We start from the raw sequence: 72,089 nt of genomic DNA on the forward strand, positions 1-72,089 counted from the left end.
CTCATTTCTGAATGTAAATTGTGATAATCAAATGAAATAAACAACTTCATCTGAAAAGATCTGCTTCCTTTATTAATCTATCAGCTGATGTTCCATAGACATTGACAAATTTCATCATATCCAGATGGAAATGGAATTCATGTTTCAAGCAAGAATGCAAAACTTTATATCTTAATTTTTGATTTCTGCTTGTTGTTATCTTATTTTGCAGGGTTCAGAGATTTCCCCTCATGTTGAAGATCTGCTCCCAGTTAGTCATATCTGCCAAATATACATTACTTTGGGAAGTTATTCAATTATATTCTTACCTGTGATCCATGTTTAAGACACAGTCATAGCTCTGTAGAGGAGAAGGAATGAACAATTTAAATTAAATATACTTTGATATAATATGACAAAAAAAAAAAAAAAAAAGTCTGTGAAGAAAAGTCCCTCTTGAGATTTTTCTCTTACAGAAAACACATTACCTATTATTGGAAAATAAAATGTACCAAACCTTTAGGAATGTTTAAAACATCTTAGATAAGGCTGTGAAAACTCAGGTCATCAGCCATAGCTCTAATTCCTGTAGATAGTGACTTATTTGGATATGGCAAGATATTCCTCCTTGTGATTAAAAACACAGTCTGTGTGAGAGATTGTCCAGACATCTACTGGAATTTCCCTTTCCCCCAGCTGATAATCCTTTTGGTCAGCTGTTCCACTGCAATTGACTGTTTTCTTAGAGGTAAAATCAATTTTTTTCTCTATTTACTGTGATTTCTCTGGTCATGTTGCACTCATATCTTTACATTTCAGGAGATGCTTTGCACTCTTCCATAATTTTTTTCTACAGATTTTACTAGAGTTAACTTCTGCTTTGAGGCTGAGTCATACTGACTTCGGTTGCTGGGCTGGATTTCTGCTAAAATCAAGAGCTAAGTGAATTTATTATAGAGGCACTGAGAGCATCTTGTGAAGCAACATTCTTTGATATCAATGGAAAGCCCTGCATTGCTACAGTATGATTGGATTAGGCTTTAGTAACTTAAAACTGATATCAGAAATCAAGAATGAATAATTAATTTAAGAAAGATTACTGACTTTAAATTATAAAAATTCCTTCTTGATTTTTGTAATACTTATGATGGGAATAGAGTTCACTGGGGACACAATTTGAGTGGCCCATAAAATTATATAAATTCATATAGTCACATATTTATTTTTATGAACCTAACATTTACAGCAGAAAGGAGAGATCACTGCTGCTGGTGTGGTTTTATTATGCTCTCACTGTCTTATCCTTGGATTAAAGAGTAGCATGTGGAGAATGAAACATAGTTTATTCTCATGGTGTTCTTCTTATTTAATTACCTTGTTATAGAAAAAATATTTCCCTTACTTGTCTTCAATAGTATCAACAGATTTTAGTAGGAAGATGATGCAGTTGCATCAGAATATTCAGTTAGTATTTCACTGTTAACTTTGATCTATTTTTTTATTCTTTAATTTAATGCTTGTTGGGACATCTTTTGAAGAAAACACCAATAAAACATTGTAGAATATCATGCCTGTACAGTTACTTCATGTCACAGAAAAGAAGGCTGTAATTAATTTTTGACTACCTTACAATGAGCTGTTGTCCTTGCAAGTCTTGAAATTAACTTGATGTAATAAAATGTCAGTTATTTAATAAGCAGAGCAACTTTCTTTGCAGGATAAGTTGCATGTAGATACATCAAGGAGAAAAAGGAAAACATTATGCTACATTATTACTGTGAATCCAGTGGATTTGGAAAAGCCAGATTTATTTAGTGTATATGTCTCATTACCAGCAAAATTATGCTATGTGAGATATCTCTTATGGCTGCAACTGTTCTTTGAAATATTCACTTGGATGTAATTTGATGCAATTTCAGATGTTGAGAAAAATAGGTTGCATGAATAAAAGCATGATTTTATTAACACAATTACTCTCAATATTGAAGTCAAGAAGAACCAGTGCAAGTTTTCTCATGAGATGTAACTTCAGAGATGCATTTTACAGGTACATTTCTTGTAGGGCAGAGCAGCATAACCTCTATTTTTACAACTTTTTATCAAATAAAACTGTGTTTCTTGAGAATTCTAGTGTCCCATAGAAGTTACTGTTTTTTCTAATAACCAGTGTCTGATTTTGCCAACAATACAGATATAGACCCCAAAGTACTCACTGAACCCTGGAAATAAAGTAACATATATTGTTCAAAGGTTTTACTTATGCAAAAGGAAGAAATTGCAAGAACTGGTAAGCAACCACAACATATCTTCTGTCCCCTTTTTATGCTTCAGTGAGGCTAGGTCTAGCATTTTACAAAGTGAAAGGACTCTTCAAAAGGTAAGTTTGAACATTTTACTGATTTTGCTTATATTTATATTGGGAACTTTAAAAGGCTTTTGCTTATTTCTGTTCTGTAACAAGATGGATTTAGTGAAATTAATTCAATTTTCCTTTTTTAATAGTTCTTTAGTAGTTAATATTCCTACTTTGGTAAAAGATGATTTTCCAAAGGATTCTTTATGAGTATGTAATGTTCTATGCCATATACTAGATTTATTCTAAATATTGAAATAAGTTTAAAGCTGAAAGGACTCAGATGCTAAGCCCAAGCATAGCTGTGCAAATGAAGTTTTATTCTACTTAAGCCAAATACATAATTTTATTTTTTATGGAATGACTCTGAAGTCAGCAGTCTCCTACTTTATTGTGTGCTTTGAAATAGCTTGCTCCTTCCTTCCTTCCTTCCTTCCTTCCTTCCTTCCTTCCTTCCTTCCTTCCTCTTCCTTCCTTCCTTCCTTCCTTCCTTCCTTCTCCTTCCTTCCTTCCTTCCTTCCTTCCTTCCTTCCTTCCTCCTTCCTTCCGTCTTCCTTCCTTCCTTCCTCCTTCCTTCCTGTCCTTCCGTCCTTGCCTTCCTTCCTTCCTTGCCTTCCTTCCTCCTTCCTCCTTCCTTCCTTCCGTCCTTCCTTCCTTCCTTCCTTCCTTCCTTCCTTCCTTACTTCCTTCTTCCTTCCGTCCTTCCTTCCTTCCTTCCTCCTTCCTTCCTTCCTTCCTTACCTTCCTTCCTTCCTTCCTTCCTTCCTTCCTCTTCCTTATCCTTCCTTCCTTCCTTCCTTCCTCCTTCCTTCCTTTCCTTCCTTCTTCCTTCCTCTTCCTTCCTTCCTTCCTTCCTTTCCTTCCTTCCTTCCTTCCGTTCCTTCCTTCATTCCTTCCTTCCTTCCTTCCTTCCTTCCTTCCTTCCTTCCTTCCTTCCTTCCTTCCTTCCTTCCTTCCTTCCTTCCTTCCTTCCTTCCTTCCTTCCTTCCTTCCTTCCTTCCTTCCTTCCTTCCCACTGTGCTTCATTAGTATTCCCCTTATATCTCAAAGAAGTGTATTATTAGAAAAAATAACAAAAAGCAGAAGAAAGGTTCTTTCACAAATAATTTAATTCCTTCTTCTACCACAAAGCTGAATCAGTGTTGACAGTAGACTGTTGAGTTGTGACTGTTACCGAGAAATAACAGTTGAGCTATTCTTAAAGCATTTCACAAATGGAGATCCCACATTCTTTCATGGTAATATTACTAAGGGAAAAGATAGGTTCCCCTTGTTGCAAAGTTTGACCCTGCCCTCTATTTCATAAGTTAATGAAGGTCCCAACAAACTGATTAAGGTCTTTTCCTTCTTATCATTCTCTACAATTAGACAAATTATTTCTTGGCAACTCCCCCTTAAGATTTTTTGCTCCATGATTTTTCTTTTGTGTTTCTTACAGGCTCTGCCTGTGCACACAGGCCAACTCTGTGTTCTCCTATTTGCATTGTTCACAACGAGTAGGGACTGATAAGGTCCTACTATCGAACTGATTGTTTCTGCAGGTTCTGTTTACTCTGGGTTTACGTATTGCAGAGTCCATCCAGACTTGGGAGGTTCCAGAGCAGGATGCTGAGGCTGCTCCTGGAACTGGTGGTGCTGTGTCCTGCACAGTGACTCTGCTTCTCTGCTGACCCAGGGGGTCACAGTTTCTTGGCTCCTCTGCAAGCCTCAGGATTCACATGGGAAGATGGGAGTGTGCTGAGTGGAATGAATCAATCCAGTTTCCATTTTTAACTGCAGTTATGCTGTTTAGGTTGGGATGAAGAAACAGATGGTCCTTTAGAAAATCCTGAAGAGTCTCACTTTTACCATCTGATGTATTAATCTTTCCATATGATAATGATTTGCTTCTATCTCTGATGGCATTCAGCTTACCCTGTGATTACTAGGTGAGATCAGTTTTCTTCCTGCCTTTACATGGAAAAGACATTTATTTCTCTTAGTGAGATCTACAAATGGACACCTAACAAAGTTCTCTTAAACAAACACCTACAATTAAGCAGTCCAAACAAAATAATCATTTGCAAAGTCTGAGAATAGCCTGGTGACTGATGTAGGATCTTTTGCTCATGTACATCTTCTAGACACTTAAATAATGCAGTTACTGTGATTTGAGTTGTATTCCTTTATAAACAAACCTAGCAATAGCCTCTGGTAGGAGCTATAACAGCTGTGGGTCACTGTGCAGTCAGACTTGTCTCACCAAACCTCAACTGGAGGACCAAGCTGAGCTGCTGTGCTCCTGCCATGGCAGTGACAAAGGGCACACATGACCAGGTGGCATACTCTGAGGAGTAAACACACTTTGTTGTCTTCCAGAGCATATATGATGCACTCTAGCACTAGAAGCCCTGATGCAGTGGGAGGTACAGAACCTCCCCCTCACCCCACAAACCTCACAGGAGTTGTGTGAATCAGACAACGTGCTCCAATTCATGAGTCACACTGAGTATACAAAAACTGTATATGGCTGGAACTGCATGCTTACAAGCTGTGTTTTAGTAGATCTGTTGTCTAGCTGTGCAAAAGTGTTTTAGTCATGAAGTCAATTGTTTTTGGTTTCTGTTATTCCTGTTAAAGGTCTTTAGATGGGCATTTGGTGTTAACAGCAGCACAGAAATAATTGTGAATACCCATCTCTGAGTTTTGTGTTATGTTGGACTCCATTGCTTTGATTTCTTTTAGAGACTTCTAAAAGCCTTTGGGTGTTGCTGTCTCTACTATCAAAAGCAGTTTTCTTCTAGGAATCTCCAGCAAAGGAGGTTCTTGAGATCTTGTCCACTTGGGTCAGTAGCTTGGGTAGCTGATGAAGAGTTTTGCCTTGCAACAGCAAGCAGGTTATGCCTCCCTAGGTGCCAGCCCCAGTTTATGCAGTGTGTGCCTGCATCTGACCATGACACCCAGCTGACTTCTGTGCATCACACGGGTGTGTGCTCTTGATCCAGTCTTTTTGTGAAGTTCATAAATTCAAGGGGTTTTGTTAAGGTATTGACACAGACTTCTTCACAGCCCATCTAGTCCATGTCTTGGGAAACATCCACATTTTTCTGTTGAATATACAGAACATCTTAGATGATGGAACATTACTACGTGTTACATTTAAAGGATGACTTTGTAAAGAGGCAGAAAGGACTGACTGCAACACTTTTCTCGCTTTTCTTCGTGTAGTGTCCCAGGATCAACAGTTTTGCTCTACCCCAGGTGTTCTTTGATTCCAGGTTGATGCCATCACCCACAGCTCATGTGCTCACCTCCTGTTTCAGGAAAAGCACTTGGCTAATTGCCTGACCACCTTACCCAAACATCTATAATCACCTAGTGCCACCCCACCTCAGAAGTGTTTCATGCAGCTGAATTTTCCCATTGTTTACATGATGGGTTGCAAAGGGTGGTTGCCTCAGACAGGTGTGTCTCATCCTCAGCGAGAGAATTTGTTCACCTATGTGTTTTCTTATATTACTTTAGTAACTATCTTCCAGTAGGGATATTGAATCCCTTCCTCCTTTTACTGACCCACCCCCTACTTCCTCTTCCTCTAGAATATTTGCATTTTTCTGCCAGGACCACTAGGTGTCACAAGCACTCACAACTAAACTATAAAATCCTCTAAAATATTACTCCAACATCTTCATATTCCCCTAAGTCTTGGGGTCCAAGAATTTTGATATAGACCTGATGTGTATGTGGAAGATGCTGGATGTAGTAAAAAAGTCAGATACTTCAAGCTGGTGCTTACAGAGCAGATCCATGTTGTTTCATAGCAAACAATTTAGTATCTGGGGGAGGTGTACATGTTATGGAAGGGCCTTAATTCAGCTAACCAGAGAAAATTTAAAAACTGGACATGATCTGAAAGATCAGCAGACTGTGTCTAATGCAAGGGAATAAGCTGGTGAAACAGGGTGTACAGAAGTAGAATAGAGAAAGAGCTCCACCCTGAAAAGGTTATGGTTAAGTAACAGAACAATCCTTTGGTTATATTTAGATGATTTTCATTCTAAAATTGAGTTTTACATGCTAACAATGAGACTGATCTTTCTTTTCTTCCCCATCTGCTCCCAGCCTGTCTGTTTATAGTCTAACCAACCATTCTTGCCTAGCAGTTTGAATTTTACACTAGCTGGGAGGATATATTCTCAAATTTCCCAGTGGGAACCACAGTGCACCACAGAGTCAGAATAGCTGACTGTGGGACCCCAAGACAATGATCTCTTCTGAAGAGGGTATTTCAATTGTTTCAAATGTCCCAAAGCCTTAACCCTGTTAACCCATATTTCATTTGTTTATTTATTTAAATGATAGGTGTTTCCTAGTGCACTTTTCTTCATAAAAACAAGCCTCCAGCACTTCCCCATCCACCTGCACATGCATTACCTGTGCTTTTGCTGCTTTTGGAGGTGTAGCTCAGTGCAACTTTACACTGTGCACTGAGCAAGCAGCACAAGAGAGTACTTTCTATGGAAATGGGGGGAAACCCAGATCTCTCCATCTAGGGCCTCAGTTCAGCTGAGTCCTGTGGAAGCCACAGGCCTTTGCAGCTTCTCAGTGACAGCTGTTTACATCAGTCAGGTCTGAAGCTGCAGCAAGGCACAGGAAAGAAGGAGATGAGCACAGATGATGAGAACTACCTAGCAAAAGAAGTATGTGTGGATATTAGTCTAATGACAATCCTGCTTCTGGTATTATAATCTTCAGAATCACCCTTTATCTTGCAGCAGGAGGCACTGCAATAGAGACTGGATTCCCTGTGTTTCTTACCTCTCCAATTCCTGTAATACCCTTTCCATCAATTTCAAAAATTCTCTGTAAACTGCATGCCAATGGCTTTGTTTCCTGTTATATCTGTCACATCACCAGACTAATTTATTCTAGCATTTTTAACTGTTTCAATAGCATAAAGTGAGGTGTCTGGGAAACAGCCTTGATGAAAGGTTTTAATGATTGCATGGATCTGTTCTGAGCAGATTCAGAAATACATCTTTCCTCCTTTTTCTATATTAAAAAAAAATCCTCAAAATTAGAACAGTTTTATACACAGTAATTTAAAATATTACATGCAGTTAGGGGCTTGATCAAATGTGGTATTACTGCATGACATCCAAACAGACAGACAGTAATATAAATCTGGAGTGCCCTATTATACTGTCATTTTAAGATGGCAAGATGAGAGCATAATGGCTTTGGGCTATACCAGATGGTGAATTTAGCCACTGAAAACTATTCCACAGCTCCTGGAATAGAAAAGAAGCAAAGACCATTCACTCCTTTTCTAAAATAGTATTTCAAAGATAAAGATTGACATCATCATGTAGCTGTGAGTTATTTCTTATTAAAGCTGCCTAATGCTTACTAGCAATGCCACACAGTTCACTATCAGTCAAATGAATCATTCATTCAAGACAGCTAATTTGGTTCTAAATGCACTATTTAGAATGAATGCTGAAAATTATGAACTGTAATTAAGTAGCCACCTGCTGCACCTTTATGACATTATGTTTGGTGTATTGCTGCAATAATCTAAACTGTGCTTAAAGGTAGAGTTCAGTTCCAGATAATATTTTGTTAATCACCTACCATGTAAACAAATACAATCAATTATGGCAAGAGGTAATTGCAGTGTTGAATCATTTTCTTACAACACTTAAATAAGTAATCAGATTGATTCAGAAAGATTTCAAACTTTACTTGTATTTAAATGAAGGTGTGTCCTGAACCACAATAGGAGCAATGACAAAGATAAGATTAGGGAGGTGCCAGCTTTCTGCTGGTTTTGTATAGGCTTTAAGGTACCTTTGTAGCAAGGAAAGACTTCTGTAGCCCAGTGCTCTGGGAAGAACAGGCACTTCCCAGGCAGAAATCTATGTCTATCTCTACTTATGGGGCCTGACCTTTTTAGGGATGTTTCCTCTATTTGCCAACCAGAAACAATAATTGAATAAAAGAAGAATGTTACATTTTGCTACCACTGGGGTGTGCCACTTATAAGGATTATGATTTCTGCCCAGTAATTAATTCTTGTGTGGCTTCATCCTGGACCTGCACCCTTTCCATTCACATGGCACTTTTTGTATGTGAAAATCAAACCACTTGAAATCAGTCATCACTCTCTTCTAAGAGAGAGGAAACAAAGAATGAAGAGGTGCTGTTTCTTGGCCAGTGCCACACAAACATAGCAGTCAGAGACCAGAGGAGTCTCTATGCCCACTGGTTCATTGCTCCTGAAGCTTGTCATTTGGACAGTCCACTGCTTTTAGCTAAGTAATTAATCTCTTTGTCTTATCAGCAGGAAATCTCCAGGATTTGCAGACAAGGACATCCTACCTCCCTTGCACACCTATTTTGTAAGGGGATATTCCCCAAGAACGTATCTCTCTTCCTTCACTGGTGAGGTGCAGACAAGACAAGAGCCTATGTGAGATACACAAGTTTTAGAGGATGAGTTTAAAAGTGAGTTGAATCCCACAACAATTGCACTTCATAACCCACTGAAGCTCATTTAGACTGGAGAAGAGAAGGCTTAGGAAGCACCTAAGTGCACCCTTAAAATATTTTTGAGATTACCTAGAGAAGGGAGCCAATCTCAATACTAATTTGCATGGTGGGATAATGAAATACAATTATCATAATCTGAAATAGGGCAGTGTCTGACTGGCTAAAAAGAAAAATGCTTCCCCTCTGAGAACAGCCATGCAGTGTAAGAAATTGCTCAGAGAACTCTCAGATCTCTGAGCTGGAGATTTTGATGTCAAGATGGATCAGGACCCTCAGCTGCCTGGTCTGAAGACAGGGCTGCCCTTATTTTGGGTAGGGGATTGAATGATGACCCCCCCAGCATCTCTTCAGGCCTAAGTGAAGTGTGTTGTCTTTCATGCTGAAACATCACACAAGAGGTATTATGTCCATATCAGAGGCAGACTGTGAAGGTAATGCAGGATCCAGACAAGATATAACACAGGGGGTTCTGTCAGATGTTGATACCAGGGCCAAATTCAGTTCAGCTGGCACCTCCAGGAACAGAGTTTTTGGAAGCATGTCTGTTCTTATGAATGAAAACTTGGCATGCCACAGGTGTGGTGGCTCTTGCCTTGGTGTGTGGGGAAAATGTAAGATGTAAAATCTGTTTTGGAATATGAGTGAGGATGAAATTAAAAAAATAGCACAGAGAAAAGGTAGTATGCACAGGAACATGGAAACATAGCTTAAAGAGACTCAAAGAATGGCTGATTGCTGGGTATATAAATTAAGTAAATGGTCCACACTTCATTAGCTTTAAAATGAAATATTTCCTCTGAAGACTGTTGTTAAGTGAATTTTTTTTAATGACAGTTTGAAAAAAAAAATCATATTTGCAATCAAGAATATAAATTATACTGTGGGTGGAAAACGAAAAGATGTATTTTAGTAACAGAGGCCAGCCAGGGAAATGTCACACAGGCAAATGCTTCAGCCTACTGGAAATAGGTGATATAAACTGGTATAAAGAGAATATAAATGATAGGTCACTCAAATTCTGTGCAATTTGAGAAATATTTAATCTGTGCCCTAAATTCTGCAGAGTTACAATCTGGAGCACTCTTGGCCTTTGCCTTGGGGAATGATACAATGCAAAGTTTGTGCACAGATTTCCCACTGGCTTTTAGAGCAGACTCTCACAATGAAAAAGAACCAAGTCAAGGTTAGGTTTTGATTTCTCAATGCATTGCTAGCATATTTGCTATTGCAAGTAAATTGCACAAAAATAGCTATAAATAGAACAACTCAGTATACAGACAAAGAAGCAAGTGCTTTTAGCTATTAAGGGTCAGGACATAATTGCTGAGTAATAAATGAGAAGAATGCTATAAAGTGATTAGTGAGCAAGACTAGAAGACACTGACACCAATATTCTGTATTGCTTTCAGCAAATAGAATCGCTTACACATAGACATTAAAAATTGTGTGCTTATGTGTCTTTTAACATGTACTTTTATCCTCTGTGCATTTCTTTCTCATCTGAGAGATATAATGGTAATACTTCTCTACCTCATAGGCATTTACTGGAATGATCAATATTAAAAAATGGGGTCATAGAAGAGGGAAAAGGCTGTAAGAAGGAGAGCAACTTAGTAATTTGTTTAAAAACTATGCTAAACACTTCCTCACAGTAATTTTATTTAAAAATACGCAGCCCTCCTCCACCTTCATTAGCCCCACCTTAAATGATACTCTTTGCCCCTGTAGTAACTGAAATATTAGTGTGGCATGTGCAGGAACAGACATGGTCTGCTTTTTGGTCCTCAGATTTAGATAGGAAAAAGAAGTTTTTTATATTTACAATTTTTCCCTCCAAAAGTTTCTCTTGCTCAGTACTGCTTCCAGTACTGCTGACACAACAGCCTCAAAGGACAAAGCCCAAACCAAAACTACCCTGAAAGTGCCCAGTGTGAAAGGATCTTGACTTTGCTATTTTTCCCTTTCAGTCCTGAATCAGGCTGATGCCTTTGTTAGCACTTCAATGGTACCTCAGTAATCAAAACACAATGGGGACTTACAGACTTCAAAGCATTTTCATCCAGTGGAATAAAGGATGTTACTTAACCTATATTTAGAACTTATTTTGCTCTCTTCTGTGTGGTTTGCAAGGTACTGGAAGTTCCTCCTCCAGTCTCTGTCAGAAGCTGCTGTGATGCCATGGCCCCCTGTTTTCAGGTCAGGCCAGTGACTGAAGTTAATTACATCCTTCTTGCATGGGAGGAACCATATTAGGTTGTTGATGTTTCATTTTACTGTTTTGAAATCAAAAGACCTCTGCAATCCATAGGCATGCATAGGAATGCAGAGGCAAGCTACAAAAGTATGATGAGCAACAGTCATGATCAGAAGTCCTGAACACACTGTTGGGCTAGCACCAACCTTATTGAATACAAGGTTTTTGGTTCAGTTGCAAAACAATTGCAATTGAAATGCAAAACTATCATGTTCTAAATATCTAAGCCTTTTATATAGCTTCATATCAGCAGTGGCTGTCCTTCTAGAGGTCATTTAGTCCAACCTGCTGTTTGAAGTAGCACTACCACTGTCAAGTGGCAATACATTGCTGCTGTCATGTCAACCATAGATTTGTGTTTGCTGGGTGTTGAAAAGTCCAAGGTGGTGACTCCATTTTAATACACCCAGACTGATTTGTTTTTATGCTGGGCAGCAGGTAGAATGCTGTATAAGAAACATCTTCAGTTGCAAGGACTAAACCCAGAAGCAAAAGTTTCTCACACTTTCCTGCAGAGAACATTTTACCCAAAGAAGAGTGGAGGTTTGATAGTTAGTGATAATTATTGTGAACATGATATGTCACTAGGGATTGTCAAGCATAGTCTGCCCAATGTTCTTCTAGGCAAAATAAAACTCAATGGCATTTTGTAGTCAGGGTTTGTGCAAGAGGTGCATCTGTCCCCTGGTAACTTGCTTATTGCAGCTATTACTCTCTGGTAAACACTGTTAAAAGCTCTTTTTCCACTGGAGAACAGTATAAATAAATGATTATCACTATCCCCAAAGCTGTACTAATTGCCATTAAGTGGGCTCAGAAGGAAACAGCTTACTATTATCATCCAGCCAGCCCACTAGAAACTATTCTCAGTTTCTGAGAATGTGCACTTTTGGATGAATGGACAAGCAGTGCTGGCTTCTAATGCCTTGTGGTGGAGGGGGCTGAATTACTGAACTGTGTGCTCCTCTGTGAAGGAAAAATGTCATTTATAATGTAGGTGTGTCACATGTAATACTTTCAGTAGGTTTCTTCAAACTCCAATTTTTGCCTTGCTGAATGCTTCTCTTGTTCCTAATGACTTTCATCTTCCTTCACAAATTCTGCAAAAATTGGGCAGGAGAGATTTCTTCCAGTCAGAAAGTGCATATTCCTTAACACATTGCCTTCCAGAACAAAGAAAAAAATAATCTTAAAGGGGATATGGAAAAGTTATACAGCCCCAGCAGTATACAGAGGGTAAAACTATCTGTGTTGCCTTCCCAGCCACTGCCATTTGGCAGTGAGCTGTGAAGGAAACTTCACAAATTTGCTCTCCTTACTTGAAGCCTTCAGGTTATTGCCAATTTTCTGAATTGATGCCAAACATATGATGTTTTTTGTTTGGTGTCATTCCTAATATAAAAAGGAGTCAAAACTAAGAATGCCATTATAGTGACGAAAGAAGAACTGCTGTCATATACTTATAACCTTTCCCCACAATTTACCTGTGCTTGATTTATATTCCTAAACTGAGGCTGTAAGAATAGAAGTAATTCCACAGAATCACAGGACTGTTGGAATTTGAAGGGATCTCTGGAGATGCAGTCCAAATCCCCTGCCAAGGCAGGGTTACCTGGAGCAGGTGACACTGGAGTGTGTCCAGGTGTGTTTCTGGGTTTTAAATGTCTCCAGAGAGGAAAACACCACAACCTCCTGGGCCAGCCTGTTCCAGTGCTCTGCCACCCTCAGGGTAAAGTGAAAGGAGGTGAAGTTTATTCTGTTTTAATGTATAGCCATTGCTCCTTGTCCTTTTGGTGGACACCACTGAAAACAGTCTGGCACCATCCTCCTGACACCCACCTTTGAGGTATTTATATGTATTGAGATCCCTCTCAGTGTTCTCCAGACTAAACAGACTCAGCTCCCATGGTCTCTCCTCATAAGAGAAGCTCCAGACCCCTCCTGACCCCGTGGGCTCTGCCAGAGCCTCTCCAGCAGCTCCTTGTCCTGGCTCTGGAGCCCAGAAGTGGCCCCAGCGCTGCAGCCGTGGCCTGGCTGGGGCTGAGCAGGTCACCTCCAGGGCTGCTGCCCCTCTCCTCCTGAGGCACCCCAGGGGCCACTGGCCCTCCTGCCACAAGGGCACACTGCCAGCTGATGGCAGCTGGTGCTGCCAGGCTCTCAGCCCTGTCCAGAGCTGCTCTCTGGCAGCCAGCCCCAGCCTGTGCTGCTCCTTGGGCTGTTCCTGTCCTGGTGCAGAACCATCACTGCCCTGCTGAGCCTCCTGATTTTCTCTCTGCCCTGTTCTCCAGCGTGTCAAGGTCCTGCTGAATGTCAGCACAGCCTCCAGCTGTATCAGCCACTCCCCAGTTTGGTATCATCAGCAAACCTGCTGAGGGTGCATTCTGTACCCCTGTCCAGGTCATTGTTAAACAGACTGAATAAGGCTGGACCCAGCATTGATCCCTGGGGAATACCACTGCCTGCAGACCTCCACATGGACCCTGCTTTGCTGACCCTGGCACTGAGCTCTGCCATTCAGCCAGCTGCTGATCCACCTCACTGTCCATTCTCCTGACCCACATTTCCTGAGCTTACCTAGAAGGATCTTATGGGAGACAGTGTCAAAACTTGGTTGAAGTAGAGAACATCCACTGCTCCCCCCTTATCTATCCATCCTGCCATGGCCTCACAGGCCATCAGATTGGTCAAGCATGATTTCCCCTGGTGAATCAATGCTGACTACTGTTGACCTTTTCATCTCTATGCTTGTTGATGACCTCCAGAATACCCTGTTCCATCTCCTTTCCAGGGATGGTGCTGAGGCTGACTGGTCAGTGTTTTCTCAGGTCTTCCACCTCTTTGAAGTTGGGGATAACATTGCTCAGCTTATCAATTAAATATTCTCTGTTGCATTTTTACTTTTTGAAATGGCTATATGCCGGAATAGGTATTTCTCATTTTATATTAGAAAAAATTGTAATGCTCACTCTGTTTTCCCATGACACTCATTTCTCTATGTAAAATTAATTTGGTATTTTGAATTCAAACACCACTTCATTTTTAATTGGCCTTTGAGAGTTAGAAAATGAGGAATTTGATGATATGAAAATGAGGTTTACCTCCTTCACAAAAGTACTTCTAAGCCTCAGAAATCAATCCCTCAGATTTTTTCATTAACATTACATTTTACAGCACAGGCAGGCAAAACTTGAATGGGGCTGCAATTTCAACCAGATCTCTGAGAAATATAAATAGCATTAATTTTCCATTTGCTTTCTACAAACAAGTCTGTGAAGTATATCCTGTGATTGCAACAAGAGTAATACACACCTGGGCTTATTCAGTTGTTTTGTTCAGGGCTTTTTTAAACAGAAATTATGCTAGTGCTCAAATCTCAGTCTTTATTTTTTAAAAAACACAATTACTATCTAGAAAGGAACATTTTGTATCTCTGGAGATGCACTTCTGTTGAACTCATTCAAACTGGGAGTTTTCCTTGAAAAAGGCTGTTTCTTCTTTTACTCAGATTTTTTTAACTTTGTGCTGTTGTTGCAATTGTAGTTAAGTATCAATAACTGAAGTGATGAGTACCTAGTTATGTGTGTGCAGCCATGGCATCCAAGGAAGCAAGAGGTGATCAGGCTCTTTATTGACAGTGTGCCACATTTAGGAGATGCTGTGGAGACCCTTTGTGGGAACAAGCTCTTTCTTGAGAGATTGCTGTGGAACAGTTTGACTGTGGGACACATATTGGTGCTCAAGTCCAAGCATGACTGAAATATGTAGTTTTCTGTGGCAACCTCCTGTGGGAAGGCTGCTAAACAGGAGGCATCACTTCTACCATGCCCCTCCTTGCTCCAGTGCCATGCTGGCATTTCCCATCTGGGAAAGGAAGGGCACAAAGCCTACATGAGTGCAGAATAGGGAGCTGAGTATTCCTGCAGGCTGGCACCTGGGGACATGGCTGTGCCTTGGGCACAGGGAATCACCAGCCCTGTGGATGGAGATGGCTGCACCCAGAGCAGAGACCAGCAGGGCTTAATGCAGCTGCTGGATGCTGGATATGGATGCTGGACCTTGGCCCCAGCAGCACCACAGGAGACAGACCATCCAAAATTCCTGCTTAGGCGCTTTCAGGCTCAGGTATTCACCTCCAGCTGGCCTGGAACTAAGCAAAAACAGGAGGGTGAAAAGCCCCTCATCCACTGCTGGGTGATCTCCAGAGCCTGGATCAATATCTGCCATTGCACAAGCTCCACTGAAGAGCCATGGCAGCTTTGGGAGCCTCCTTCTCTGTCCAGCAGCCCCAGCAAGCACTTTACATTTTACTGATTTACAGGCAGTGGTGGCTTCTCTGTGCCCATGCGTGCCCAAGGTGTCTCTGGCCACTCTGACCAATGTCCATTGCAGGAATGCTCTGGGGATCCTGGCTGGCCACAGGCACTGACATGGGCTGGGACAGGGACCAGCCCTGGGTCCTGCTGGATGCAGGGGGTGGAGGCCTGGGGGTACCCACTGCTCCATCTCCAGGCAGCTACACTGGATCACAGCCTGTGCACTCACTGTGCCCAAAGACATGAGATCCCTGGCCCCAGGGCTCCAGGACATCCTCTCTGCCTCCCGTGTCCTGAGTACCAGAGAAACCAGCATTGCCTTCTCCCTCCAGCAAGGCCATCCACATTTCTAGGAGTTCTGAATAATCTACATGTTAATTTGACAAAACTCCTTCTTCCTAAAGAAACCAAAACAAAAAGAAAAAAACACTCGCAATTTTACAGCCTATTTCCAAAAGTATTTATTCTGTGTTATTATTTGTTTTCTAGCCAAAACATGGAAATATCTTACCAAGCTGCTGTTGTCTTCCAGTTTAGCACCTGGCCTATTCAGCCATATCTTTTAACAAAATCTTTTAATTTAATCTTTTGGTTAACTCATGTAAGAAGAAGATGACTTGATAAGGAGCACATTTCTGAGTAGTTAGCCATCTGCAACCACTGTAAACTCTCTGATGGTGAAAGTGAGGATGACTGATCAGACACATCTCAGGACTACAAAACAGGCTGAAAGCTGTTTGGTGCCTGTTAAAATCAATGGCAGGTTTAAATGGATGTGATTGTAAACTGAGCTGTGTGGCTTTTGCAATGTTTCAAAAGCATCCCTTGCTATAATACTGGACATCAAGGTAGAAAACAAAAATGGTGTTTGTATTATGGGGAATGGATGGTATCATAGGCAGTATCATAAAAAGTTAAATACTTAATTTGTAATAGTTTTGAGGAAAAGCTTGGCAATTTTCAATAAGTGAAAATGGATTATTGAAATGTATTTAAAATGTATTCCATATTTATGGTAAAGTTCTGGAAAAATTATTGTGTTGGGACTTTGTATGGTTGGAGCATTTAGATACTCTTGAAGGAAATTTTCCCTAGGACACTGAGTAGATAATTTTGCTTTTTACTAACTCTACTTTTACAAGAATTAATAAAAATTTTGGAAAATTTCAGAGAAGTTGCTGAAGTTCTTGGACTGCTGGAGGCAGCTGGAGGCCAGGTAGGTACCCAAGGCACCTGTGGTGGCACTGGATGCCTGTTTTAAGCAGCTGGAATGAACCTCCTGTCATTCCAGCCAGTGGAGCCTGGTGTTCCATCTCACCATAAAGCAGACCCTTATTCACTGGCCAGATAAACAGCAGCAGAGGCTCCACAAACTGTACCAGGCAGAGATCTGCTGAACATGAAGGGATTTTTATACATTCAGAGCATAGCTAGACACCCATTTTACAATTATCTCAATCTTATGTCAAGATATCATTTCCAAATGAAAAATTGCAATTATATAATTAGATGAAAGAATAAGTATTTTTTAACTTTAAAAAAACCTTTAATTTTTCCTGAATCAAATTGGTTAAATATAATACAACTAAATGGATTGCTGATGACAACTCAGATGTTAATTTTAGGTGATAAAATAGTAGATTTTTTACTTCCACTAATAGAAATGTTTTCTTTTCTTTAATCTTTTATTCAGTAGTTTAGTATTAATATCAAGCACTTTGTTTCTCATCCCTTTCATCCATATCCAAATGGGCTGGAGATATTGCTGTAGGCATTGGCATACTATCTAAGATAGCTTATTTCTAAAACAGCCTTGCTGATGAGTAGTTTGCACATGTATTATACATGTACTTGGAAGGAATGTTAGAACTGATGCATGAACTGACAGCTTGGAGAATTGTGTGTCTTTCAGCTGGAAGGTCAATAAACATCTCATGCATGCTACATGAATGTTCTTGTGGATAAAGTAACACCATTTTTTTTTCTCAAGAATGTTGATTTTTTTTGGAAAGAGGAAAACAGTATGTGTATGTAGTGTGCTCACTGTGGATCAGAGAGAAATCTACTAGCAAAGTGTATTTATTTCTTCCATAATAGGTTTTCTATAGAAATAATACATGCTATTGGAAGGTGACAAATTGAAAAGAAAAATGCACACTCACTTGAAGCTTCATTTTACATGTGTGCACACAAACAAATCTGCCTAGCTTTTACTGGAATGTAACTGGAGCACCAATATGTCCTGCAGTTGCTTAAAATTTCCATTCCATGCTTCTGTTTTTATAAGGGGAAGAATTATTACTTCTCAAAAACATCCATTTTTCTATTTTCAAATGTCTTGAATTTGGATTCTCAAACAAGCAAACAAAATAATTACTTGTGTAACTATTTTGTGTTGGCTGAGTTTTATGGGAAGAATGAGAAAATAACTCCCTAATGTTTGCATTTTTTTAAAATTTTTTTTTTTAGCAAATCTGGACGAAAAAACATGGAGTGAGTCAAACATAAGGTCCACTGAAGTGGAATAATTTATACTATGGCAGTGAAAACTGGTCTTGATTTCAGTAGTTATAAGTCTCTGAAAATCTGCCCTTGGGGCTTTGGCAGTGCAACATTGAGTGCACAGTGAGCTGGGGAGCTGGCAGGACAGGTGACTGTCCCTCAGCACACAGGTCACCAGGTCATTGGTGAAACTGTTCCTGCTGTAGAATGTGATGCCAAAAATTTCCTTTTAATATAGGTATTTTCAGTCTGACTAATTGAACTCTGGTACTTACAGAGACCCCACAAACGTGGGCCAGAAGCCAAATCCCTCGCCAGAATAAGGAACTGATGCCTGCTGGGGCCAGACTAGCACTCTGACTAAGGTTTCCTCTCTTCTTTCTTCCTCTCCCATCAGTAAGCTTTCTCCTATCCTCTGGCAGATCGATTATCCCACCTTTTTGCCCATTGGGATGGGTTTAAACTTATTGTCTTCAGGATGGACTCAGCATACAACATCTGGGCAGCTCTCTGACCTGCAGATCTAGAGCACATCCTTTGTAAGCATTGTAGATACTGTAACTGTGGAAGGAGAGCTATGTGTAGCTGAAACAGTAGTCAGTTTGAAATTATAATATGGTTTTCTGTAGTCTGTTCTAGATTGATTCTACATGATATGTGTTTGCACAGTAGCTTGTACTGAGGCACTGTGGTGGCTGTAATTCTGGCAACCTCATTCATAAAGGTGTTCTGCTCATTTCAGTGATCCCTGTAGAGGAAAATTGAGATGGCAATCTCTATCTTTGCTTGAAGTGTCCACTGGGGTTTTTTCTTGAGACTCACTCTATGCCTTCTATCTTTGTGCCCTCAAAATAAATGTTCAAATCCCACTGCTTTCATTTACTGCTATTTTGGTGAAGCTGAACAGAACAATTTTGAACTGTGAAAAATTCATAATCTAAATGGGATTGTACATGACACACTAAAATGACACTTAAAAGAAATCCTGCAAGTGTGATATTAGAGCAGGTTGTCTAGAGTCAAGCACAGACTGAAGTCCTCAGAAGGAAGGAACCCAAAGTGCTTTCCCAGAAAATAGCTGAATACAGCAAATAGGAATCCAGAAGGTACCATGAGTGGAAAATATTTGACATTAGAACGGGGTGAAACCTTTAAATTAAAAACAGAGTGATGCTTCACTTTGCATCTGATACTTCAGCTCTTTGCCAGGAAGGTGTTTCATTAAACTTGCTTTTATCTTCCTAGTGAAACATTGCAATTTTTAATGTTTTAAAGTATTGTTTTAAAAAAGCCCCAAACCTCAAGGACTGTTTCTATTCTCTGACTCACATTCTCCATAAGCAGCAAAAACAAGCAGGAAGATATAGAAGAGGTAACAGAACATGACACTGAAAAGTTTGTATGTCACTTTCTTTCCCCTTACTAAGTCTATTTCTTTCTTGATCTATTTACTTGATCTTTTGATAGCATGGTAACTAATGACTTCACCTTGCATTGTGACCATATTTATGATGACAATATTACGATGAAGTTACTGCTTTCAAAGCCTCTTGAAAATTTGCTTGGTATAAATAGAGGTTGCTAGACCTATGAAATGAGATTATAACCACATTTTAAAACTGGTCAGCAGACAATGTCCTTGGAGGAGGGGGTGTGTGATTTTCCAGGGATATAAGTTTGGTCTATTCAAAAGAGTCTTCATTTTGGAAGTATGCTTGCAGACATGCTTTCACTTCTTAAATAAGTGAGATAATGAGACTTAAAGTGGATTTATCATTGCACAATACCCAGCATTTCACAATCTGAAATGAAATTACCCAAGGCCCTCATAGTGCACACTCTATGTTGCATGCATCTCCCAGGTGAAAGGCAGGAGGCTGAAGTGATTTGGAAGCACAGTGTGATTGCATCAGCCAGGTGAGAGGCTGCTGGAGAAGAGCCCCAGCCCTGAGTCAGCAGAGTGTGGTGTGATACCAGCTGTGCTGGAAGTGCTGCAGCACCTCCCTGCCCCAGCAGGAGTCTTGGGAAAGGTTTTGACTGAGAGAGCTCTCCTGACACCTACTCCCTCTACTGCTGTTTTCACATCTTCACAAGGGATACAACTGTCTCCCTTTGGGGGAACATTCCCTAGGATTCTCTGAGAATAATTGCTCAGCATTTACAGGGATTATACAATATGAGCATGGGAAGATGGGGGGAAAATTGACATGTGTATGTACTTGTTCCAAACATGCATTAAGACACCTAATGTGACAAATGAGTGCTCTGGAAAGACTAAAGACCTTATAAATTAAAGTGTTGGAGACTGTACCAATACCCATCAAGGAGGATTGTAGCATGCCACAGCTTTTGTATTTTGCAAAGCAGTTTTCTCTGAATTGCTTAGCACATCTGCTTGGTGGATTATAGGATAAACAGGCAAGGGAGAAGTAGCCATAATTTTTACAAGGGATTGGAATCAACTCCTACAGTAGTGTGAACAAAGCTGTAATGCTCAGTTTTATGCTCTTTGCTGCCCTGAATGGGAGTATCCACATCAGAATTGTTGATCCTTTTCTGCATCAGAGAGCAAAATTCTCCACCTGGCAAGGCTGGTACAGTATATGTTGATGGAAAGAAGACAGCTGCTGTGTGCTCATTGCTCCAGGGGGAATGTAATCTATGAAGGAAGAATGTGCATCTGGGGATCTCAACACTTCAAAAGGCATAATTCTCCAGAACTCTGAATAGTACCCTCTCAGAAAAAACATAATACCTCCTCACTGACTCATCATTCTTTTCATTCTCTCCTTCTGTCTCACAGGACAGGGACATGCCTTGTTAGTATGACTTACATAAACGAATGTGTGTGAAAATTCAACCCTCTTAAAAATTTCATTTTTTCAGAACCCCAAGCAGCTGTTCAGACTAATAATGAGTTATTGAACACTTCTTTCTTTTGTTCAGCCTTCTACTGATTTTACTAGATGTGTTGCAATAGCTTAGACCTCTGACTATGTGAGACAGCAAAAAAGGTGATGACAGGGCTGGATTGTGAATAGAGAAGTCCAGTCACAATGTCACAAATGTACAGAATGCAGTCTTCAACAGGGGCCTGAAAGATGCTTTGTGAACCAATAGAAAAGCTGAGAAGGAACCAGATGTGTAAAAAAGCTGACCCTAGCTACATATTCCAGTGCTGCCTACATGGGAGATGTCATCACACAGCATTACAATCTTAGATCATTCCTTAAAACCACAGAGACTGCAACTGCTCGCTTTCTGCATATTTCTCCGACATCAATGGAAAATTTATATTGAGGTGAACAAATACCATTTAAACAAAAAACATTAATACAAATATCTTTTTTTTTTTTTCTTTTTTTTTTTTTTTTTTTTTTTTTTTGTTTTTTTTTTTTTTAGCTGCTTGAATAGTTAGAACCCGCTTTAAGTGGTGGTTACATCCACCCTATTTTTATATGCTTAAACTACTTTGTCTTCTCTCTGCCTTCAGAGAGAAGTTGGTTTTGGTTTGCATATGTTAGTGGTATAATTTGTACCATTTCTACACTAAGTGTTGAAATTGGATCTTATTACTCCTAATGTGTACGCTGCTTTTAATTAAGAATGAATGCCATGGATACCACAATAATGAAAGAGATTATGGACTTAGTCCCTAGCACTGAACTTCATACAGTCAGCTCCACAAGCACAGAGTCATTCACCTCATCTCCTCCTCTTGTTGCAATGTCCTGAAGACTTGAATTTAAGCAATATAACTCTTAAAACATATGAGCATTTCTTGGTTTGTCTGACTTCTTGGACACCTCTGGTAAACCCTAGAAAAAGATCTAGGAGAAAGATGCCATTTTCTGAGCAGTGAATTTAGTCAATTCCCAGATGTTACCCTTCAATTGGAAAGACTGTGGTTCCTCATAGTGGAAGGCTGGTGGCCAAAGCTGTCTGGTTTGGACAGACCAGTTGGTTTGGCACTAAGAGCAGTCCCCTCCTATCATTGTGGGAGAGAGAGCAGGAAGAACTGGTCCAGATTAACCAGCTTGTCAAGCCAGATGTAGTTGATTGGTTTGAGGTTTGACAACTCTGTACTGAGCAAATTAGTATTATACCCATTTTATGACATAAATGCTCTTAGGAAGAATATAGGTGGAGATGTTTCATGATACTCTAGTGCTTAACTGATGCATATTTTTCACTTTATGGTAAATTATTAGTATCAACAAATTTATCCCAATCCTTATACTGCCTTTGTGATTGCTATCAGAATGAATCTCACTAAAACTGTCCTCCTTTTTTACAACTCTTGGTCTGAAAAAAATTCAAGCCATAGTTGGAGATCCCGATATCTTTCTGTAAGTTATCTATAAAATTCTGTAGCAATACCTTGCTGTTGTTTTGAGTAGTTCTTCTTTTGCTCTTTAGTGACATATTAGATTTTTATCATTGTCACTATTTTATTGATGGGGAAGTGATATAGGGAATTACAAATTCCCAGGAATCTGGTTGCAGTGCTATAAATAGAGGGTAAGTTTTTATACAGTTCTTAATTCACTGGTGCCACCACTTCAATTACAGCAGAATTTATGGGCTTGATGTTGAATCACAGAATCACAGAATATCCCCAGCTGGAAGGGGCCCCCAAGGATGATTGATTCCAGCTCATGGCCCTGCACAGAACCATCCCCAAGAGTCACACCATGTGCCTGAGAGCATTGTCCAAACATTTCTTGAACTCTGTCAGGCTGATGCTGTGACCACTTCCCTGGGGAGCCTGTTCCAGTGCCCAAACACCCTCTGGGTGAAAAACCTTTTTCTAATACCCAATCTAAACCTCTCCTGATACAACTTCTGGCCATTGCCTTGGGTACTGTCACTGGTCACCATACAGAAGAGATCAGTGCCCCTCCTTTACACCTCACAAGGAAATTGTAGATGGCAGTGAGCTCTCTCCTCATAACTTTACCAGACACCAAAGGGCAACTGAGACACCTGTAGGTTTCAGTGTCCTCCTTTTGTCCTTCTTTCAAATCTGCTTCCTGAAAGCTTCCAGTCAACTGGAACGCTCTGGATTCCTAAGACAGCACAAAAATCATTGAGAGAGGGTTTTTAGATGCCACCATTCAGCTCTTCAACAATTCTTGGATGAATCCAAGGATTCATCTTGGATGAATCAGGCTTCATAGATTTTTAGGGATCCAGCTGGAGCAGCAGATCTCACACAATTTCGGGATCAGCTGAGAGCTGATCATTTTTGCAGTCATGGTCTTTCAGGTCAGGACTTGGAGACCTCTTTGGTCTGTCACCCACACTGAAGACAGAGGCAAAGTTACAGCACAAGTGATAGATAATAAATGTTATGCAAGTTAGATCAGAAATTAGCTGCTTTTTGGCTTGAGAGAGTTAGAAATTTAAGAAAAGTGCTATGTCAAGCCCCGTAAAAATACTCTTTGAGCACAACTTGCAAAAGGTGCATTTTAGTAATGCTGAAACTGATGGTGCTCAAGAAAATGAAACGCTGTCTAAGCTCATTTATCTAAACACCAGTTGTGGCTGCAGGCTTACAGGGTGGAAGCCCTGATGCAAAAAAAGATACTGTCAGCTAGGTCACAGTGTATAAGGAAAATAAGAAACTCTTGTCTTGGAAACATTCAGTAAACCATTTTGCAGCTAGTTGAGCAACAATTCTGAGATTACTTAGGATTTCAAAACCTTGACAGTAGCCCTCCAGAGATGGTTTTAGGGACAGAACTGGAACATGGCATTATGCAGATGCCACCTTCTATTTCTAGAGAAGAAGAAGTTTCTTCTTTTTCTTCATTTCAGAAGGAACTTGAATGTGGCTTTTCCTGCAGATCAGTACAAATCCACTAGCACACTTGTCTGCAGGATAGTGGAAGTAAAATGCATACTAAGCAAAATTTTAAAAATGGAACATGACTCTAGTGAACTAGAGAAGAAAAGAATCAGCAGATGAATTTGGGAGTGATCTCTCTAGGTGTTTGTGAAATCTCATTTTAATCCTGAAAGCTTAGGTTGAGAAACACTGAGAACAGTTTTGTTTGGGTGAGCTGATGTTTCCAGAGGTTTTGGTAATGGGTTTCACAGGTTTCGTTTAATTGCTCTCTGTCTGGGAAAACAGCCATGAATTTGTGACTGATTGGAAATCCAGATGTAAAGTTGAGCCATTTTTTGCAGCTGGACTCCAGTGGACGTAGTGAACAGTTAAGGGAAAGTACAAGGTGTTCCTGAGGGAACATTTGGGGAGGGAGGAGTGTGGACTGCCTCCCTTTTGGCAAAAAAAAGACTACCACTAGCAGTTTAAGAAAATTACTTATAAGGGAATGTAGAATTGTTTCTGAAGGAGATGTGTCATGTTCCTTTTTATTAAAAAAAAAAACCAACAAAAAGATGTGTTTGTTTCAGGAGAGGAAATCAGTAAGTGCACATTTATTATAATGTTTTTAGTTGTCTTGGTTGATTTCAAAAAGCCCCTCCAGAATGAGATGTCCTTTTGGACATCCTGCATGAAGAACTACTTTGACAACTTTATCTGAACATAGCACTGAATATGGCAGTGAAGCAAAGAAAGAGCAAAAGGTGGCAGCCTGTTTCCTCTGCCTGTTAACAAGTCAGACCTGCCTCCTTGATCCTCTTCTGTAGCTAAGCATGCTTTTAATGTATAGGAACAAAGGACTCTCAAGTAACAGAATAGAGCCTAGAAAATGAGGTTATTATAATAATGGCCTTTCTTAAACATAAAAGTCATTTTACTGCTTTTATTGTGTAATATCAATTTAGATTGATTTTTTTTTCTTGTTGGTTTGTATCTTTTACTTCTTCAGAGACCAATTTCTTTGATCACAACAGAAAACTCAGCCCCACCATGTGCTGATCCTTTAATCAATTGGAAAAGACACTAGGAGCTGCATGTGTGTTCATATGGACTAGTTTAAAGATTAGGGGCTGCTGTAATCTTACAGGAGAAACAGTCTAAAACATTCTTTGCCATGACCACAAACCTAATTTGTCACTCTGTGCTGGGAGCAATGCTGAGCTTTGACTGTGGTGTGGTTAATGAGCCTCAGTCAGGCTGGGGCAGTGCCCCACCACTCCTGATGGGAAAGCAGAAGGCATTCATCTCTCTCAGCACTTCTATCACTTCTTGGAGTATGTGAAGCTGCTCCAGATATGCAGTCTGTAGCCACACTTGTGCAATAATTTGGAGCCATTGAGCCATCAGCTGTAAAACAAATAAATTAAGTTCTCTGGAGATACAGTTATGAATGGTATGATCTCCTCATCAAGCTATCATGCAAGCAAATAGCCTCAGTTTGTGGCAGAAATATTAAATGAGTTAATTTGCTTAAATTTTGCCTATCATATAAAGCAACTACTGCCTCCTTGGGTGTTCCCTGTGGAGTACAGAGATTGTTGCCCAAATACTGACCAGGCAAAACTTTCTCTCTTACAAGACAAAAAACAAGATAAAGCTCAGAAATTATTTTTGCTTATGTAAAATAGTTCCAACTATGTTATGTTCCTCCTGCTTTTGCCTTGGCCCATTAGCTGGCACCAAAGACAAATTTTTGCACTGAGTATCTCATCATGAGTCAAAGGGCAAATGGATGCACCTCTGAAAGGCTGACATCAAGGAGGAGGTCCCTACTAAAACACAATAATAACAATGACATTTTACTACTTTGCAAAATGCTGTTGCAGTATGGCAGGGTTTTATTGCAGGAAAAGGGATGGAGTCGGATATAGTTGCTGTATTTTTTTAACAAAAAGGAGTCTTAATTTCTGAGTTTAGCATTGCTATAGTTGATAAGAAATCTGAAAATAGAGTTCAATAGTAATAGGGTTTAGTTAATAATTACATCTTATTACTGTAACAGCAAAGAAAATAGTATGAATTGAGATCCACTACCAACAAGAGTTGTCATAGACTTAACCTTTGTAATTGATTTTAGTAATCAGTGCCTTGATTATGAAAATGCTAGACTTTTGCAATGCACTTGGAAATAACAGACTGGGCATGTGAATCCTGCTATAAGTTGATGATTGTATTTTATCCTATCTCTTCTGATCCCTGACCTATTTAAAGCAAATACCAGATGACCTTTTGTGTTTTGTTTCATCAGCAAAGAAGACTGGGTGTTTTAACAGGTCTTTAATAAGCAGCTTTGTGCAGCAACTGTGATGTAGGAGGGTGGATCAAAATTATGTTCAAGGTGGAAATGTATTTCATTTAACTACAGAAGAGTCCAACACAGCCACTGAGGATTCCTCTGTGGGATGGACAAGGATCCCAGCAGCAAGCTGGGATAAGCAAGTATTTACAAATGCAGTCTGTTGTTACCTAGTGATTTTTAGTTTTCTTTGTCTGGTATAGTGAGTACACAAATGGCTAGATTATACCTAGATAATTTCCACCACGAATAACAAAGTTAGGGCAAAGTAATTCCACTGGGGAAAGAACAAAGGTGAACTGAGCTCTAACAGGATGTGACCTCTCTGAGGGTACTGGGCAGTGGTACTTAAATGGCCTGTCCAAATGCATCACTGATGAAAAGCAGCCTAAATCCAATCTGACAAACAAATCAAAGTGGAACCAAGCAGAAGCCAAGAACTTGAAGCAGACAGCTCAGTCTTGGACAGCCCTTTGACACATATCCCAAAAGAAGGTAACTAAATCATGCTACTCCTAAGTAACCAGGCTTTGAAGACCCTCAAATGAAACTGATAAAAGGGTATGCGACCTATTATTTTTTTCAACATATGTATTTCTGGTTTTTTGTTTGTTTTGGGTGGTTTTTGTTGGTGTGTTTTATTGTTTATTTGTTATTGTGAATGTTCATCACTGTTTGCCTGTCTGATAATGGATGGCCTGGAATTTTTCTTTTTGTTGTTGTTTATTTGTTTTTGTTTTCTGTTTTTTGTTTTTTTTGTTTTTTTTTTTTTGTTTTGTTTTGTTTTTTTTGTTTTTTTTAAAGGGATCTTGTATTTCATATATTCACATTGGTGCCAAAAAGTGATCAGTTCCTGATGTGTTTCCCAGGCATGTCCACCCAGTCCTGGTCCTTTGCTAGCCAGCACACCTACCAAGATTCTTACCACTCTCTTGCTGCAAGATAGGAGTATTTAATCCTTGCTATGTTCTCATTTTGAGGAGCACTGCATCTTTCCACGTTTCATACCACCACACCCACCAGCCTTTCACTAAAATCTTCTCAAGGTGATTATCAATGCAGCACAATGCTCCTGAGCAGTGGAATGGCCTAATGGAGAATAAGGGGAAATCATTAAGATTATGTCACATTTCCAAGCCATCAGAATCGTGCAGATCTGGAAAGCAAATGTTGAACTCAGGAAAACCTTCATACCGCCCATTGTTAAGTGAAAGCCTGGGAGAAAAATGAACAAATACATCGCATGTTTTTCCAAATATTGCTGAACTGCTCAGAATAAATGTTCTAAAAATGCTCCCATGAAAGAATAGTGAATATAATAGACACATTTTTGTTGGGACACATTCATTAGCTTGAGGAACTATCCGTTTCCTGATGACTTCCTCTCTTATTAGTACATATTAGATCTTTGCAAGCATGTCTGCCTTGTTGCCATCTGATCTGTTCATTGAGGAGAGGTGATTTAAATTTCACATTTGTAGGGCATGTGAGAAGGCTTACACCAATGGATCTCTGAGAAGGAAATATCACAGTTTGCTGGTAGAAGTGTCTGCTGAATGGAATAGTTTCGGGGCTTTGACAGCCTTGCTGAAGGCATTGCTGCTTTGGACACAAACAAGACAGATGAAACTTTGTTCAAAAGGAAATGATATAATACACCACGATTGTATTCTTTGTCTTCATGATAAATTAAAACATGGAGCTATTAATTTCCTAGGTAACAACAGACTTTTTTTTAGGTTTGCTCTTGATCTTGTGCAATACCTCAAAAGAAATAATTTGTCTTCTGTATTTAACCTCCAGAATTTTTTCTTGCACAGAAGTTCAAAGAAGATTTCAGTAAGAACTGAAGACCTTGACATTTTCAACAATAGATTTTTTCAAGTGATTTTATTCTCAGCTAGAAGAATCTGTCTCCATGCTTCCTGCTGGGCAGGGCACATCAAGCTGGATCTTCTGCAACTTTGCTGCTGACCATCACCCTTACTTTTCAAAGGTGACACCAGTGAATCAGCGCTTCAGGCATGTCACAGTCAGCTCTCCCATCATTACCAAGATAAAAAAGTCCCACAGGCTGCTCTCCTTCGAGCTCACCTCAGCTACTCAGTGGTTCTTCCACTCCCTGCCTCATGTCCTGTTTGCTTCTTAATCTCCACCCTTGTGTTTTCTCTTTCTTTTATGCCTTTTTGGAGAATGTGACTATTGGTTCTACTATTCTCTTGAAATCCATGTTTATATATTTCCCAAGCTAACCAGTTGTGCTCTCTAGTGAACAAGAATTCAATGAAGTCCAACATCCAGTCTGCAGAAATACTCTTACAATAATAGTTTACTTACCTCCAGGAGTTATTCAATGCCCAAATGCAACTATATCTATGAGTTGTTCATCTATAAATAATAAGTGAATGTTGAACAGGTCAAAAAATTTTATTTACAAATGAGTTTGAAAGGCAGTATTGTAAAAAGGAATTTTTTCAAGTTTTCTTTTAGAGGATTGAATTTGCTTTCAGGTAAAATTGATTCATCTTTTTGCTTCATTGCTTTGCTTTTTCATGTTTTTTTCCAAGGCAAATCATCCATCCAGTATAACTGAGCTGCTTCCAACAATATCTTGTTCCACATTACAGGATGAGGTTATAATTCTAAAACGCTTGTGCTAAATAATTTCTTATGAAAAATGTTTTCTCTTCTAGCTGTAAAATTGTGTGATCCCGTTATTCTCAATGAGATGGGAACTTAGAAGTGTAGACACCTTCTCAGAGATTCTTAAGAACATAACATGGAAGATTTCACAGGAAGAGATGGGCTAAGTGCTCATTACTATTCCTACTTATCTAAAATATTCCTACTGATCTACAGTATCACTGCAAGCCAAGAGTGAAAGTGGTTTCATTGTGCCTTGAAGAGCCAGAGCAGGCCATTACCAGAATAACTGGTGACACCACTGGCACTCTGGCTTGAGATTATCTGGTGCATTAAAGTGCATCATCAGGCACTTGCTCAGTTCTTTCCTTTAAACTACTATGTGCTGTGAAGTCACTCCAATAAACTCCAGGGGTGGAAATCACATTCCTCCCCACATTCCAGTGTTCCTGCTTTGATACCTTTTTCTCCTTACCTGCAGGTATGCTGCACCATTGCTGCCAAATTCAAGTATACTAATCTCACTGTGCATCAGTTTTACTCAGAGCTTCCTCCTGCCTGAGAAAAACTTCCCAGCCACCTTCAGAGTGCTTGTGCTGTACCTTTGAAGTTACACTGACCTAGAAAAGGCTGCCAGTAGGGAAATCTCGCTCCTTATTTCCTTTTCCTCTGTATGAAGTGTTGAATTTGCACCTTTTGCAAATCAAAACAAGGCTGCTGAGGGCAGAGAAATGGTCTGTTCAAATCCAGGTAAGTTCTTGTTCCTGAGGGCAGCTGGCCATAGGAAAAGACATCTAAGCTTGGTTTTTATCTATCTACATCTGCATTTCCACAATCCTGCCTTACTATAAAGAGAAAAAATTAGTTTATTAGAAATTAAAATAATACTCGATCATCTTCTGTTTCCCAGCTTTCTGCCCCTTTAGACAGCTTTGAAAATTTAAAATCAAAACAGGCAGCTTCACTTACCATAATGAATAGGAAATATTTGTGCGGCCTACTGGTCCCCTGTCCAAAATAATTATTTCACAAGAACAGGTCCGCTGAATGGTGAGAATGTTTCCATAGCTATCATGCTGTGTGGGCATAAGGAAGCAGAATTTGCAGGGAAAGCTTTGTTCTTTATTAAACTGGATGATAAAGGTGAAAAAATTAGGTGACATTTCAGTCTCAGAATTCCTTTTCAGGTCAACCAAAATCATTGTGTTCCACCTATAAATGTGATTTTCTGTGGTTTGTTTCAGCCCTCTGAAGCTGTATGAGGCTGAGCTCTGAAAGGAAACAGGACATCACTCCTGTTTATCATTCAAGCTGTCAGCTTTGATCACTACTGGAAAGGATGTGACAGCATAAAAAGTGTCACCTCTCAGTTTGTGTCTCATTCAGGGATCTCGGTTTTACCCAAAAAAGTTGTTTGAGAGAAACACATTTCCAAAGCTGAGCACTGGGATGCATGTGACACAGTCAAACCTCCCAAGACTGTTTTCTGAAGGAATCCATATGCTTGCTACTGTCAACACTTTGCTTAATAGCTGCAAATTTGCATTGATTTTCTCAGTACTGTAATGTCCCAATGACATTAGGCAAGAATTCCTGCACAAGTCTTATTACCACATATTCAGCAAGTATTACCAGACAAGAAAGAAACACAACTCTTCAAATACTGGGAGAAAGGTTGTCCTAGCTCTTTGGAAATCTTATTTCTTCTTTGACCTAGCAAAGAACCTGAAACTGCCCAGTGGTTTCTTCAAGGTTTTGCAATCATGAGACAGAACCCGGCAGCTTTCTGAATTCATTTGACCAAAGTGTTTGGAAATGAGATATCCAAAGGAGTTAAGCAGAACTAGCTGTATTCACTCCTGGTCAAAAAAAATACCAAGGGTCAGGGCTGTGCCCTCAGTGAGAAACTGAGCTCACTGCTCTGTGAGGCAGGGGCAAGGTGGGGATGGGGCAGGTGGAGGCACATCTGGAGTTTCAAGCAGAGAAGAAAAAGAGCAACAAAGGGTGGAGCATTATTGTGATGTTACTGGCTCCTTTTTGCAGATCATGATGCAGAATGGCACAAGGAAGATGCTGCAGCTCTGCTTCTGTAGGGTTCTCTTGTACGTGGAAGCTGGCAAGGGATCTCTCAGCTGTCCTTGCACAAAGACATCCCTGCCATCAATCTGCAGTGGGCCCAGTCCTGTCAAGAGAGCAGACTGCCTGGTACTGACACACAGAAATCTCAAACTGAGGGATTTCTTACAAAGGCTTGTGAGGGGGATATCCTGTAATCATTTTTTTTTCTTTATTTAAATTTTTTTCAGCTCCTCTGGCCCCCTGCTCCCACTTCCACACCCTGAGCTCAAGTTTGTAAGCCTTTTGAACTATTTTAAAAAATGTACAGCTTGTCCTCTAAGACATAGGAAATTACATTTGATGGTCTATTGTATAAGAATTTCCATATTTAGACAAAAATCAACAGATACAATCTCTGATTTCCTTTCCCCTATACTCCTCATGTTTGCCTCTCCTTGCATTGCTTGGTTTGACTGCTGCCATGGTGTAGCAGAGGCAAAAGTCATCAATTAGAAGGTGGATTTATAACTAGTAAGAGATACATTCAAAGAGCCTGCTCATCCAGATACTGTGTACCCACCCTGGTTTTCTGCCCCACAGCTCACATCTGCTTTTTGATGCTTTTAAAGGTACTTCAAAGATAAGCTTCTACTCAGTCTGTGCAAAATATATGTATAAGAAAATTTTGGCTCCCTGGTCTACAAATTCTGAGGCAGTCTTTCTAACGCTTTATAAAACAGAGATCAGTGATATTAGACTGAATTAACTATGTAGCTAAACTTCAAAAAGGATTTCTAAACATAAATTTTGGGTTTCCCATAGTTAAATATTTGGTATAATTATGGTGTAAATTTTCCCAGTGACAGTCAACTCAGCAACAATACTGGTTGAGGAAGGAACTCAGTAACAAGAGCTCAGTAATGTTGTAGTAGTCAAACCCATTTGTTGAAATGCTGGAGAGAAACACTATGAAGCAAAGTCAGAATAATATGTTAAAACATCAATACAATAAAAATTAAACTTTCTGATTTAAAATTAAATTCCTCAAGACCTTTAAAAGTATGATTCTGGCTAATTTCAAATCCAAGAGAATGACTGATGAATTCAGCAAATAAGTTAAAGAAATTCCAACCCACCCCCCTAAAAACCAAAACCCTTATGAAATTAAGGGAACAGCTACAATTTATCATTTTCCCTAGAGACAGGACTTTAGCCTTTGTCAATTTAGACAAGAAGAGTCATTCTGATATTCAATTTCCAAACTGTGGGATGGACTTCCTTTGAAACAAAAAATGCTTGCTAAGATCCAGTTTCTCCTCTGACAGCAGCCCAGACATTAACCTTTCTTTTCCCAAAACAAGCACACATTTATTTATCTATTGCATACATAAATTTGTTCCTTGGGTGCCTTTATGAGAAAATGTATCACATACAGCAGAAGGTGGTCACCTCTTACAGTACCAATTAAAAGCTCCTGCACTTTGATACCCAAAGTGATCCAGGTACCCATCTCTGACTGGCAAGGATTCCAGTGTAGTTAAAACTAGTCTTTCATGAAATCTTGTTTAATAAATCTGAGGTCTTGAGTCCAAAGAAAAAAAGTTGTTTTGTTGTGTTGCATTGGATTTTTATTGCAAAACGAGGCAGATCATTATAAATGAAAAGTTAATGCTTTTTACTTTTAACTCTCCCACATCTCTAAATATTTAGGAAAGCCTTCACTATTCAGAAAACTCATGTAAGGCTTGCAAACTGGCCAATATTTGTTTAACAGATCAGTTTATAATATATAGTTTCAGCTAACTTACCCATATTTTCATTGTCACCTTCCTGTCTTATTTATTAGTCTATAAAAAGTGTTTTACACTGTGAAATATCCATGTAACTACAATGTTTGTATTCACATGGAGAAAATTATAAGCACATGAAAGTAAAGCACATTCCTCATGATCTTTATGCTGCTTGAAGATTAAGAGTACAATAGATTAAAAGAATCCAGGAATAAGTTGGTCTCCAGGGAGTGGTCATATTTGTGTAAGTCTATACTGCTTTAGTATGCTTTAGTACATGAATAACAAATAAAGACCTAATAGAAATGTTTGAAATTTTTTTGAAACACACTAACTATATGACCTCACCCTCACCTTTGTTGTTTTGTGTTTTAGAAGTAAAGTTGATCAAAAAGATTTGTGCCATGCATTAAAAAAAAAAAAAAAAAAAAAAAATCATAGTCCAGTCTGTGTACAATAAGGCTGTTCAAGACATGTAGTTTCACAACAGCTAAGAAAGCATTACCAGAAAGACAGTGTTCCAAATAAATAAATTGATTCCCCTAACAAATATTTAGTCCTTATTTTCAGTATTTATGAGATTTGGCATGTAGATGATCTCAAGACTAATAAATACTTGGGGCTAGAGTAAGTTCAGTGTAGTTACATTGATTGACAGGATCTGGACAACAACTTTTAGCTGCTTCCATCAATAAATCACAACCATCTTATGACATGAAGCAAAATTTTTTGTTAAAGCATTAACAAAGTTTTTATCACCTTGAAAACTGTCTTTATTCTTTTGCCATCAAATAATATTTCAGAAACAAATAACTGAAAATAGGCATCTGTTTCTTTTTGAAGCATCATGAAACTTTATCTTACTCTAACTGACTGTCTCTATTCTTACTCAGTTTCAATAGCAATCACCTAAGTTCAAGTTGCATTTGGCAAATACTACCAGTCTTCCAGTTATCAGTAAGAAGACAAAACCTGTTCAAGCTGAGTGGGAATCTGACTGTCAAGCATGCACTAGTATATCTGCTGCTTTCAGTAGAGTTAAATTATTTGGAGGGACACAAATAAGCCTTTAAGAATATTTTGCTTTGTGCAACTGAAACCTGTAAATTTTTGTGATATTGAGAAAACAAAACTTATCTGAGGTGAGCAACTGCTTAGGAAATATTTGCCCTGAAAGAAAATTCCCAATTTGTTCATGCCTACTTGGCCCTTGAGAGTATTGTGAGATAATGTGTTCTCCTGTCTTACTTTTAAATCTTTTTGAATGGTTTTAAGTCATCTTCTCTTAGAACTCAGGCAATGCCAAGTGACCTAAGGTCCAAATTTTGTTATTCCCTGTGGAAGTTCAGAAACTAATTAGTTCATCTGACCACAAGGTTGGCAAGAGTACTGTCCTTGGCCATGGTACTGGTGCCTTCAGCCTGACCCAAAAACTTCTCTGATTATTAGACTTGATGACCTGTTAACATCAGCAGGCATAACTGAATCACAGCACTCTGGTTTTTGAATGTTCATGCATAAATTCAGTTTATGGCCAGTGCTGCTTTGATGATTCCTGCATCAGGCTCTATTTTGTGGTTTAGGCATCCCTGTGTTAGTTAACCCAGAGAGAGCTTGCAAAACAGCCCTTGTGAAATGCAGACAGTGTTATAAGCAGATGTTGTTAGCAATAAAGGCCTAATTAGACTCTAGTCCCATGCACTGTGCCAAGCCCAAATGTGGCTCATGCAGGCACTTTTATTGTGTGGCGTATTTAATTGAGTCCTGGGAAGCAGTCTAGGATTCTCATCCCCATGACTATAACCCCAAACTCCTTAAGGGTTAAATCCTCAAATGCCAGGAGGAAACTTCAAAGCAGAGGTGCTGTCAGCTTTCCCTCCAGAGCACATCCCGGTGGGATGTGGCTGGGGAGCAACCTCAGCATGTCAGGGAGCTCGTGTGTGCCCCTTGGCAATGCTTCCCTCCCTCCTGCATAGACAGCCATGGCCCTGCAGGATCCTCCCTTTCCTGCCAAATGCTGCCCTGGGAGTGCAGGGATGCTGCTGTGAGCAAAGAGAAAACCGTGAATGGCAGTGCTGCACTTCTTGCAGCATTCCATGCACAACTCCTTTATTCTCCTTGCATTCAAGAATAAAGACCAAGGTCTTGGACTGCTGTTCTTCAAGTATCTCAATGAGACATCTACAATACAATTGCTCACAATAATTTTTTCATTTTCAGAGCAAGGACATGCAGACCCATATTTAATGCCTAAACAAAACATTTAGAGTGGTATGCCTAGATATCAAACTGAGGAATAAATAAATTAGACAGAAATAATCCCAAATTTTGCAAGGGAATTTGAAATGAGGCAGAGGTCCTGAAATGGCTGCTTTCAGACATGAGGAAATCCAGGGCTGCTGTGACCTCACCTGTTTCTTGGACATCCTGACCTCAGCAGAGGGAAACATAAGTAAGTTTGATGATCCTGTCCTCTGGCACAAGTCAGGTACATTCCTACTGCTTTGGGCAGGGATTTCCTTTGTTGCTGGACATGCTTCAGCCTTGAATAGGTAATCATGTCATTTTCTAATAATTGCAGCCAGCTAAAATATCACTGAAATACAGGGGCAGGGCCATTTGGTGTACTTTTATGACTTTAAAGGAATGTAGCAAACAAGTCATATTAGACAGAAGTTTATTGAAAGGTGAAAGCAAAATACCTTTTAATTTTATTATTTTTTTTTTTCAGAGGCTAGTGCCCATTACATTATAAAACAAATGATTTTGTTTCATATCTGGTCTGGACAGGCAGAAGTTTTAGCCTGGCTAGGCAGTCTGGTAGCATACTGGAGAAGGTTCTTGTCTGGAAGTGGAATTTCAGAAATCAAAATAGTTTTGCTAAAGTCTACAGGGAATTCAAAAGATGACGTTCAAAAAGCTACAACCACACCCCTCTTTTAAAGATGTTTTACCTATTAAGATTCATAAATTGTCATGGGAATTTAACTAGGAATTTTGCCTCTGATTCAAGAAGGCAGGATCACATTCCCAGTGATTAACTCAGTTAGCTCATCAGAGGCCACTTTCATTCCTTTGTTGCACATGGCTGATATGTTCATGTCTAACACAGGTGATTCTGATCATTCGTGCCTTCTGCTTTGCAGATACACAAGCTGAGAAAAGTAAATGAGTGATTTCTGTGCAGCTTTCCACGGAATTTTAGTGAAGAGCAAAACAGGAACATTTTTTTTCAGTCAGGTGTTTATTTCTCCCTAACATATCTATCAAGTTTCTTGTATGACAGCTGAGTTAACAGCAGCATTTGCTGTACAACACTGTGTTCACTATTCAGTGCAACTGAGGATCCTGTAGTCTCCATTAGCATTGCAATATCAGGAAGTTTACTAAAATATCAGGAAGAGCTCAAACCATTCTTACTTGTTGAGTTTTCCTGGACATTGGGGTGGAGGGGGCAATAAAATTTTAGAAATGTGCCTAATATCAGAAACCCCTTTCTATAACTGGGGAAAATGAGATATAGAAAGCCTGACTAATCATTTGATCTTCCAATCTAATGTCCGTCTGTAACTTGTGAAAAAATAATCAAGGTCAGATGTGATATAGACTTACAAAGTTGTCTGGGGAAGATAAAGTGTGAATGGTTGTTTTCCTCCCTTCAACTTTTGCAGAATTTGAGGACTTCAGGCAGCTAACAGCCAAGCAGCAAAAAAGAAGCTAATGGCTGATTTTCATGTAGTGGCTCAAATTTTTGTATGGTGGAAACTGAGGTGCCAGAATGGTGGGGAGGTGAAATATATTAATTAATTTCTGGAGAGCAGCAACCAGACTCTCCAAAGTAAGAATGTTCATGTGCCAGCTCCAGCAGTGCCTCATGTGAGGGTACCTGAAGTCTGGGGGATGTATGAAGGATCAGGATCACTTAGTACATGCCCTCTTACTCTTGTGTGCTCTTCTCATCACCCACAGACAGCCACTGCTAGAGAACAGGTCTTAAAAGCATTTTCAGTCTGATCCAGTACAGCAATTCCCTTGTTATCTCTAGGTAACAGCGCTTAGACACATTTATTTTAATGCATCTTTATCTCAAAAGTGCTGTCAGGCAATTTCTAAGTAATTTGAATAATTCCTTTTCACATCCCTAGTAAGGGATGCCAGGGAGCATTTGCTGTTCAGCATTTGCAAAAACGCTGATCTATAATAAGATAGTAATCTGTTCCTTTGCTGCCTGGAAAGAAAAAATTGCCATAAATTCATAGCTGTCTCATGAGGGCTGCAAGGATCAAATGCTTTTTGTTTCTCTCTTTCATCCACAATAGCTTCCTTCACAAACTAGCTGCAGTAAGCAGTGGCACAGCAAGTGAATTTCAAATCACTCCAGGCTTTGTTTGACCTAGAAGTCAATATAAGACAGGGACACAACTGCATTATAGCTTCCTTCCCACAACACAGCATTGTTTGGAAGCTGCCCAAAGACTATTACAGCACAGAATACACTCTTAGCCTAGTGGGTATCTGTAGCCCAGAAAACTGATTCCCTCATTTCTTAGTTAGAGAGCTTCCCATTCCTACTCAGTCCCTGAAGCTCTGTTCTCTATGTAGCACCACCAGAGTCAATAACCACAGAGATACCCCCTATAAACAGACAAATTTTACATCAGAGAATAAAAATAGTCTCAATGGGAGCTTTATAACAGTTTTAATTACTGTTGGTGAAGCAGCAGACAATGCTTTAAATGTTTGCTTATTTAATGTTCTCTTCCTCCTTCCTTCCCCTGCACCCATGCTGGTCCTCAAATTCAGTATATTTAGTCTTATTATCTTTCAAGCAGTAAGAGCTAAGGAGTACATGATCACTAGGAATAGGCATCTACCATGAGTGTGCATGTTAGTGACAGGTTATATGTTGTGATTAATACTGGATCAGTGAAAACCATTGTTCATGGTGGCAAGAGCATTACAAATTCTTCCTGTTCTCTAAAATGGGAACAAGGGCACAAATTCCAGGGTACTAATTGCATTTTCAGTGTTAGGCACATGCTTCACTGTTTCAGAGCTTAAGACTGTAAGACATAATATTTAAACCTAGCTATCAGGGAAGACAATTTGGGATGATTAATGAAGATTTAATTGTGCAATTAATCTGGCTGCTCCACGGATTAACTATTATAGTCCTGACATAAACCTCTCTTTATCTGATGCTGAACAGCCTTTGGCCCTGTTCCAAAAGCCCACTGAAGAGAGCAGAAGTCTTCCCAGTGCCTTCAATAGGCTTCCAACCAGGCTGTTTGGTGTTATCTATTTATAAATTATGTTCATTGAATTTTCTTGCGTTTTTACAGTACCTGAACAGCTGCTAATTAACCACATGGGGTATAATGGTGTGGCTGGGGCAGAAAGCCCATGCTTGGCTCTGTCAGCAGCTTCCCTGGGGCAAGGAGCCAGGCTCACTTCAGCAGGTCCAAATCCCTGTGCAAGGAGGGAGGCCCTGCCCTGCTAGAACAGGCTCAGGAAATGGCTTTCAGTCCTGGCCCCACTTACTCAGGGTTTCTATGAAGATGTTCAGTTTTAACATCCAGCCCAGAAAATGGTCCTAAGAGAGTGGGTGGTGGGATCACTGCTTCCTTTGCTTTTCAGAGCTGCTGTTCAGACCCCACCCTGTGCAAAATAAAGCCTGGAAAAGGAAGGTGGGCTCATAATGACCCAGTGTCCTTGCTTCAGGCTTCCTTGGCTTTCCCCAGCATCCCTGTGAGGCATCATAACAATCAGCTGTGCCCTGGGTTGTGCTGGGCACGGGGAGCTGCAATTCCATTGTGCACAGGGAGCATGGGCTGGAGCTGCTCCCAGGGACCCTCTGACAGCTCAGGCAAGGACTGGCTCAGGGCCTGTGTCTGGGCTGAATACACATGAAATGTGGGGTATCCCTGTGCTTCCAGGGGACTTGTGGAGAAGATGCAGGGATTTAGAGAGGCTCCCTATGCTCTGAAATGTGAAATTCCACAACACTCCAGATGGGAGAGGAGAGGATCCTTTTACAAACTGAAATATCTTAAACTAATAAAAACCCTAAAATGATGGGAGTTATATCTTAACAAGGATATAACTTTGTTATATCTTAGCAAAGATGTTGCATCTTTGGTGATTGCAGTAATTCTTGCTTTGCTACTCAGAAGTGACATGAGCCTGTATAAGTACACTGCCATCAGTATCAGTTTTGGAGGGTTGTTTTTACTTCCTCTGACTAGTGTTTATGGAAGACCATAAAAGTGCATCACAAATAGTGATCAGTTTCTATCCATGAAGATTTATTAACCCAGTTTCAAACAAAACAAAACAAAAAAAAAGGGTATTTTATAGCCAACATTGTAGATGTTATATATTACTGGATATCTCCTACCTATATGCACAGTGGTTTCACTTCCTCACTTGAGGATGGAGAGCAGATTTATTGGTCTCTGAGGAAGACAGATTTAGATGCTGGCATTTACCCAACATGCCCTGTCTGGTAACTTCAATAATGTTTCATTGTCCCTGGGAAATTACAGCTTCCATGGCTGACATTTTTAGGATCATATGAGCACGCAGCAGCACAGTTTCCTAGGGACTAGAGAAAAGGTGACTGTGACCTGTGAATGTAGCACAAAATGATGATTCAGGGTTCTCTGATTTTAAAAGGAGTTGTCCTGCCTACCAGTGAGCTGGCAACTGTGGTAAAGAAAGCAGGCATTTCACTTTTCAGTTTTACAAAGACAAAACTCTTTGGTTGTTTTGTTTGGAGACTTCAACTCTGAAGAGGAATTGTCCTGAAAGAATGATTGTATGCATGAATGTCAGACTACTTAGTACTGCATAAGTCAAATACATTGCATTATGGTAGAGGCTATGTCTGAGAGAGAGTGAAAATATTCCTCTGGAAAATTACTGCTTGACCTCAGGCCAGTCCCTGCTGCAGGAAAGATGCTCTAACCACCTTTCTTCCATTGCCATTTTGATGGCAATCTCCACATTTTTGGGGATATTTCTTACCATTTTCTCTGAGCAAAGTCTCATGTCTTGACACAGGCAGACCAAGAAATCAGCTTTCCAAAGACTGCCTGGTGAGACCTGGCTCTAGAGCACCCATCCCAACCTCAGCCACACAGGCTGTGCTGTGCCTGTAGCTCCCTACCTGTGGTGGTACTTTTAACAGCTGGTTCTATTCATGCAGTGTGTTCTTGCAGCTTAAAAATCTCATTGCCCCAGACCACTGACTTCTTACCATTATTTTAATGTTTAAAAACACACTCTGGATAACCAATACATTCCTCTCCTAGTAGAGCCTAGATGACTCAAGGCACAGAAAGTAAGTAGGTTTTGCACTGCTGGCCAGCTGGAATCCAGCATGAAATCCAGATGACTTGTTCTCATCATCAGCTCTCAGAAGGAGATGAACTGAAGGCCATTTTCTATTTGCCATGTATCTTACTAAAGTGCCAGCTTTAGACTGATCTGTTGTGTCTTTCCAGGGGTGATAACAGGGATTAGGTGTCTCATTAGAATATGCATCCTAATAATAGGCCAGGGATGACTTCTGCTTAGAACAAACATATATGGGGAAATTTGTTCCTCTCTGCACTGATCAGGTCAGGCTGTTGCACAGGTAACTAAGAATAGCAGTGCCATGCAGTCAGTGTGAGTGATGACTCAGGTGGTGTTTTTTTAGCTGAAAAGCATTCCTCAGAGTTGTTACTGAGGATGATAGATGCATGAGGAACATAGCACTAGAATCTGGCCTTTCCACTTTTCTTTTAATTATTTGTCAACTTATACATTTCTTCATGCTTATCTATTACACAATTAATTTTAGAAGCAAGTTCAGTGCCCTCTTGCCCTTGAACATCTTTTAACATAAAAAGATATGGAGGAAGAAAATAAAGCTGTGCTTTAGCATTGTTTTATAGGCTACTCAAATACTTTGAAACTTTCAAGAATATACAAACAAAATCCTACTCCTTCCTTTCCCATCAAACTACCTGTTTCTCATAATAGGATTTTTGTTTTCCCCTGTTGCAACCAGCAGGATGGAAATGAACAGTATATCTCAAGCAAATATTGTTGCAGGTACCAGGTACCTTCAGAGTAGAGGCCAAAAAGCAAATATTTTTGATGTCATGGGTCATGTAGGGTCTTGAAGTGCCTGCCTATCTGACTACAGGTAGTAGCTGAGGGATGCTGAACTATAAACTTGCACTGAATGTGAAATTTTTCCCATTTCTTAGTAATATGCTGAGTTGTCTGGTAATAAGTCATATCATTAATGTTGGAAAGCACAAATTCTTAATAAATATAAGTTTCTCTAATCAGCCACCAACACAAATTCAATAGAAATATGCTGTAATGCAGTTTATTGGATTCAAAATCTTTGTGAGTCATGTTTGATTTACTGCATCTTACCAAAACAGCTTTAAAATAAAAGAATAAGTACAGTCAAGAGAGTCCCTGGCTTAGGGTGCGTGTGACTTTTTAACATAGACCTTAATCCTGGGCATTGAAGCACTCACATGATTATTTAATGCATATTTAAAATACCAAGAAAAGTACATGACTCTGTAATCACTGATTTACTATTTTCCTCTCTTGTACAAGTATAAAACCAGCATTTTATATGTGCAGCTGTTTTGTCTGATCTTCTGGGACATTGTTTGCTGTTGGATAGGAAATGAATTTTATAATCTGGGATTTATTTTCTGCCAAAGTTGGAAAGCTGGGGGTTTTCTGGGTTGGTGGGGTTTTTTTGTATTTTTTTTGGTTTTTGGTTTTTTTCCTGATTTCACCCCTTATACCTATCCTTCCAGTATCCTTTAAACTGGACAGTGCAAACCAGCTATAAAATGACTATATGAAGACAGCATATGGAACATGCTGGTTTGTGTTAGCACATGAGTGATGTTGAGGTTTTTAACATCCTTTGTGACACTGCTTCTGTTCACAGACCCAAGCACTTGAAGAGGTGGTAGCAGTGGAGATGAAGGGAGGTGTCAGTGGCCTCCATGCAGTGGAAGGGCAGTGACACTGCACACCCAGGGGACCCTGCAGTCACCCTTGCTAGCTGCAAGTGCCATCTTCCTGGGCACCTGGGGAAAGGGAATTACACACAAAACATCTGCAAACCCAGGAGCTGCCTTACAATACAGACCAAAGTCCTGTGCTGGCAGATAAGGTTAATGCAGTCTCCAAAGACTGTTTTTAGGGTGAGTGTGTCTCACTCGGGTCTGATCTGAGAAGGTCATAAAAGGAAAATAATTTAGACATGTCTATTGTACATCCAACTTTGCAAATTCTTGTCTTTTCATGGCAAACTACCTCAGAGGTGTTTACTCTCATCACCCCAGGAGAGTTTGGCAACAAGCAATGTCTGGTATGTTCAGAAAACATGAGCTGACCTTGTTCATGGCTTTTAAAATGTTCTTCTGCATGCAAAAGCTATCATTAATTTTTATGCTTTAATCTAATTCTTTCACTTCCTTTCCCAAACTGTTGTGTTTCAGGGAGACTTTATGAAAGCACACACAGTAAACAGAAATAGAGAAAAAATGAAAGGAGAATTCCTACTCTTGTCATACTGGTAGGCATAGTTGATCTTTCAATACACATGGTGGATTCAGAAGCTTGAGAAAGACTTGGCTAGAAAGAATGGACAGAATATTAAATGTCAGGGTTCTTTTTATAATAGAGCTTTCAGTACAATGAGACTCATACAGTCCACCAATGCTGTCATGTAACACTCTATTTATATGTATGCAAAAGTAGAGTTTGTCTGGCTTTTGTGTTTATAGAGTCAATCAACTACTCACATCTTTTTTTAACTTAAACATGTTTATTACTTTGCTCCTCTGTTCTTAAAACTGCCTCCCCCAGAGTAGTATTAATATCTCAGAGCTTCAGTTTCATAAAAAAACCCAAACTCCACAACAACAACTGAAAAGCCACAATGAAGTAACCAGTAATCTATCACCAGAAAAAGCTTGAAAATGTGGTTGCTGTCAAAGTAAGGACTGGAGCTAATGAAAGGGCTGTGAAGGGCTGTAGGTTTGGACAGTTTTTAGGGTTCTATATGTTTGGGGCTGATGACAATGAAATAATGAGGGCTAGTCAAGCATTTTTGAGAGTTGTGATTTCTGTGCAATGGCATTCAACATGTGCTAGGTCTGCACCTCTAGAAATCTTCCTTCCCCTAAGGTGGCATCAGGTCTGTTGTTAAACTCCTTTGCCTCTGTACTACATAAAAGGCAGCTGGCTGTGTTAAAACATCCGTCTGGAGAACAATATTCCAGTTTCCTCCAACAACATGATGTCTCAGAAGTCTTTTAAAATAGTTTATAAAATTTCCAATAGACACAGCAAAACAGTGAGATGATAACTTCAGAAAATCATCAAAAGCAAACTAGGAAATGAAGCTTTAAAAAAAAAATGTGGGGTATGAATGAAGACTGTCTACACACTTTTTTGTGTAAAGGATGAAAACATTTTGTAGTTGGATAAGGTGGAGCTGTACTGGGACTCTGTCAAGTTACCACTAGTGTTGCCTACTTTTAATAATAATAATAACACCATGTCCACCAACTGTATCATACACATTGTCTTCATTTTTAATAAGTGATAATAAATATTTGTCACAGATTTTTTACCTCCATGACCTCCTAAGTACATTTTTATGGTGTCTGTCTATTGATAATATTTTTTAGTTTGACAAGGCCAAGTGCAAGGTGCTGCACCTGGGTCAGGGCAACCCTCAGTATCAACACAGGCTGTGGATGAACAGATCAAGGGCAGCCCTGCTGAGAAGGACTGTGGGGTGCTGGTGGGTGAGAGGCTGGACATGACCCAGCAAATGGACTTTTACAACTGTTGCTTTTATTTTAATCAAAGCACTTTTTCCTTTTCAGTTACAGGTAGCAGAGGTTTCTTTCATTCTTTCACTGAACTTAATCTTGAAGGTGCCCTAATCCAGAGTTTGTGGCCTCTCCATTTTAATTCAAAGCTACTTTCTTCCAGGAAAATTTGGTAATAGGGAATCATCTTATTCACTCTATTCTCTCTGAAATTCAGAGGGCTTTGTTATATGTTTATGTGTATGAGCTACCACATAAGAAATTCCACACTCTCAAAAAGGCCTGCACAAAAATGCAGGCAAATCTGTTTACACAGGAAGCCATCCCAGCTGTTGGATCATTTTTCTAACTACTACCTGAGAGCTCCGTGGGAAAATGCACAAAAAGATACAACATAAAACACCAAGTCCTATGCAAGTGAAATCCCTGAAATCCTTTGCACAGGATGCCCAAACTTGTCATCTTCAGAGTCTGTGAGAGGGAAACCTGAGACAAGGAATGACCTGCAGCCAGTAAGGCAGTGCACAAGTGAGAAAAACAGCTTGGGTACATTACCTGGACAGAGGAGACACTGGCATGAAAATCTAAAGTGAAGTATGTTGGAAAGTGTAAAACCAGTGCTGAGCATCAATGGGATGTTTGGAAGAATTCTTTTCTAACTTTTCCTGTTCACTAAGAGTATTTTTAAATTAATGATTAATGATTCTTTTCCCCTCAGCATTTTCAATCTAAACAGTACTACTTTCTAACAAACGTGGCCATAATTTTGTTATTCTTTTTCTTTTTCTGATTGGAGAACATACACAGGACAAAAACAGTACGGTGTATTTCACCAGTTTTTATACATAAACTCTATTGTTGAACAAAAAAAAAGTGTTCTTATTAAGCATTTATAAATAGCTTTTATTTCCTGCCTACAAACATTGCATGGACCTACTCTTCAGCCACTCATCCATCTTGGGTTTCATGCCTAATGTAGAAATAATCCATGTGTTGGATTTTATATGTTGGAGCCTTCCGTTGGCTGAGGGCTGGATTTCCTGCTATTGTTTGCCACAGGTGACTGTGTACACTCAATTACCATGCTGAAGACCACTGTTGCCAGAGGTGCTTTCCAGCCCAGTACCTACAGAGCCAGACTCCAGAGCACATCCTTTTGTTTGGATTAATAGTGGAAAAACAGAAAATACTCTTTTCTTTTCATTGAAAGGGGTTTCTTCCTTCTCTTTGAAATCAATGTTAGCTTTTTTATGTGATTAAGAGCTAATTCCTTGAGTGTACTGGGAGACAAATTATTATACTGACTGAAGTAGAAAAGAAAAGCAGTGAGCTTTCTGTGTGTTCAAACAACAAACGAATCAGTGTGAGGTGCTGTGCTCATGGGTTCTGTACAAAATGTCATATGAAACAATTTTCCCCTCTGCATCTTGACTCTCCATCCTTTTCACCTGTCTGCCACAGCTACCATTCACTTGAGGATATCAAATTGTCGTGCTCTGGTTTCCACCTCTATTAGTATGACTCAACTGTCCTCAGTGAGTCTGGTTGTGAAAATGGCACAATAAAAGTGGTTTGCCTTCCTGTGGATATGAAAAGTTGGATCAGATCTGCTCAAGAAGATGGCAGAACAGCAAATGTTGTGATGATGGTGGGGAAGAGGATATGTCTGCCAAATCTAATCTGCTTTTTTCAAAATGAGCATCACTTCCCAGATGCTGTGATTAGCAGCTACCAGTGGTTGCTTGTTACATTTTTGGATATTCACCCACTTAGTTGTTGTAGTTTGGCTGTGCCAGCAACGGAGTGAACTCCACTTTTGGACAAACCTCAACAGAAATAAGTTCTGAAAACATGAAAGGAATCAGTTTGCTAGGACAAGTGTGCAGCCTCATCTTTGTGAATCTTCTCCAGCCCATGGAAATTGCTTGTACTTCCTTCAGAATCTCTCTGTTACAACCAGTGATTCCAAAAGGAGTAACTATTTCTCCATTACTACTTAGCTGACACACAGCATTAAATCTGCCTTCTTAGTGACATGTATGATACTCTGGTTCCTTGTACCACCAATTCCTTTGCACAAGGACTCGCAGAGAAACTGTCCTCTCTGTCAGTAAAGTTTAGTGCAAAGGGTGCTAGTCCTGGTTTCATCGTATTCTTGCAGCTGGATTACAAATGTCCTTCACATTTAGCCAGAAGATCTGATAACAAATTGTTTTACTTCCATATTGCTAGCAACAAAATAACTCCATCAGATAATTTATCTTTTCAGGAGTGTTTGTTTAAATTTTCATCCTGTACATTTTGTCTTATTAGTGTAGGGGCTAGTCACATCCAAGAGAGAAAATAGGAATATATTTAGAGTAAAAACATCACACATTTTGATGGTAAAAAAGCATCTTTTCTATAAAAATTGTAGATGAAATTCCAAAAAGGATAAAGAACTATTTTACAGTCTAGGGACGGATATAAAATACACAAGGAAAATAAAATCCAGTATTATTTTCAATTAATATTGTAGGCTATAATAATTAGCATTATATTGTTGAGTCTTTTTACTTTTTCACAAACTCTCTATGAGCTCACATTTTTGAGAGTTTCTGGGGTTTTTGTAAGATGAAAGACCAGGCAGATGTCATAGAAAAGCCTCAGAAGGAAAGACTAAAGATTTGTAGTGATATAGTCTTGCTAAGCCTTCAGCCTCTCGCCCATCAATCATTGCACAGGAGTCAATCACACCAATTACTGCATTTTAAGCTCATGGATTTCTTAGGCTAAGCAAGGAAAATTCATGGATTACTTGGGTTTGCTAAGGGAAGCAGGTTTATGCTCTCCTTCTACCACACGCTTAGACTCTAAAGAAGATATGTCAAGTTTTCTGTCTTTTGGCCATGTCCTTTCTTTGTCACAGTTTGAGAGACTGGATTTGTAAACAGTAGGAGTACATCAACTCTGTGTGTGTGTTTGTTTGTGTGTGCTGAGAAGGATGTGTGTGGAAAGCCATGTGAATTCTAAGGGTAGTGTCATCGTTTACAAGTTATTTCCTTTAAAGAGTGCTTCTATTCAAATCCAGATGGTGCTTGGAGAATTTTCTGCTATTGACAAAAGACTTCCCTTCCTCTTGGCTATGGTACATCCTTGCACCACACCTGGGAGTGACGCTGGTCACATTTCTATTGCCTGGCTTTGGATCTGAATGTTCCACCATGTAATCACAATGTGGATGCTCAACTCAGGTCCCTGGGGTGATGTTCCCCTTTTCTCTGGGACATAAACATCATGCTGTTGTTGAACTCTAACATCATTTCCATGTTTCACCCTTTCCCTATCTGCCGAAAGTTCTCTCCACAGACTTAACAAGAGAAGAGAAATTCATTGCAAAGACTGCTTCGGAGAGTCCTGAGTAATTTCCTGATGAAAGGTCTGAAATGAAACTCGAGAATCTTGTTTCTATTTTTTGTCACTACTTTGTGAGTAGAAAAACTGCAATATTTTTAGAAACAAATGAGGAACAAAGATTTAAAGTTAATTTTGCTTCCAGTATTTTGAGTGTTTATCATGAGAGTCTCCTGGGAACCCAAACTAGGTTATGACAATACAACAGCATATTTCATTTAGTCAAGAAGGACTTTCTAGTTCCCCAGATTCCCACACATTTTCTCAACACTACAATTGAAAACAAAATCAAGCTACTTTTGAGTTAGGATAGGAAATCATCTGGAAAGCAGCCATCAGCACTGCCCAGCCACTTAGCCCAAGGAGCAGGACAGGCTGTCAAATCCATTGAAAGAGCAGGAAGCAAGGCAGCAGCAAACAAGACAGCACAGGCATGCAGAGGCAAAAAACCATCACCACATTTAACCAAGTAGGCCTGTGTGTGATCAGGACCACACTTTCACAGCTGAGTGGAAGGAAACAGGGCATCTTCTTTGCTCATCTCAGTAGATATCTTCAGTCATGCTGAAAATTGGTCCTATTTAGAGAACATGGATTGAATTACCTGGATGGATATTGTGCTGTGTCACTGGCACACAGAGATGTGTGAGGGTTTCCATTGCATCACCAGCACACCACCACTCTCCAGCTGTATGATCCTTGGGGCTCTAACACCACAGAGAGCTCAGAGACAGACCTGCCAGTCAAAATAGTGGTGAGAGCTACCAATCCTTCAGCTCAGTGAGCTGCTACATTAAGTATCAGACAATAACATAAATCCTTTATCAGGCAGTGAAAAAAACCCACATTTCTAAGCTGTTGTTTATCTCCAAAACAAGATATTTAAAATAGGTCAGTAAAGTATTACCTGAAGGTGTTTGTCATTCTCCAAGAACTGTTGTAGGGATGTATTTCAAATGTTGATGTCCATGGTGGGTTAGGGAAGATGTCTACACTGCATTAAGGAGATCAGAGGTCAGGATTCAAAAGGAGAAGAGTGTTAAATTCAACAATTCACTTAGACCCAGATCAACTAATATACATGTCAAAAGTCACTGTGAAACCAGGGCTTGACTGAAGAATGGCAACATACAGAAAGATATGGCTGAGTCACAGGAGACAGAACAGGGATATCTGTCTGGGTTTACTGAATTCAGTGGCCTCACAAAGGTGAGGTCTCCAGAAGGTGCCTAGTAGAGACCCAGCAGTAGCTGACAACAGTAGAGGCAACTGAATTTTTCTGAGCTGTAAGAAATAACTTTGGCCATTTCCCTTACTGCTTTAACTATTTTTTAAGATATTCATTCTGAGAGCACAGCTTTACATCAAAAATATAAATCATATTTGATGCCCCTGTGTTGACAACCAGGAACTGTTAGGGAAGTTTCCAAGCTGGTTTTAGATGGAAGAGCTGTTGTTGACATGGAGTTTGAGAATATCTTTAGTCCAACATATGTCTTCTACCCTAAAGTGCTCATAGGTACCATACAGGCAGATTCTGAGATTACAGAACTTAGGGGTTTCAGGGAAGAACTCCATTTGCAGTACAGTTAAAATTAAGTCAGAAAAGTACATTCTTCAATTGTTTTCACAGGCTCCTATGAGTAATCTGAGACTTGTATCAAAGAACAATATAGCAATTCTTTCCTGATCCTAGAAAAGCACTGGAAAGATGACACTTCACAAAATATTCTGAACTGGAAGGGACCCACAATGATCACTAAGCTCAACTCCTGAGTGAATGGCCAATATAGGGATCAAATTCACAACCTTAGTCATATTAGCACCATACGGACCAATGAGATAATCACCACTTGATCTGTAACTGTGTCAGGATGACAAGCATTGTCTAACATTCAGCTGCTTGTATACCCTGGACAAAGGAGTAACTTGGTGCCAATATGGTTCAGGTACAAGCAACTTAAATCTCCTATTTTTTATTTTTTTATTTTTTTTCCAAATCAGTTAGAAAATGTAAGTAGTAGAAGAAAATCAAGAGCGTTGTTTTTGCTATGAGTATTCTACTCTTTTGCTGTAGCTCTTGTTCAAATTGCCTTTTCTCCATGTGCTGATCTGTTGCCCTGTGAGAACATGTGCTTGTGAAGTTGAGGAGAGGGGCATTCACAGCAGGTACTGCAGAGGTGAGTTAGCCTCTGCTGCATTGACTCCACAACAATTTCAGAGGTGGAGAACAGGAGCTTGGTCCTGTATCCCTGATGTGACTAAACCATGTGTATGAATAGGTAGTTCTGTGTGTGTGTATATCTACATTTATTGCACACCAATTTGGTGTGTCAATACAAGCATTCTGTGTCCTTGACCAGTCTCACTTCCCTGAATCCCTTCTCCCTAGTAGTTTCACATGTCCATTTAAAGAATGTATTTTGGGTCTCACTGCTTTTCTCTGAATTCTCTCCATTGATGCATTCATTTTGCACAGATTGCCCAGAACTGAGAATTCATCCCAGGAGCTTTGGTAGTGACAAGCAGAGCATGTGGATGACTGCAGCTTGCTGACTATCCTCTGGACTGTGCATCCCAATAGGATGTTTGCATTTTTTGGTAAGGCCACATTCACCACTCACTTTCAGTCTGTGATCTGCTGTAAAGTCACAGTGTTTGTCCTAGTTCTTGCTTGTTCTCCATCTGGTATTTGTGTTTTTGCTCATATTGCCTAGTGTATTTCTTTCTCTCTTAAGTGTCCCTCTGACTTTTCAAACCATTACTGGGTTTGTTGAGATCATTTGAATTTGAACCCTGACCTCTGGTTTGCTTCCATTTTCTCTCCGCTCTAACACTCCACAAATAGTTACGTTGTTATTACTGAGAAGATTGAACACGACTGGACCAGCACAGATCCATGAGATAATCCTTCCACTTTGAACCATTGGCTGGTGAAGTTTTTGCATCAGTTTGTACCCTCTCTGTAGCAGCTTTGTCTGACCTAATTTATAGCATATTTAGAGACACAGAATCATAGAAGAGTTTGGTTTTGAAGGGACCCTGAAGATCACTCAGTTCCAGGTCCCCTGCCATGGGCATGGACACCTTCCAGTAGACCAGGCTACCCAAAACCCCATCCAACATGACCTTGAACATTTCCAGGGATGGGGCATCCACAACTTCTCTGGGCAACCTGTTCTAGTGCCTCGCCACCCTCACAGTAAAGAATTTCTACCTTATGTTCAATCTAAACTGGTCCTCTTTTATTTTAAGGCCAGGTCCTCTTGTCCTGTCACTACATACCCTTGCCAAAAGTCCCTCTCCAGTTTTCTTACAGGCTGATATCTTTTAAGCCAATATCTTCAGTCATATTGTTAAAACCTTTCAGAAGCCAGCACAGGTGACAACTACTGTTCTTCCATCTACAACACTTGTCACCCTGTGAGAGGAAAATTACATAGGTTTGAAATGCCTTATCCAAATAGACTCCCATGCCTTAAAAGAATCTTCTTCTTTGACACTGCTTTTCTGAAGTCATTAACTTAGACCATAGTGTTTGCCTCTGTATTTCACAACATGCTCTCTGCCCAACTGGAGACAGAGCCAGGATAAACTGTTATGATGCTTCTTGATTACACCAAAATCCCCAGAAAGAGGAAGCACCGGGGAGAGTCTTAATCTTGGTTCCTGTGTTCCTGGCCAGAGGGCTCTGTTCCTATCTGGAAAGCACAGACATTTATGCACCTAACCTTTCCTAATCTGACTGCTCTATCTCTTGTTAAATTACACTAAAACATTTGTGTTGACCGAGAAATTAGGGCCTTAAATGTTGTCTTAGAGTCTCAAATTACTTTGTAGTTTTTCCCACTGTTCATATGGAGGGGAGGATTGTGAGGAATTCCAATGCATTTGTATATTTGGTAGGCTATAAAAACTCTGAACACAATATGGTACAAGATACAAGAGTGTGGCACAATGCCATAGAAAGCTGCTATCCTCTGCTAGGAGATTATACAAGAAGACTGAGGGACACACCTTCACTATGTTGCAGATTTTTTATTCATATCAAATGTGAAAAGCTTCCAAGCAAAACTTATATATATATATATATATATATATATATATTTTAGATATTTTAGCACAGTAGCTAGACACATTACATATCTCCCCTTTCCTGTAGTTATGCGTACAGATTTCCAAAGCAACCCTAAGCTCTGTCAAACTTGAAGCAGGCAGGTCCCACAGCTCCACTGATGCAGCTTTGGCTGTGACACAACATCTATGAGCCTGAAAGACAACATGAATCCTTGCAGTATTTTTGACCCATTGCTGACACAGGTGCCTCTTGTAGGAAGTCTTATCCACAAGGGAGTGTGACAAGGGAGCGTGTTTAGTTTGAATTAAATAGTAAACTCTTTCTTCCTCTCTCATCTTCTCACAAATAGTTTGATACTGGTGATCATTTATATTATAGAAAATATAAAAAATAATTTAAAATATTTTTATTAATTCTTCACTGAGAAATTGGAAACAAATCCAGCTGTAATGCATTCGCCCCACCCTTCCTAATCCCTGAATGATTGCTCTTCTAATTTTAGTTTTAAAATTTTTCATAACGTATGAGAAAAGTGTATTTAATTAGTGATTTGCTTCTCAAAAGGTAAAAAAAAAAAGCACAGTTCCCTTTGAAAGTACTGTATGAATACTGTCTAACACAGCTTTCCCTCTCTGTAGTGTCTCAGGCACAGTATTATTCCCAATGTTGTTGTGCCCTTTAGTCCAAATAACATTTTCTTGTGCTTCTCATCTGCAGCAGATGGCCAATAGCCAACCACAACATTTTTCATTGAAATGGTGAGGATATGCTCTAATTGCCTCTCTAACAAAGACCTTGATTACATCTAAATTCCAGGATTTCTGAAGGCAATTTTTTCATGGTATCAGCCTATTTGTTTCTGACCGATTATCCCTTCATTGCTAACCTTTCACTCCTTTGTATCCCAGAAAGCAACACAACATCTTTAATCCAAAATGAAAATTAGGCAAGGTAGCAATGTCTTAAAAGGCACAGTTGAGCAATTTATAAGCAGCACAGTGTTTATCAGCATAACAAGTTGCTTCTTGGAGGAAAAGTGGTAAGTGGTGAGGACTTCTTACAAAGCACAATTGCTTTAATAACACCCACACTCTCCAGTCAGACTGTCCCAGCAGGTGACAAGGGTTCTGTGTAAAACAACAGCAAATCTGTACATTGGGCACCTGGATGTCTGTGAATTCACTTTACAGGAATACAGTTGCTCACAAATTGAACTTCAAGGAGATGGACAAGGGAAGTTCAAAGCTGTAGGAGACTCTATATTCTCTGCTCCGCTCCATGTGGAAAAGACTGGGATACAGGGTCCAGCATTTCAGGTTTAGCTATATACACCAGCAGGAGATGTTTCTTATCACAAATTGCCAAGTTTTGCCCAGTCCAAGGAAATGGCTTTAGTCCATGGAGACCAGATGCAGCTTTCATTTGATTTCAGTTCTCCCCATGGGAGCACAGGGGCTGAGAGGAGCTCTTACCTTGACAGCTTGCTTCTCCTTCCCCTGCAGATGTCAGAGAGGGCAGAGGCAGGGAATGCTGCCAGACCTGCAGGAGGATGAATACCCCATGCAGGCAATTTCCACCATCCCAGGAGATGCAGGTGAAACAGAGCCTTTAAAAACTTACAGAAAGAGCGACCGATGGGAGAGGAATCTGAGTGTGGTGCTCCAAACTCAGCCAGGACTTCATTGTCTGGGGTGGCTGCTAGATCAAGCTGATTGCTTTAAATAATGCTATTTATACACCAGCATCTGACTGCCAATATTTCTAGGCTAAGCCCATACACAAGCTAGGAAAATAGCAAGTGGACTTGCTTGTCAATGTAAAAGTAGAGTTCAAGACACAAACATTGTACCTCAGCCTAGATGTTCATTCCTGAAGTATCTGGCCTGTATAAAAAGTTTAAGAAAGCAGAAAACTAATTTGCAGTAAGACATGAAGAAGACCTTGAGACTAAAAATTCATACTCTTCTTAAATTCTCCAGGAGACCCCAAGGACTGCTTTACAGACAGCAGTAGCCCAAAGTGCTTCATTGCTATGCTGATATGTACCACCTGCCCTATTGTTTTTGCCTTCAACACTATCAGTGCTGCTGCACTTATCCTGTTTTGGAAAATGTCCAGCTCTCATGACATTTTCAAGTGACCTTTGCATAGAGTGAAAGTGCCAAATACTAGGCTCCTAAGCAGCATATCTGTATTTAGTTGGGAACTTAAAACCCCAAAGCTATCATTATTTTAATTTCAAATCTCTGGAAAAATAAATGCAACTAAAATTTTCTTTAAAAGAGGAAGAGAGAGATGAGTTATGTCACAGAAATGGAGACAAAAGTAAATAAATAAATGAAGAGTAGGTGAGCAGTCCTTTGTTTTTATTCTGTTACTGTTTCCAGATCCGGAAAAACTATAGTTTGTACTGAAGTAAATGTTTATTTCCTTTGCCTAAGGAAATAAAAAAGCTGAAAACAAATATTCTGTTGGAGAGGAGATTTTGCGTTTAACTTAAAAAGAATTTACAGGTTGCATCAGGATAAGCCAAGGCAATACAGAGCTTGTTTGCAGCAGTATCTTCCCCCTTGCCTGTGGCCCAGGGGTGGGAGGTGAGCTCTGCTTAAAAGGCTCTGGACAAGTTCCAAACACCAGGCTGGGGTGAGCAGCTCCTGCAGCCTCACTGGGACTGTGTTGTGCTGCAAGGGAAGGGAATGAAGAAACTGCAGAGCAAAAATCCAGATTCACAAGTCCATTTCAGGCAGATTCTGATCTGCAAGATATATCTCTTTTGCTGTCTGTTAAGAGACTAGGAGAATAATCTGGAGGGCCATGTATAATGAGAGTTCACACTGAATGACTGTTCTTATGGAAGCCTGGTAGAGCATCTTCACTCAAAATATGTGATTACATTCTATTTGCAAAAGATGATACAAGAGGCATCATTCTGCCTCTATTCCTTGCTACAATCACTGAGGACTTGGAGTCACAGAAACTCTGACACTCATAGAGGTGAGTTTCAATAGTAAGGTTAAAGATGGGAATTTGTCCTTTCATTTAGGTTAGAAACCAGGATAAATTTTTCTTTAAAACTGCTGTCTATAAATCTCACAGCTTTCTCTCACTGCTTGTATTTTCTAGGATTCATCCTGTTTCCCTTCTGGCAGCTGCCTGCAGTTGCACTGCATCTGCATAAAAATGTATGCAAAGCTGGGCCCAGATTCTGGCTTTTCCAGTGGTGGGTAGAGAAGAAATGTGACCTTTATATCTTTCATTTGCATATGATATCCATCTCTTCACTCTCTGCCTGTCTACACCAGTTTAGATTCTGACATCCAGGATCTGCCTTAACCTTGAGAATTTGTGTTTTGCCTGTAGAACCAGTAGGCAAAGGTTCCTAATGAGCCAAAACAAACACGTGAGCCTCTCACCTGTGCTTTAACCCCACAGAGGAGGCAGGAGCTCTGTGTGATGGCAGAGGCATCAACACAGGGTGAAATAACAGGTGTAGAGTCAATGTGGCAGTGATACTGGCACTGGCCAGTGGAAGCAAATATTAATAACGTGGTGAAATAGGTTTCTGGAAATTTAGATTTGCTTTTTCTCTTTTTTTTCCTTAGACAAAAGCAGAGTAAGTGTAGTAGAAGGAATGAACACTTTAGCTACTCAGTTAGACTTGACAGCAAACTCTACCCAATGCAACTCCTCTGTGTGCTTAATATTAAGCATCTTAAATACTGTGCTGGAGGTAATTCATTGCTGAGCACTTTTTAAATGAAGCCCTCTAGCCTTAGGACTTCTGGAGTTCATTCACACCTGATCCACACTTTGTTTCACAGGTTTATCTGCTCTTTTGGCAGACAAGTATGGAATATATTCAAATTTTCTTCCCCTCCAGTATCTGTTTCCTTTCAAATAAATGGCAGTATATAAATCCTGTCACTAAAAGAAGTATAGGATGAGTGTGAAATAATGATGTACAAATATATATAACTATAAGGCTACAATGATATATCGTACTGAAAGCAAAAGTTATTGTGGTAAAGATAATTTTTTCCTATAGGAGCCATTCAGCAATAATGTCTTTTGCAGGAAAAAAATGTTGAATCCAGGAGATTATATTTTCACACGTATCAAAGAAGCAGTGTTAACCCTCACTCAGATATGGATTACTTGTGTTTCACCATTTTACTCAGAAATAGTCTGACTTTTTGTACAGACACTATCAACAGAAAAGATAGTGCCAGTCAAGAAAGTAAATGGAAATCATTCACATGGAGCCAAACACTTTATTTTCTGTGTTGAGAAGTTTTTATTGGATCACCACAATATTTTGGATTAGTTACACTATGGCTCTGAAATATCAAATTATGATGTAGTCATTTTCCCAATTAAAAGGAAACAAAATAAAGAAGCACAGTGCATCAGGCTTTGGCCACTGAACTAAGCCAAGGTTTCAGAGCCAGTTCCAGTCCAGTGCAGAGAGGGAACTTCTTCACACTCTTTCATAAACTCTAGTGCAGACAACCCCTTTCACGGCACATTCCTAAGGCATAAAGGAAAATATTAACATAAACCTTTTGCTGACAGCACTTGTGTCTGCTACAGTAACATCTGAAGTCAATGAAAATCCAGATGCCATGTTTTATATCTCTACATATTTGCAGAACCTTTATAGCAAACAGCAAAGCTATTTTTATATTGCAAATAGAGTTGTTTCTATTTTAACAGCTTTAAAGTTCATTAAGTGACATTTAATGACGAAAAGATTGCAAAATTAAGCTCAGCTTCCACAAACAAATTTACTTTCCTTGGTATTATTGCTGGCTTGTCAGAAATATTAGCTCTACCTAGTTTTTATATTATGGCCCACCAACACTTTCAAACTTTCATAGTAAGGGGTTTTTTTTGTGCAGAAGCAGAAGTACCCTGGGTATTTCAAAGGTTAGGCTTCTGGCCTAAAAAACTTTGCTCTTCTGAATCACAAAATATTTCTCTTGACCCTCTCACCCCAGTGGCCTTCAGTGCTTGCAGATGAGTCACAGCCACAGGATGCATGTGGACAAAGGCAACAGGATGTTAAAAAAATACTTCCTTGAACTGCAAAAGATGAGGAGTCCTCCACAAACCCAAACGAGGCAAGGGGCAGACAGCAGGATGCTGACAGGAGAGGCACCTTACCTCTCTGCTTTATGAAAAGGGTTTAATAATTAGAAAATCTTACTCAGAAATGCAGCCATGAGGAGAGGCAAAACCAAATCAACCTTCCTACATAGAGGGAAGTTCCATGAGAGCTGGAGATGGACTTTTAACAGGGGTGTGTAATTGCAGGACAAGGGGGAATGGTTTTAAACTGAGAGAGGGGATTAGATATTAGGAAGAAATTCTTTAGTGTGAGAGTGGTGAGGCACTGGAACAGGTTGCCCAGAGAAGATGTGGCCCCATCTGTGGAAATGTTCAAGACCAGACTGGATGGGGCTTTGGGTAATCTGGTCTAGTGAAAGGTGTCCTTGTTTGAGACAGTGGGATCACCTTAGATGATCTCTAAGGTCCCTTTCAACCCAAACCACTCCATGATTCTACATATGAGAACTCAAAAGACAGTCAGAACAAGTTAACATATAAAAGTGTAATGCTGCTGACTTCAAACAAGTTGCCAAATTAAGTTTGACTCCAATATTTAATACTTTAAAAAATGAAGTGAAATCTTAATTTTAATAGTGACCCTTACAAGTGAGGTCCCTAAAATGTTTTGTCTTCCTGGCTTGGCCGAGATAGGGAAAAGGAAAGAGCTGTTTCAGGGACAGCAGTACCCTGCCTGTAAACTTTTGTTTCCATTTCACAGGTTTCTGTTATTTTTAAACCTTATTCCTTTTAAGAACAGTAAAGTTGAGACTAGTAAGTATGCAGTCAATTTATGGCAGGTCTGACAATATAGTCACTTTAAAGACAAGTTGCTGTATGCAACAACATTTATTTCCTTCCAGCTGTTTTCTAAGCTTGGTTTCCTTTTTCTCTCCTTTAATTTGTCTCATTGTTCAAAGAGTAAGCCAAAATTGATAGTCTGCTTAGACAGAACTGTACTGAAGGCTGCATCCTTCTGACCTTTAGCAGTGCACAAGGAATGTGAACTTACCACCACCATCTTCCCATCCACAAGTCTTCTCTTTATCGTGGTCTCTTTGCCATCCCACTTCTGCACTTGCACCAATGACCCTTTCTCCAGGGTTACAACACTCTGCAAATTCCAAGAGAAGAGTTTCAAACTGGCTGAGCTTTGCAGATTAGAGTAGCAATTCCCTTTATGTTCAGCAAGAATACTCTCTGGGATAATGACATGCTCAGTAACATTATATTCAGCATTATGCTGCTTCTTCTTTCAGTGCTTTATTTCAATAATTTGGAAAACTCAAGGAGCACTAAGGAAGTAGGTAAAATTTCCCCTGGTGTTCTTTTTGGAGATGTTCACACCACTCAGAGATCACCAGACCCCTTACCTTGACTTTCCGATCATCTGCTGTTGTTTCATCAAACTGCTGGCCCAGTTTGAAAGAGATGGTTGTATTTTTGAAGGTGCTTTCAGTTCTGATGGTCACTATGTCCCCTTTCATACTGATGATCACATCAGGCCTTGACAGGCCACCTAGTTTCCGGGTAGCTAAGCCCACTCCTAGAAATCAGAAGCAAAACAATTATTATATTCTAGATGCAAGAAACTCAGTAAACTCTCATGATTCTTCAGCTGAAGAATAAGGAAGAGTTTCTTCTTGAATACTTCAATGCCTGATTTAGATGAAACACTAATTTTTTAGATGAGACACTACTGACACAGAGGTGGGAATGGGAACCTCAGCATTCAGGGGCTGAGGCAGCCCCAGCTGATAAAAGTGCACCTTCAGCAAGAAATAAAGATATAAACAATTATAGAGTTATGCACATTTAGCTAAGAAGAAACATGGCTGATTACAAATTGGCATCAATTCCATATAGATAGAATAAGCAGAAAAAATTCAGAGGAAGAGTCTTGGTTCTCATAAAAAATTTTAAAAATACTTAAAAAAAATCCTTGACAAATCTGAGAATTTGTACCTTTGTTAATAGCTGTAAAGAAGAAAATTGACACTGAACTGCCAGTATGCTGGTGCTTGCTCATTAAAACATACTGAAGACTGGATAATTCCTAAGTTGTTATTAACATCCCTTAAGGATCCTTGCATCTAAACCTCAGTGAAAAGTACAAGTATGCTATACAAAAAATGTTGAGGTATAAGGGCTGAGATCTGCAAAGAGCTTCCAGGAAAATCCCATCCCAAAAGCTGTTTGTATTGCCTAGTCCTTTCCAGTCCAGTTCATTATCTACAGGCTGTGAGGCTTGGGGCAAGTAGGAATGAAGCCACTGGTGATGCATTGCTGCCTCATAAAAGCAGAATAGGGATAGCTGGAGTTAGTGCCTTTGTTAATGCTATGCCATGTTCAGATGAAATGATCTATAAAAAAGGGTATAAAGTTATCTGCAAAGTATAAAACTATTTGCAGTAATTATTCCATACTAAGCAATTCCATTCAGATGTTCAGAAAACTATCTGCAGCTAGACTTCCCTCCCACATTCAGCCTGGCTAATTAATTAACTGCAATTTTTTTGTTATTCAGTCTAACATTTCAAATAAAGAAAATCAGTGAATCATTCATATAGCAAAAACAATGCAGTAGCTGACTGCCTATGCATTTGGCATACAGGAATGAAGCCAGCATTAAAATGAAAAACAATGTTTAATTTGTTGCATTTCTGGCGTTCTTCAGTAACAGATAGATTCATTCATAGTATTATGTCTGAAACTACAGTGTCATGAGACATCAGCTCCATTATATATTGTAAATTTTCATAAGTCACAAGTTTAATAGAGCAAAAAAATTAAAAGAGGAAACATAAAAAAATTTGTATCTCCATAGATTACTCTTGTGACAGAAAAGCATATTAGATCAGTTCATATTAGTTAGAGGGAAATAAATCTGTAATAGTAATTCATCACCTATGTTTTACAATTTAGGTGCTAAAGAAAAGAAATTAAATTATGTTCGAAGAGTAATTAAGTGCTTTTTGGCCAGACAGAAGGCACCATCCGTGAGCAGAACCTTCCCAAATGAAACTTACTCACAAAAAAAACCCCCAAAACCACCAAAAAACAAACCCAGAGCATTTCTCACCCAACTCTTTCATATAGTCATCAAAATTTTCGCTGGAGACAAGTTTCCAGGTTCCCACAAATCGGTTACACATGGTGCAGGCTTTGTGAGGCGCTGGTCCTGCAGAGAGGCAGTGTCCCCAGAGCTCTGGGTGGCAGACAGAGGCTGAGATGTAGTGGCCTCCCTTTAAAGAGCTCCGTGCCTGTGGGGCTTGGCCAGTGGGGGAGGCAGCCCCAGGCAGACAATGTGCATTTGTCCAAGGAGCTGTGACAGTACCAGGGCTCTGGGTGACCCTGCCTTTGCTTCCCTTAGAGACTGCAGCAGGGCACGAGGGGCACGTGGGATGGGGATGGATGGGGATGGGGATGGGGATGGGGATGGGGATGGGGATGGGGATGGGGATGGGGATGGGGACAGGACACTGCCACTGCACCCGCAGAGCGGTCAGGGCACACTGCAGTGGGGAGTCAGCAACAAGAGACGAGTGCAGGAGCACTGCCTCCCTACAAAATCCAGTTCTGACTGTCCTCCCAATGTCATTCTCCTGCTGTCACCATATAGAACAGAAATTCATAACAATCATCTGATCCAATGCGTGACCAATCCAGGGCTGACCAAAAGTTACAGCATGTTGTTAAGCCATTGTCCAAATGCCTCTCAAACCTGGGGCTTTGATCACCTCTCTACAGAGCCTGTTTCAGTGAATGACCATTCTCTCACTAAAGAAGTGCATCCTAATGACAAATCTGAATCTCCTTGATACAGATTTGAACCATTCCCACACATCCCATTCCTGGATACCAGAGAGAAGAGATCAGCACCTTCCCCTCCACTTCCCCTCCTCAGGAAACTGTAGTGTTACCACTATTATTACCTCTGTGCTAGTCAGATAAATTAAATCCGTGTGGATTGTGTGAAGGAACTATCTACAAAGTGGTTTCTTGGGTTTTATTTTTTACTTTCATCATCCATCCTGGAAAGAGCCTGTATTTTTTGTCATTTAAAGAAAGAACTGAGTTATACTGTTCTGTTTTCTCCCTTTGTATCAGAGAAATTATGCCAAGCTGTGGGTTCTTCCCTGCACATATCCCAGACAGGATCACAAAAAGAAGCAGACAATATTCACTGGCTCCCTTTTACAACTGGGCATATTCAGAAGGTCACTGCATCAGTGGAGATCAGCTCTTGTGCTTGATAGCTGGATGGCATGAAAAGAAGCTGAGTCATTAAAGTGCTGATTCTGTGTTCAAAGTCACTTGGTGAGAAGCAAGAAGCTTTGCTGACTTGAGAGGGGGACATATTCTGTCCTCTTTTTGTCTTTCTGCACATGGAAAGTTGGTTTGCCATAAGGTAAAGGGAAGATTTAAGCCAGCACAATCATATAAGGCATTGCATTCAGATGTGTCCTACTGCTGCCAGATTTCCTCAGGTTTTCCTGCTTCCACAGAGAGATGCCATGACCTCCTTGTGTCCATGTATTGCTTATGCTAGGGAGCTCTGAACTGGAGCCAGCATTCCAGCTGTGGACTGCTCAGTGCTGAATAAAGGGAAGGATAATCTCCTTCAACCTCCAACACTCCTAGTGCAGCCCAGGACACCACTCACCCTTTGCTGCCAATGCATGGTGCTGGTTCATATTCAGCTTGGTGTACACCAGGATCCCCAGAACAAGCCAAAGCCAAAATAGAAAGATTGTAAGATTAGAGTTTTCAGCATTTAAAATGTTTTTTTTTTTTTTTTTTTTTTTTTAAGGTTTACATTTAGAACTATTGTCTGATGGTTAGTGAAAAACAGACACAAAAATCAAATCCATAAACCACGTGTATGTGACAGGCAGGAATTTAAAGCACTGTAGTTCAAGACACCTCAAATTATCTGAAGCAGTGTAAGACCACATCAGATGCAATTCTGTTCTTCCCTTTCCTAAACCATCTTCCTGGAGAAAACTGTTGCTTGATATGTGCAAAGATTAGAGGCTTTTTCCAGCTTGGGTGAACAACAGTTACCTGTTTGCCTTTTTTTGTATGATTCTAATTTCTGGGTTATGACAACCTATACAGACTCTTCAGATCTACATTTTAAAGGCAGACACACTGGGATTATAGGTTGTGGGACCAAATTTCTTTGTTTTACATCTGAAAGAATGAGATGGAAATCATGGTGTGCCAAGGAGGGTGAGGTCTGACTTGAAAGCTGTCAGAAGAGGAATATACTGGAACAGGCAAATAATAGAGTCTGAGCAGTGAAATCATTGGTTTATGTAGTGGTTGTGAGAAATAAAGAGGTCTTCAGTCACATATTTTGGTGGCATATGCAAAATGTTTTTAAATCCCTGAATCATAGCATCAGCAGGGGAAGCTGAACAGAGCTTCCCTTGCTGCACAGGTCTAATTGCATGCAGGGAGCAAAAGTCTGGAGCGACTGAAAATATAAACAAGGCAAAGAACTCTTTCTCCTCCACAGTAGGAAGCAGATGCTGTATTTGTAATAAGTAAATGTCAGTCTTTGAAGTTGTTGTCCACACAAAACTCATCTAAAGCAGAGATGCATAATATCACATTTTGTATAAAGAATAGCTAGCTCTTTTATCCCATCTCTGGAAATGAGCAAACTACTTCTAAATGAAATTGCCCATTATTGCTCAAAAAATAATATGGAAATATTCTACTGTTGCACCTCAAGCATTCTTTGTTCTTTTATTTAATTGTCTTACCCACATAAAGACACTTTAAGAAGAGAAGGCTGGTGCCTTTGGGAAATAAAAGATGATTGGGATGTTGTAAAATCAGGCCCAAAGAAATTCAAGAAGAGAAAATTAGTCAGAATAGAACAGCTACACTGCAGTACCAGTAACCTTAAGAACAAAAGTAACAGAGAATTATTTATTCAGACAAAGCCCGCCTTAAGCAGTCTCAAACAATGTTGACATTGCCACCATTTATCTCTTTGTCACTAAGAAAAATCAGTACTTTCATTTAAAGGACTTACAGTTTAGAAAGAACAGGAGCAGTGAATTATATCTCAGTAGAAATAATTGTGGAAATCAATCTTTTATTGAAGTTTAGAGGGGAACAAAGCCACAAGGATTGTGAGTACATATGAAAAGGGAGAGCCTTGATTCCCTTATTTTGCTTATGGTTGATGTAAAACAGGATTTAAGACATTGCACTTGGAGATTGTGAAGAAGCACAAAAGGTAAAACTTTATAGAAACAGATAATTAAAATTTCAGAGACTATTTAGAAATAAAGATACTATTTAAGGAAATACAGAAAGTAAAATTATGTGGATTTCTTTAAAGGAAATATGATCTAGGCAAATTCAAGGCCAAAAAAAGTCTAAGTAAATTCTCAGGGGAGCAATGAAGAAAACAGAAATAGAAGGGGAGAACAGAGGTCAAAGAGGGACCTCTGTGAGGTCACCGAGGATGTTTTAGCATTGACTCCATGAAGCAGAAGAATCAACCCTGAACGTGGGGCCAGCAGCCTCCCTTTTCCCTATAGAACCTTGGAGAGTGCAAATAGCTCCTTGTGCCCTTAGCTGGGATATCCTACAAGACCAGACCAGGACAGCTGGGCTGGGGGAATGAGCCCAGACTGCACTGCACACAAGGGCCTTGACTGGCCAGGACACAAAATTCCTTCGAGTTCTTTCCAGTGGAAATAAATAGTTAAAAGGAAAAGAGAAAAACAATGGATAGGTCAATGCTCAGAATAAGCCTTTCCTCATCTTTCTGCTGAACTGCCAAAATTCTGTGGGTGTGAGTTGCCTTTCCCTTCTGTCATCCAAGGACCCTGTAAAGGAGCAATGAGTGAATATGGTGAGGGGCAGAGATCTCATCTCAACATTCAAGGTGATAACTGTGCTGCCCGTGGGTTTGTAGGGGTTTAGTGAGATCCTTCTTTGGCAGAAAGGAATACTCTCAGGTGTTTACTGACTTTTGGACAATAGTTCATCATTACAGAAGAAAGGGGGAGACTCTGCAGGTAAGGACAAGACACTGGTCTGGCTTCAGCCCCTAGAAATGTGTGCTCCCACCTCCATCTGGCTCTGAGACAGAGAGGAATCTGGCTCTTTTCTTGACAGAGAGGAATCACCTCTGTTTATTCAAGCAATCACTAGACTGCTGCCATTTTCAGACAATAAATTCTGTCCTTCTTCAGTTAATAAATTCCAAAGCATCACTAATACTTTCTCAAGGTGCTGTCCCTGCTTAGGTTTATAGACAGAATGCAGTTGTATTGAAATTTCTAAAAATTGAAGTTTTAAGTGTCTTGATTCATTCACAAAGTTCAAAGTCATTCACCAGGTGCCAAAATAAATGGTGATGCTTTTAGAAGAGATTACTCTTTGTTGAAATATTAGGCTGTGAATGTTACAATTGTAACTGCTGGCTGGAGAATGTAAGATTTCTGGAAAATAAAATCTGCTGTATGAATATTGAAATGCTGGAAATTTTACCTCTGACAGAGTATTTCTAAATCTGTGAATAATAGAATACTATGGGCTGATATTTAATGTCTATATGTCTATTTAAGTCAATGTTTATGCTTCTGACAACCATCACTCCCATGTAGATATTTTATCACTAAACTGTAGTTGTATCCTAACTCTCATAAATAACTTTGGTTAAGTGCTAAGTTTAGTACTGTACATATGGAGTACTCTGAAGCATTCTTCCATCCCATATGCAACTGCTGTTCTCTAAATTGGTGAGATTTCACAAGCAATGAAGCCAAGGTTGAAACACAGGAGTTGTTTGTTAGTGGTTATTTCAACATTCTCAGCAGAATTTACTGATATTCTTTGGCATTGCTTTTAAATAACTCCTCAGCTTACATACAATGTAAAAATCCTTCCATTTCCCTATCCGTGCAAAAACTTGGGAACAACCTGAGTTATGCAGAGGAAAGGTCAAGTGTATGAGAGGTCTCTGCTGCTAGCAGTAGGGACTCAGCACCACCACCTCTGACAGCTGACTTGGGGAATGTCAGAAATATGTGGAATTTGGTTCAGATCTTAATCGCTCAAGATACAGTCATTTCCCCATTTAGGGGTTAAGACACACTTTTTTATACTGATTGTCCAGGTTTTCCCCAGAAATCTGTGGGGTTTTTTTGTCATCAATTTAAGCCCTCCCAAGTGTAGAAATCATGACTTCTATAGATGAAAAGTTTTGAAACGAAGGCCTATGGGCACTAGGAGATGGAAGTTCTTGTTAAAATAAGCAGAGTTGAAAAACATGGTGTCCCAAAGGGCTGTGGATCTAGAAAGTCTTGTGTTCCCAAGACTGATCAAGCCTAACAAGCTAATAGAAAATGCATGTAGTAAAGGAGGCTGTACTGCCAGCAAACTTGCACAGGCTTTGAGTAAACCTGAGTATTTTTTAAGCTATGATTTTTAATTCAAGGCTTTTAGCCCATCTAGGACAAAATGAGACGTTCAAGACAGGCACATTGGCAAAATAATCACAGGTGAAGGCTCTAATTGCTGTAATTTCACAGTTGAGGTGGAAAAGGACAAGATCAAGCTCCTTCAAACAGTCCCCAAGTTTAAAATTGTCTGCATTTGTGCACAGAGGAGGTGCCTGGTACCCTGCCCATGTTTGGAAGCCAAAACTGGGCATCCACAGATCATCCTCCTCCGTGTCCCAGGAGCACTCCAGTGCTAGCAGCTGAGGAAAGCAGCCCTGTTATTCCCCTGGCTGTGCACAGAGGGGGTGGCTCACTCACAGCACTCACCAGATGCTGCTCCTGTGTTGAGGTGTCCATCTGCCCTGTGGCACAGGTGCCACTGGCTGAGCTGGCTCCGGTGCTCTTTTCCCAGGGAATGGCTGAGTGTGGTCCTGGCTATCACACGGTGCTTTCCTGCACAGCACCCCTTCCCACTCTGCATCACCCCCAAGCCCCTTTTGACAAACTCCAGCATAAGCACACATTGTAGAAAGCAGAACATTTTATTGAATAGGCACAACAAATTAGACTAAATGCGTGTAACTGCTTTGGGATATATCTGAAAAAAAGTACAGTTCTCTTTAAAACAGATTGGTGGGGCTTTTCTTCTTTGGTTAAGTTGTTTTATTCCAGCTTTAAGCATTAGTCCTGTGTGAAGGTGGTTTCTTCATGCTTTTTCATAAACTCTTTTGCAGGAAACATTATTCATGGTGCATTCCTGGAAAGAAAAGATAATTCAATAAGTTTTTAACTCTTAATAAATATTTGTTAGTCAGAAGGTAGAGAATTACTTATCTATTAGGAACCAGTTTAAGAAAAATTTTATTTTCTCCACTTCTAAAGGCAATTGATAAAAGAATGGAACTCAGTTTTGAGAGCTTCAGCAACCAAAGATTGAAAAACAAGCAAAGGAGTGAAAAAATTTTCAATTACCGCTCTACTGACCTCCAGGAGATTTCTAATATTTTCTTAAAAATCTCTAAAGAAGGTCCTAGGACTTCTTTGGAGGCTGACTGGACCCTGGAGTTGGGCATTAACCTTTTTTCCTTCACCTTGTGCAGCTGTGGCTTGTCTTCCCACACGTGAGCACAGCACATGCGTGCACAGAGAGCTTTCAGACTTGCAGCTGCTGGTGTCAGCTTCTGCATGCTGGGCTCTGTCCTCATCTAGTTTTCAGTTAGATCAAACTCTGTTTTGTTCAGTCTTTCTTAATGAAGTTGTTATTAAAAACTATTTCTATTTCTTCTCCTCTAGTCTCTATCCAAAGGAATTTAAATATTGGATTTATGGATACATTATTTTTCCCTAGGGGAGGGCAGAACTCTTCAGGAATTTTGTGTATGTGTACTGTTTTGCAGGATTTAGGAATCTCAGCTGCCTTTTATGAACATAAATTTAGTCCTGTCCCAGATTCTTCAAAGTGTGTTTTTAAAACTGTAGAGCAGAGCTGGAAAGCCCCAGACTGTAGGTGGGCCTTACTGGCACCAAGTCAAGCACAATAGTCTCTGACCAGGTAAGACCAACCAACAGAGCTTGGACACAGGTTTCCTTGCCCTAACATCCTATTATTAAAGCAGCTGTTGCTGATGCATAGCAGGACTCCCACAGATGGCTCTAAGCTCTGCTGAAGATGAGCAGGAGTATTCTGTATCAGCCTACACTGGATGTATTTAATGTGGGCTTTCCTCTATACTGTCCAGGGCTTAGGGATTCTCATATGTAAGTTTCCCTGATAGGGATATTGGGTTTTTCTTCCTAAACTTTCCCAACCATGTCTTGCTATGGGAACAGGCACCTCCATACCATTCTGTAAGTTTAACAGCTTTTCAGTTTTCATCTTCACTCTAGTCTCAATCAGAGACTTCTCACCAAGTGCACAGAGCCCTTTCAGATGCTTTCCCTCCCTTGGTTTGAATCCAAAGTCTTACATAGCTAAACATGAATTGTGCACACTGAATCCAGCAAGTAAGTATCAAAAATTAACTTACCACCACCAGGTTCCCATCCACCACTTTTCTCCTTATGATAGTCTCTTTCCCATCCCACTTCTGCACCTGGGTCAGCACACCATTGTCTAGGGTTATGACATTCTACCAAAATAAAAAAAACAAAGTGTGGCTGTTTCAGCAGGGTGCTCTGGTCTCAGGAGAAGATTCTCCAGGTCCAAACAGCACTAAGAACAAAGCACCCATTACCTGTGGAGGCAGCATTCCTGCACTGGATGTCAAAATCACAGCTCTGCCCTGCTGCTCCCACATCCATTTTGAGAGATGTGTTTGCAAAATGCCATTTCAGGACTCACCTTTGTTTTTCTGTCATCTGCTGTGGTCTCATCAAACTCTTCACCCAGCTTGAAAGAGACCTCTGTATTTTTGAAGGTACTTTCTGTTTTGATGGTTATCACATCACCATTGATGGTGATAGTTACATTAGGCTTGGCCACACCAGCCATCTTCCTGGTAGCAAAACCCACACCTGTAAATAAGATAAGGCACTATTGAACTTTTATCTTTCCTTAATTTGTTTTTCTTACACATTGGAAAAAAAACCCTCAGTGCTTTTTGCCCTATTGCTTTCTGAGTATTAATAATCCTATGTTACAGAGATCCTTTAGTAAAATCTCACTTGGTACTGCTACAAACCAAGCTGGATGGGTTGATGTAAGGAAATTCTCTATCCTGTCATTGTCAAAATAGTAAAAGCAATATTTTGACGACTGAGATTATAAGAATGCCAGATATTTGCACATAGAGGTGTTCTAGATTTGTAGCTTGTACTCTAATTTTTATGCTAATTGTATCTAAATTTAAATAAGCAGGGATATATGACAGTTTCTGAGCCACAAAAGCATGAAAACAAAAAAACAACGAAAAAAACCCAACCTTTTTGTATTTACAAGGGGGTAGGTTGAATATAAGGAAATGATTAAGAAATAGCTGGCAATGATTATGTCCTGAGTAAAATCTGGAGCAAAGATTAAGTGTGTAAGGGTCTCACTTGTTGAAAACTGTCAGAATAAGTCACATAATTTGCCCTAAACTGCAAATAACCCTCCCAGGTTTTTAGCATGCACTAACTGAATCAGTACAAGTTATCCACTGCTTCCTACACACTAACAGAATGCTGAAACCTTTTAAATCCAAATTTCAATTCTAAGCGAGAAGTCTACACCTTTAGAGAAAAGTGTTAGACATCAAATCTTTCAAGTATCTGCATGAATCCATGCAATTGTCTTTGTTAGTATTCACTGGAGGCAGCTACAGCATTTCATTCAATATAATAGCCATGGCAATTAACTAATTTTCTTAATCCAGAAGCATTTTAAAGTTGTTTAGGTGTGCTGCTCACAGACCTAAGGAAACTTGCTGCTTTCTAGCATCACGCCGATTTCGTGTCCAAACATAAAGGATAATTAGCACAAAATAATCCACTAATGTGTTTTATTTCCATTTATAACACTACTAATAAGGCATGCACAGACTTGTCTTACCTGAAATTATTCCCATCAGTCAAAGTTTTTCTGCTTTATAGGAATTTAACACCACGTATTGAAACAGACAAATACTCCAGTTTGAGAATATCTGACCAAAATAGTGGATTAAGCCCCCCTTAATAAACAGCATAGCCAGAAAAAGCAAATAAAGAGTAAAGTTCAAAATTGGCATTGCTCCCCTGCTCCAGATACAAGAAGTTGAAATAACAATTCTCACCCAGTTCTTTCATATAGTCCTCAAAGTTTTCACTAGTAAGGAGCTTCCAGGTGCCCACAAATTGGTCGCACATTTTGTCAGGCTGGAAAGATGTCTTCCACAGGTTCAAACAGAAATGCAGGACAGGGGAATATTATGAGCTCCAGGAGAAGAGTACTTATCTTTAAAAAGGAGCTGTGGCCACATGATGCTCTGGGATGACCAATGAAGAGGGAGCCCCAGTGCCCAGTGTTTTGCTTCCTCCCCTACCCCTCCTCTGCCAGTGGGTCAGAGTGCTATTATTCATATGCCCTTACTAGCACAAAGATCACTGTCCTGTTTCTATTTAATTATTTTTTTCATTCAAGAACACTCTACCCTAAAGGCAAATAATTAAATCAAATTACCTTCCAGAATAAAAAGGGAGGCTCAAGCTCAACTCACAAAAATTAATGTTCTCTCCTCTGCTCTTTCATTTCAGTCCACTATATCAAATGGACACAGCTCAATTAATGGACTTTCAGATCCAAAAGGCTCATTGGGAACATTTTACTTGCTTTCAACACCCCTGCAATCAGAAATTTCCTCTAGAGAAATACAGAACTACAGGAAGAAGTGGACTTGGAGCACAAAGAGAGAGTGCTGGGGTTATAGAAGGCTAAGTCAATAAAATTGCTTCCTTGATTGGGATCTGCTTGTCCTTGGACCACCTGAATGAATTTAACAATAGGTCTGTAACATGTTTTTATGCAATGGAGATGGGATATGGGGTTCTGTGAGAAGACAAGTAACAAAACAGAGGATTTCTCTCCCTTTTACTCCCATGCTTTCAGAAGAACTATGTTGCAATGACATTTTGAGTAGTTGTGGCATACAGCTAGGCTCTAGTATTGACCTACCAAAGGTCCCTGGACACCTCATTTCTTTTCTGTTTGTGCTGTTCAGGCATTAATTTGTTTGAGGCAAGTTTGAGGCACAGGGGTGACATAATGGGTCTATTTTGACTGATCCTCTAAGCCCTTGTCATACTTCACAAAAAAACTATCAGAAAGCAGTCAAGCAAGTTCTTAGACCTTCCTTTGTCTGTAATATGCTATTCCAATGGCAAAAAGCAGCTAATAAGAGCATAATCCTGCCCCTGCTCTTCTCTTTAAGTGGATTTCCTGGAATTACTCTGGTGGTTGCTAGGCATCGATATTGTGGAACACATGTTTTTCTACTTGTTATCTTTGTAAGTAACAATGCTATGGAAGAGTTACTTATATAGGATTGCAAGATCATGGGGGTATTTGTAAGGGAAGGGAAGTGAGGAGGTCTCCAGTGCATCCTTCCACACAGTCAGGGTCACCACTGAGCCCACATTGGGCTGCTTAGAGCTGTTCTCTTTTGTGGATCAGAAAATTCCTGGGATGGAGCCAGCAGAGTTTCCCCAGGCAACACACACCCCTGCCCAGCTCTCCCAAGGGAAAAAGGGTCTCCTTATCTTCTCTCTGCATCTCTCTACTTTCAGGATGAACCACTCCAGTCTCACAGCTTCTTCTCACAGGACAAATGCTCCAAACCCATGAGGATACTGCGGGTCCTCTGCTGAGCTCACCTCAACACTGGATGCAGTACTCTGGAAAAGCCCTAATGACTGCTGAGATGAGGGGCATGATCACTTCCATCACTATTGGATGTGCTTCTGACCATACAGTGCAGGATTTTTTTTACCTTTCTGTTTCCAGGTCTCAGCTCACTGCCCACCAGGACCCTGAGAGCCTTTTCTGCAGGGCTTCTCCCTAGGCAGTGTGTCCCCAGCCTGAACTGCTCTGAGAGCTGAGCATGTTTGTGCCTTTAACATGTCAGTCTATGGGGACTAGAATAGCTAATCTTAGATTTGGCCTATTCTTTTAAATTTTTTTTTCATATTCAATTACTTTGGCCTAATCTCAAAATAAATAAAACTACATGCTAGTTATGAAGCAGCTGATGCCTTTCCTGGTTGGTTTTTGCAGAGTGTCACATGCTCCAATGTTCTTTAAAAGGAAATTCTGAGGTCCTTCAAGTTTGTGTCATTATCTTGAGGTATTTTTACTTCAGATTACTGGCTTGGGAAACTCTGTATTGTGTGTGAGCAGATGGTAGGAACATGAAAATTTAAATCCACCATTTAAATAATGAGAACTGAAAGTACCGAGGATTGTTGCAGTGGCCCAGATAGAAAGGCTGTGATGTGGATGAAATCAGTTCCTGTTTTTACTTTTCTTGCCTGTTGGGAACTATTCTGTGTGCACCTTACTACAACCAGCACTCATTTGTTTAGAGGGGAAATAGGGATTTTATATTCAAAATTATAGTCTGGGAGAGACAAGTAGTCTTAGTGTTAACAGCTGTCTGTGATGCTTGTAGTATTGGAAGAGTTTTTGGGGAGAGCAGAAGCACCTTTCCATGCAAATGAATTTGGAGCAGACAAGTGCAGCCTCCCCAGGCAGTCAATTACTTGCACTTATTTAAAGTGAATCTGAGTTATTTGTAGATATCTTGTGAGTGTGATGACTCAAAATTTCAAGAAGAAAGCCAGCCTGTGGGTTGACTTGCCTGTTTACTTCAACAAGCAGCTATCTGGGAGCACATTTACAGCTCTCTCTTGGGAAGTGTCCTGCCAATGGTATGCCTTCCCTCAGGAGAGACTTCCAGCAACCTATGGCACTGATGTCGTCTGATGCAAGTCGTGCCTGCTCTCTGGGGCAAATGCACTCAGTCTGCTGATAAAGACCAGAGTTTTTAATGGTCATGAAGAAAGCAGTGAGGCTTCTGAGCCTGGAAGTTTGAGCAAGTGATTAATGTTATTTGCTGAAGTGTCTTGACAGCAAGAGCTGGGAGATCTGGCTGAACAGCCTTGTGGTTATTGACACTGATGTAATCTCATACCATCAGAAACAAGGGCATCCTCAGAAGTGTAGAAATCTTCTTCAAAATGAGCAGAAATTTTGAAGAAGACACAACTGGCAAGAGATAAACCAAGAAAAGGAAGATGGTAAGTTGGCCAGTACAGGAAATGCTGACAAAGGAAATTCATCTCTTAATCCTGATATGAACTGAGGCAGCTCAAGTCTGCAATAACAATGATACATTGTCTGCATTGTGGTCTTGGAGTGCTGTGACATTTGAGGATAGCTCCTGATGCAGGATATACAGAAGTGATCACAGAATTCTCTGGTTCTATAAAGTGCAACAGCAAAGCACCAGCTGCATGGGGGACATCATTAGATGGGAAGATAACAATGATGGGTTAAATCTCACTCTGTGACTCAGACCAAAGGTGGAGATCTACTTGAGATAAACTGCTTTTTACAAAAATAAGCACAATAGTAACCTCCCTTTGGCCCTTTCGGGCTTGCAGGAGCAATGACGCTCTTGTACTAGAGTATGTGAAAAAGAGGGTGTTTATTCCTGCAGTGAAGATCTGCCACTTAGGAGACCTTTGGATTGAGCATTGTGCTAAACCTTCCCTGGTGCTTTATGTTAGTATGGAATTGTCAAAGAAAAAACACATCTTACTCTCAAATGTGAAAGCATAAGTTAAAGTTATGACTGCCTAAAAGGAGGTTTCTTTCTCGAGTTCATTCTTGTCCCAAAAGGGCAATAGAGCAAACTCCTAAAGTGTAAAAAGAGTAAAGAATAAAAACTCCTTTGAGTGCTCTGGCTGCCAAACTGGTGACTTCCAATGAGCAGCAGTGTATTGTGCACTTGTCTCCATAGTTCTGCTACTCTTTGGATAAGAACCAGCATGAAAAGACATCCATGCTCAATTCCATGGCTGATGACATTGACAAGGACTTCTGTTG

General features: G+C 39.9%; 2 protein-coding genes and 1 long non-coding RNA gene across 3 annotated transcripts; all 3 read right to left on the reverse strand.

Annotated features, from left to right (window-relative positions):
• Positions 1-22,634: 22,634 nt before the first annotated feature.
• On the reverse strand, positions 22,635-52,693 carry LOC306799400. The gene is made up of 3 exons (XR_013773593.1): positions 52,424-52,693; positions 27,044-27,207; positions 22,635-23,237 (listed from the first exon to the last, which is right to left on the reverse strand). It is a non-coding gene; the product is annotated as an uncharacterized lncRNA (long non-coding RNA).
• Positions 52,694-55,244: 2,551 nt separating this feature from the next.
• On the reverse strand, positions 55,245-59,278 carry LOC306799522 (myelin P2 protein). The gene is made up of 4 exons (XM_079300669.1): positions 59,140-59,278; positions 57,431-57,603; positions 57,070-57,171; positions 55,245-55,479 (listed from the first exon to the last, which is right to left on the reverse strand). Exons 1-4 carry the CDS (start codon positions 59,210-59,212, stop codon positions 55,429-55,431), a joined length of 399 nt encoding a protein of 132 aa, XP_079156795.1. The 5' UTR covers positions 59,213-59,278; the 3' UTR covers positions 55,245-55,428.
• Positions 59,279-65,054: 5,776 nt separating this feature from the next.
• On the reverse strand, positions 65,055-68,482 carry LOC306799521 (fatty acid-binding protein, adipocyte). Its single transcript, XM_079300668.1, has 4 exons — positions 68,281-68,482; positions 66,873-67,045; positions 66,559-66,660; positions 65,055-65,288 (listed from the first exon to the last, which is right to left on the reverse strand). The coding sequence occupies exons 1-4, from the start codon at positions 68,351-68,353 to the stop codon at positions 65,238-65,240; spliced, it is 399 nt and encodes a 132-aa protein (XP_079156794.1). The 5' UTR covers positions 68,354-68,482; the 3' UTR covers positions 65,055-65,237.
• Positions 68,483-72,089: the final 3,607 nt, after the last annotated feature.

This window comes from Erithacus rubecula (genome assembly GCF_903797595.1).
Source record: "Erithacus rubecula genome assembly, chromosome: 3".
NCBI classification, from domain to species: domain Eukaryota; kingdom Metazoa; phylum Chordata; class Aves; order Passeriformes; family Muscicapidae; genus Erithacus; species Erithacus rubecula.

Bases quoted from the DNA above. Each gene is read 5' to 3' on its own strand.
- LOC306799522 (XM_079300669.1), bottom strand. From the start codon at position 59,212: ATGTGTAACCGATTTGTGGGAACCTGGAAACTTGTCTCCAGCGAAAAT. The intron at 57,604-59,139 runs GTGAGAAATGCT...TCTGATTTCTAG, and splicing joins TGACTATATGAAAGAGTTGG to GAGTGGGCTTAGCTACCCGG. The intron at 57,172-57,430 runs GTAAGGGGTCTG...TGGAATTTGCAG, and splicing joins CAGATGATCGGAAAGTCAAG to AGTGTTGTAACCCTGGAGAA.
- LOC306799521 (XM_079300668.1), bottom strand. From the start codon at position 68,353: ATGTGCGACCAATTTGTGGGCACCTGGAAGCTCCTTACTAGTGAAAAC. The intron at 67,046-68,280 runs GTGAGAATTGTT...TCTTATTTACAG, and splicing joins GGACTATATGAAAGAACTGG to GTGTGGGTTTTGCTACCAGG. The intron at 66,661-66,872 runs GTGAGTCCTGAA...TTATTTTGGTAG, and splicing joins CAGATGACAGAAAAACAAAG to AATGTCATAACCCTAGACAA.